General features: G+C 45.7%; 2 protein-coding genes across 3 annotated transcripts; one reads left to right on the top strand and one right to left on the bottom strand.

Moving 5' to 3' along the window:
• The first annotated feature begins 5155 nt into the window (after positions 1 to 5155).
• On the top strand, positions 5156 to 10921 carry FABP1 (fatty acid binding protein 1). Its single transcript, XM_057742639.1, has 4 exons — positions 5156 to 5306; positions 6967 to 7139; positions 8622 to 8714; positions 10806 to 10921. Exons 1-4 carry the CDS (start codon positions 5240 to 5242, stop codon positions 10854 to 10856), a joined length of 384 nt encoding a protein of 127 aa, XP_057598622.1. The 5' UTR covers positions 5156 to 5239; the 3' UTR covers positions 10857 to 10921.
• An 11170-nt stretch (positions 10922 to 22091) lies between these two features.
• Positions 22092 to 61866, bottom strand: SMYD1 (SET and MYND domain containing 1). 2 transcript variants are annotated; one of them, XM_057742001.1, is made up of 10 exons: positions 61692 to 61866; positions 47447 to 47623; positions 45919 to 46132; positions 41862 to 41992; positions 39841 to 39879; positions 36310 to 36499; positions 29202 to 29294; positions 26563 to 26726; positions 25423 to 25591; positions 22092 to 24121 (listed from the first exon to the last, which is right to left on the bottom strand). In XM_057742001.1, exons 1-10 carry the CDS (start codon positions 61826 to 61828, stop codon positions 23963 to 23965), a joined length of 1473 nt encoding a protein of 490 aa, XP_057597984.1. In that variant the 5' UTR covers positions 61829 to 61866; the 3' UTR covers positions 22092 to 23962. The 2 variants fall into 2 exon arrangements, with proteins under 2 accessions (XP_057597984.1, XP_057597985.1); XM_057742002.1 differs by lacking the exon at positions 39841 to 39879 and having other exon boundaries at positions 61692 to 61855.
• Between the last annotated feature and the right edge of the window lie 9735 nt (positions 61867 to 71601).

Raw genomic sequence — 71601 nt, 5'->3', positions numbered from 1 at the left:
GGATGCGGCTTCAAGCCCTGGGTCCGGGAAGATCCCACATGCCACAGAGCAACTAAGCCTGTGTGCCACAACTACTGAGCCTGTGCTCTAGAGCCTGAGAGCCACGACTGAGTCCACGCGCTGCAACTACTGAAGCCCACGTGCCTAGAGCCTGTGCTCTGCAACAAGAGAAGCCACCACACTGAGAAGGCCATGAACCACAACTAGAGAAAGCCCATGAGCAGCAACGAAGACCCAATGCAGCCAATAAATAAATAAATAAATAAATAAATAAATAAATAAATATTTTTTTTAAAAAGTTGGCCCTGAGATGGATATACCTCTGGACAGCTGGCAGAAGCAGATGCAAAGTGCTCTTATGCCCTCTGACTTCACATTCCTGAAGGACTTGGGTAGACATGGTGCTTTCACAAGGCAGAGAATGTCAGGACCATTTAAGAGATAAATGGAGTGGAGGCACAGTGAGTGATTTGTCCAGGGTCACGCATCTGTTAGCGAGAAGAGCTGGACCCAGACTTAAATCCTTCACCTCCTGCAACCCTGCCTCTAACGAAGTATGGCTCACAAGGCATCTCCTGAAACACCCAGGAAATGGACAGACTGGCACTGCAGACATCCTGGGATCAGATCCAAGTGCAGAGGTGCCTGGCCTCAAATGAATGGCAGTCATATCCTGGCCACCAAGAGGCTGTCACCCCTCCCATGCCTCCCCGTTTGCTCATCTGAGTAGGGAAAGTGAGGAGAGCGGATGTCTGGTGGGGCTTGGAGGGGGCTGGAGTCTCTGAGTGGACAAAAATCAGAAGCTGGGCCCAAGAAGTAGGAGTCTTTTTTTCTTGAAAGCCACCTGAACTTTGTCATTGCAATTAGGCTTATCTCTTCTTGTGTTTACTTAGCTTGTGGGCAGAAGATGTCATTACCCTTTTTTAATTTTATGGAAAAGTACCTACAAGTGTTAAATTTTGAAATGGCCACTAATCTCTGTGGCTTCAAGACCCTCGCGCTCTCTCTCTCTCTCTCCCACACACACACACACACACACACACACACACACAAAATCTAGCCAAGAGGAGGTCATTGGGGGCTGCCTAAGAATATCCATGTCTCAGATCTGGGGGAGGGAGGAAGTCCTCGCCTTGTGTATGTCAGCTGCATCCACCTGCCCCTCCACCTGCCAGGCTGTGCCTTTGCTGTGGGAGCTGTCAGGTCTCCAGCAGCTGTGCCAGCCCCTCGACCAGCTTCTGGGTTGGTCATGCTGGGTGCTGCCTAGACAGGGAGGCAGAAAGCACAGGGCAGGCAGAAGGTTCTGCAGGGAATGGGTTCACGGGTGCTGCTCTTCCTCAGACACCAGAAAAGGAACCAGGCTTCCTGAGACGCCTCTGGGATTGGTGCTGTCCCGCCTTATGGAGAAACTTTTATGATGGTCCATGACCCTCTCCACCTTAGACCCCATTGAACAGCACTGTGGGGTGTGTCATTTGACATCCATGGTCAAGGTGAGAGGGTCTGGATGTGGAAATTATTGCCAGGTATCCCTTTATCTGAGGAGGGGTGTTGGGCAGGCAGTGGCTGTATGAGAAAGCATGGTGTGTCCAGGGCACTGCCAGTAAGTCCTCCCAAATAGAGGGCTTGATGGCCAGGCGGCAGGGGGGTGTGTCTCAGGTATAACTTGAGTTTAGCCCAAGACTCAACCACCGCACAGTCATTAGACAGACACACACCAGCTACTAGCCTGTGGGTATCAGCCTACGGAACCCAGATGCCAGCAGGGATTGGATGGTACTCTGGGATTTGGACAAAATTAGCTTGAGAACTTCTCTGGTGGTACAGTCGTTAAGAATCCGCCTGCCAATGCAGGATACACGGGTTCAATCCCTGACCCGGGAAGATCCCACATGCCTTGGAGCCACTAAGCCCGTGCGCCGCAACTACTGAGCCTACACTCTAGAGTCAGCGAGCCACAGCTACTGAAGCCTGTGCACCTAGAGCCCATGCTCCGCAACAAGAGAAGCCACTGCAATGAGAAGCCTGCGCACCACAACAAAGAGTAGTCCCTGCTTGCCACAACTAGAGAAAGCCCATGTGCAGCAACGAAGACCCAACGCAGCCAAAAATAAGTAAATAAATAAATTTATTTATACAAAAAAATGGGCTTGAATTCCTCTGAAGCCCAACCTAAGATTTCCTGGGGTCCCTGGGGGAAATGTACCCCTTGGCCAATGAGCTTCCTGGTGCTGCTCTCAGGGTACTGTCTTGGCTTCATCACATCAACCCAGAAATGAAATTCAGCCCCTCATCTTCCACTTGTACATCTGCCATTCATGAATTATGCTTTACTGAAGCATGGAGGTCATCAGGGAGAGAATTAAAGAAAAATTGATGGGGATTCACTTGGCAGCAAATGAACAGCTACAAGTTCAACACCAGCCCTCTTAGCGTTCCTGCCACTGGGCGTGCCTTAGTGAGCTGTCACCCCACACCCTCGCGCTGGCCCCTCTCCTTTCTGCCTGCTGTGCTGCTCTCTCTCCTCCCCCATCATCCAGGAAGGAGAGAGAAGATGCAACCAGTCTCTCTCTCTCTCAGTCTCCTTCTCAGCGCAGCTCCGCTTCCTTATCGCCTCAGCCTTGCTGCACACAGATCCCAGGCTCTCTCACCCTCTCTCCCAAGCAGCTTATCTGGTCATTTTCTCTCTCTCTCTCTTACATACACACACACACACACATACACACACACACACACACACACACACACACGAGTTTCCTCTCTGAGAGGAATTCTGATGCCAGTTCTGAAGATAATGGATTTTTCACTACCTTACATATACAAAAATAAAAAAATCATTGTCCCCCCCAGAGGAGACCCTCAGGACACTGAGACACATTAAAAGGGACCCGATAAAGTTCAGAACAAGACAAGGAGACTGTGCCCCTCATCTCTGAGCCACTTTTCCCACTGCCGTCCAGGTGCCAGTGCATTTGTGGTGACTAAAAATGGCTATGTGTTCTCAGCACACAAGGCTGCTTCACGTTCTCCAGGGACAGTCCTGGCCTGCGGCCTGGAAAGCACTGTGTGTTCTGGGCACTGTCAGAGGGAGGTGGCACAGAGCCCGCCTCTGCACTTAGAGGGAAAGCTTTCCTGGTGTCAGGACGGGAGGTCAACCACTGCCCTCTGCTTGCTCGGAAGGTAGTGATCGGAAGCTAGTGATCTCTCCGTGGCGGGGTGTATGCGAACGGCACACATCTGTCAAGAGTGCCGGCGATGGACTCTGGCATTGAGCACATGGGCTTTTTTGCTGGAGCAATAAGTCTAAGTTCTGAAAGTTTTGGAGAGTATTGTGAGAGGAATGAAGCTAATGGAATGCACCTCTACCACGGGCTGACGCACCGTATTCGTCTCACTCTGGGGCATCAGTGTCCCCTGTCATGGGTCCTCGGCTACTCACGTGTCCCCGCCTCATGCACGATCAGAATCTGAGGGCTTCTGGGCTTCCAGAGCAGATGCCCCAGCAGCCCAGCAAGTTCCAGAGTGCAGAGCGGGGAGCTGCCAATTTGGCAGGAGAGGAAGGGAGAACCTTGGCGACTGCGCTGCAGGTAGGACCAGACAGGATACCTGTCCAGCAAACAGAGAGAACTCTGCCTGAATCTCAGACTCAGGCTGGACTGGCAGAGCAGGATTGCAGAGGAGGGAGAGAGAACGGATAGGGATGGGAAGACAGTAACTGGATCTCAGAGCTGAGGTGGACGGTGCCAGCCCCCTTCACATCCTCCTACATGGATTCTCAGCCAAGTGTACCCCTGTTAGATACACACACACACACACACACACACACACACACACACACACGCATGCGCACTAATCTCCTGGCTGCCCAGCCCCAATGATTCAGTGGTTTGAAGGAGCGTACCAATCTTACTACTCTATATCTCTCGTTTTTGTTTAACGAGAAACACTGTGGCTTCATTATCTGCTGATAGATTTTATTTGCTGACTTATCATCAACTGAGCCGTTAATTAATGACTACATGCCAGTACTGGGACTACCAAGGAAGAAGTACAATGGAAAAGAATACATAGAGAAATAACCCCAATAGGAATGAGAATATAGGTATTTGCAACGTGCTCTCTGGGCCCAGAGGATTCACAGAGGAGGTGACCAGGGGTGCGGGGTGGGGGGGGGCAAAAGAAGGGCAGAGGGAGCCCCATGAAAGCCAACACAGAGGCGTGGGCACCCCGATGGGTTCAGCTGGTCCAGCAGGTCCTGCCTTCTTCCTTCCCCTATCTTGTCTCTGCCTAATTAAATGCATCTGAATTTCTGCATACCTGGTTTAAAGCTACCTTTCACGCTTCCAAAAGGAGACTGATTTGGACTGTGGAGGAGTCTACAAGGAATTCCCAGAATACAAAGCAGCTCTAGGAACTGATGACAACTTTGTAAAAATTTAGTGTGATGGAGACTTCCCTGGTGGCGTAGTGGTTAAGAATCCACCTGCCAATGCAAGGGACGTGGGTTCTGATCCCTGGTCCGGGAAGATCCCACATGCCGTGGAGCAACTAAGCCCATGCGCCCTAACTACTGAAGCCTACACACTTAGAGCCTGTGCTCCGCAACAAGAGAAGCCACCACAACGAGAAGCCCGTGCACCGCAACAAAGAGTAGCCCCCACTTGCCACAACTAGAGAAAGCCCATGTGTGACAACAAAGACCTAATGCAGCTTAAAAATTTTTTTTAAATAAATTTTTGAAATATTTAGTGTGATGATAAAGATGGGGAGATCATAAGGTTATGTAACTAAGGTGAGGTTTTGAGACCAAAGGCACTCTTTGGTATTCTTCTGAGTGTCTAGATCTAGATCCACACATACACATCTATGCGTATATATGTATATATACATATTCACATGCACACACACGTATGTGTGTATAGGTGTGTATCCACACGCATACACACACACATTTCATGGGCGAGCAGTGCCTTAAAGGCTGCAGGGCCGCAGGGCTTTGCACCTGATTGCCACTCACCAGTGTTGCTTAATTGGAACTCACCACTGCTGTGCCCATCCTGTTTATCTTATCATTGACCATTGCTCTCAGGAGTTAATGTTTGAACTTGGCCATAAAGGAGTCGACCGCAGCTGACCTATGGCCTGCATTCGAAGAGGCAGGAGCCCCCTATAAATCAGCCCACACTGGCAGCCCTGCTAGCAGAGCTGTCGGGTCAGCTGTGAAGGAAGCTTCATCGCCATGAACTTCTCCGGCAAGTACCAAGTGCAGAGCCATGAAAACTTTGAGGCCTTCATGAAGGCAGTTGGTGAGTGCTGGGCCAAGGCTGGGGGTCGTGGCCATGAGGGGCTGGCCCTGCAGGTGGTGGCCAGTCAGGCTCTTGATGTCCGGATGGGAGGAGCGGTTCAAGCTTTACACAGACCAGGGGTCCTGTTGTGCGTGTTACTTTCCCAGCACGTGCTATTCCGCCCTGGACGAGGCTACGCCTTAGGCCAGTGGAAAGAGCACTGAACTAGGGTCTGATCTGGACTGAAGCTACCTCTGCTGGTACCTTATCGTGTGACCGTGTTCGTTCACTCATTCATTCTTCTAATGACTTTGATTCAAGGCCAACTGCAGGCTGAGCTGAGTGCTATGCCGGGCAGATACCACGGAGACAGCTAACAAAGAGTCACATTTCCTAGGGTGCAATTTTTTTAATTAACTTTTATTGAAGTATAGTTGCTTTACCAAGGTCACAATTTAGAGGGAGAAAAAGAGAAGAAATAAATGCAACTGTGTATCTCCTAACGTGTCCTGAGTGCTGACTCAGTGCCAGGCCCTGTGCTAAGCCTTAGATAGGCAACATCCCGTCGGCTCCTCACCAAAAAACTCTGAGTTGGGTACTATTATTTTCCCCATTTTACAGGTGAGGCAATTGAGGCCTTGAAAGGTCAAATATTCCCAACCGGGGTCACACAGGAAGTAATCCCAAACCGAGCTGGGATTTGGAGCCAGCACTGGTTCCCAGAGACCCCATTTTAAATCCCTTCCCGCCACCCCACCAGGTCACTTACAGGAGGATGTGGTGATCGCGGGAGGGGGTCAAGGGAAGGCTTGGTGGGAGCAAAGCCAATGCTTGGCTGAGCCTTGAAGGATGAGCAGGTGTCCCCTGGGGGCTTGGGGGAGGGGAATGTGCTCCAGGGGGAGGGAGCAAAGGGGCAGCAGGACAAGGAAGGGTGCTGAGAGGGAGAGAGTGAGGAAGACAGCAAAGGCAGAGAGAAGGGGCCCTTTGGGGCGGCAGAGAGCTGGGATCTTCACACCACCTCTCTGTGCCCTGCATCCCTCACCTGGGCAACAGGACCCTTCCCACCACTGTCAATGCACCTGATTTCCATGAACCTCAATTCGTATAACAACACAGACATGCTCTGATACTCGTAAAGCTCTGTCTCCGGGCGAGGGACTCCTGGTCCATCTTCCTCAAGAGCTTTGATGGCAGAGGTGGAGGTAGGGATGGGGGCATAGGTTTACCAGGCAGGTCCTGGTGTGTGCCTGTTGTCCTGGCATAATTGTTAAGAGCTCTCCTTTCACTCCCAGGAGGGACCTGGCTTGGGAGATGAGCTGGATGGTCACCCTGAGTGTGGAAGACAAAGTGTTTACATACAAAGAGTAAAGTCTCAGGCTTTAAAGGAGGACGAGTGAGGAGGGAGAGCGAGTAAGAACCAGGTGCTCAGCAGAGAAAGCTTCTTCGGGACAGAGGACTGTGTTTTTTAATCAACCAACAGGCAAAATAGCAGGTGCACGAGGTCAGGCCACTAACCTTCCCTTTCAGAGGTCAAAGCCACATTGCTCACAGGACTCCAGGAAGCGCCGAGGCCTCCCGGAAGACACAGCACCTCCCAACCCCCTCCACGCCACAGAGTTTCTCTTGTGACCTTGCAGCCCCCACCCCTGCCTGCCTCTAAACCTCCAACACTTTCCACCAGGTATGCCCGATGACCTCATCCAGAAGGGGAAGGACATCAAGGGAATGTCAGAAATCGTGCACAACGGGAACCACTTCAAGTTCACCATCACCGCCGGCTCCAAAGTGATCCAGAACGAGTTCACCTTGGGGGAGGAGTGTGAGATGGAGTTCATGACTGGGGAGAAGGTTAAGGTAGGAGGTGCTCTCCTTGAGCCACCCTCTGCTTCCAGAACTTTCCCTGGAGCCTGGCCCTGGTCTTCCTCCCTCAAGACTCCCACCACACAACTCCCACCGCTGATACGCTATTTCTAAACCCACTGCCTGGGGTGAGAGGCAGAGAAACAAAGAGGACTCTTCAGGAAGAAGCTCTTAGGGAAGCTCCCAGTTGCCTGGGACCATCTGGTAGAGTTCTGGCCCAAGAATCCGAGCTCTCCCATATGGAGGGCGGAGGGGGGAACCAGGCCCAGAGCCGGAGTCTAAGACTCGGATTCTCCCGGGCCCAGCAGTGGGCAAGTGGGAGTCTGCAAAATCCCTAACAGAGCCCTGAGGTCATCCTTGAGCCAAAGGAAATACCTTTGCTGAACCCAGAGCTGGCAGACATGGGAAGAGGCTTCCTGGAGGAGGTGCTGGTGACAGCAGAGAACCAAGGCCCCAGGCAGGCCTTAGACCAAGCCTTGCAGGTTGGTCAATGAGCCCCTGGCCTCTGCTACCTCATCTGTGAAATGGACACAGTCACCTTCCCAGAGCAAAGGCAGTAGGCAGGGCAGCATCCCCTCTGCTGGGCTGAGGCGAAGATGGGTGATGAGAGCAGGTGTAGGATGTGTGAGTGGTGGGAAGGCGGTGGCAGGAAGATGCAGGCAGGGGCGCGCCCCACAAAGGGCCTCCCTTCCTCCCTCTGAAGCCCCGCCCACCAAGACCAGCATCAGCAATACCACTGAGCAGCCATCTTCACTCCTCTCCCCCAACACCCCCCAACCCCAGGCAACTTCGTGCATTGGCCTCAGCTCAATTGCTGGTCTTTTTTTTTTTTTTTTTTTTCACTTCTTCTGCTGTCTCTTGATTTCTGCTTCTCCTGATATAATGTTACAGGTCAGGAAATCTATGATAAATTTTAGGAGAATTTATGATATATTCTCTTACATGCCCACTATAAGGAGCAGGCTGTCATGGGGCCTTTTCCAATTGTCCATTTTGGAGACAAATTGTAACCTTGACCAGTGTCTTCTGCTCCCTGCTGGGTTTCTGTTACCTCTTCCTGGATGCATGAAAAGGAGACCACAGAGGAAAGACGAAGGTGCTAGAAGGAATAATATAAAATAATACAAAGCAAGAATATGTGTCCTCCCAACTGGCTAGGATTTTGTGTTTTGCTATCTCCCTCCCTCCATTAGCTTGGAGAATTGCAACTTGACTCGATTTTATTTTAGTGTTTGATTTGAGACCACGTAGCGGTCCTACGCTAGTTCCTAGATCACATTCCCTAAACGAAAAGTCTGACACAGGAAGCCCTGCCATTTTCTTTCGTTCTTAAATGCACCTCACTTCTGTTCAGAGCCCGGGAATGGGGTTTGGCTGCTGTAAGCAGAGATCTATGCAGGGGAGCCAACCTCCTTGGCAAGAGCCTTCCTCCCTCCCAGACCGGTCCTCACAGGCCATTTCTTCTGTCCCCTGCAGGCCGTGGTTCAGCTGGAAGGTGAGAATAAACTGGTGACAACTCTCAAAGGCATCAAGTCTGTGACTGAATTCAACGGCGATACCGTCATCAGCGTGAGTTGGCCTCTGAGCTTTGGCTGCTTGGGGTGGGGTCGGGGGGGGGGGAGACATGAGGTGCAGTGACCACTGCCTGTGGTCAATCTCTTGGCCATTTCCTGAGCCTCCCCTGTGCCCCAGGCAGCTTCCATTCATTCTCTCGAATCTTCCCGCCAACACTGAATTTTTTAAATGGGGAAACGGAGGCAAGCAAAGAGCCAGGAAATGGCAGAGCTAGGGTTCCTCTGAGCCGGGTCTGTCTCACAGGCCTGCTGTTCACCCTAGGAGAAGCCACTCCCATTGTAGACGGGGGAGATTTGCACATTTCTTACCATCTGGCAAAGGATGCCAATAAAGCATCTTGTTCTGATAAAGCCAGTGCATTGTATCAGGGCAGTTTTCCAACAGAGAAGTACAAAGTCTTAAAGAAGGGGCACCCTTTTCTAATTCACCAAAAGCCCCCCAAGTGCTGGTGGTGGCCCCGGCTGGTGCTTCCCCATCCCTCCCAGTTCCTTCAGGCTGTCCCTCCATCACCACTTTCCTAGTCAGTGTCAACTCCTACCTCCTCCACTTCCTTCCCTCCTCATTGCCATCCCCCATCTCCTCTCCCCCTCCTTTCCCAACACCCAGATAAGGGTGGGATAAGAGAGAAGCTTGGTAGGAGACACAGCGCCGTGCAAAGCCACCAGCACAGGCCAACCTTCCTAGTCTCCACTGGGATGTAGACACAAGACTCACTCACAGGGTAGAGGATGGAAATCCATTCATTCCCTCCCGTGGTTCTCTATTCATGGAGCAACTCTTCCCATGGACGCAGCACCCACACTCAAGGAAGGCTTGGTTTGGCCAAAAAGTTGGGCTGTTTCATTGCTTTTTTTATTTTATGGTGTTGCAGTAATTATGAGCCATAAGCCTTCCATTCTGCCTCACTAACCAATGAGCACAGAGACCTCCCTCTGCCCTGCAGGCCCGGGGCACTCAGTGAATGCCTTTGCCCTTTTGGCATTAATAAGGAGAACCATATTCTTGGCAATTTCATGGCAGTTTATGAAGCTGGAATTCCAGTTGTGTGTGCTGCATTGTCCTCGGTGCCTGGCTGTTGGCCACGTCCTGTCCCCAACATGGGGGTGAACAGTACATTGTTTCTCCTGCAATTATGTCCCCCACGGCTCTTCCTTGCTCCCAGGTTGAATCTGGGGAAATCACAGAAGGCATAACACTGCTCAAGGGGTCTGTTGTCACCCTGTTCAAGAGGAGAAATCCCTCAGCTAGGGAGGGAGCGAGGGTCAACCATGAAACACGTGGTCCCCAGCACATTCACAGCAGAGGAGGGCGGCAGCTGCAGGGCAGCAGGAGATAAGCTTCCTGGACTCTGCCTGGACTCAGTCCTGGCCAGTGTCTTTGATCTGCCCATCACCTCTAATCCTCCTGTCTCCTGTGAGATGGGCAGGATGAAGTACTTAATAGACAGGTTGACCTGTCCAAGGTCATCCAGCTAATGAGCTGTAGAACCAGGGTTTGAACCTAGATCTTTCCATTCCATTCCCATGGCTGCTGAAGCTAAGGGACTCCTTTTTCACCCCGATGACATTATTCTACACCATTGCCACAGTCTTGTTCAAGAGAACCAGCAGGAGGGAGGGGATGGGGGAGAAAGGGGCAACCCTCAAAAACTCAAATACTTATGCATCCAATGAATCTAATGTTTTTATATGCTTCACAGCTTTGGGAGGGAAATTATGCACTACCTACTATGTTCCAGGCTGGGTGCCCCAGTGTCCTAGGTGCTCAACATGTCTATGGCTCATAGTAGGTGCTCAGTGAAACTTTGAGAAATTGGATCGGATGGGACTGGTTTGGATGGTCTTGCTCTAACATCCATTGAGGTAGAAAGGAATTCAGTGAAAGGCGGGATCACTCTCCACGTGAGGAAGTAAAGCAACAAAGATGTGGCATGGGATTTTAGAAAAGATTGCCAACCCTTCTTCTCGTCCTACAGAAAACAGAGGAGTCTTTGAGTTACTGCATATGTTAGCATCCTGGGGGCTTAATTATCATTTACCGTTCAACATCAGATGAATGTTTCATGATTTCTTTTCTGGCTTTCAGACCATGACACTGGGCGACATTGTCTACAAGAGAATCAGCAAGAGAGTTTAGACAAGTCTGCATTTCATGTTCTTTTACTATATACAATTAATGTAATAAAGTGAACTTTGTTTTAAAAAAAAAAAAGTGCCTTTTCCTCTTGATGGCTTTTCATTGATGGGGTTATTGGACACTGATCACCTCTCTTTTCGTAAATCTTGAGAATCTGCATGTTCCATCCTGCTGGGTCAGGTCTGATTTTCACCCTGAAAGCTGACCCCAGGCTCCCCACTCAGGTGACCCTATAAGGAACACATGATGTGGCTGGATCTGTAGCACAGCCCTGGAATGACGTGTCCTCGTCAGCCACCTGGCAGAGAGCTGAAGCAAGAGGGTGTGGGGTGTGCTGGGTTGCTTGTATGGGGACAGAGAGAGCAAGATCGCTGGGCAGGCAAGGGGGAGCTGCGCCCACTGGAGCCCCACACACCAGGGGACACGAACTTTACAGAGATCAGGCACTGACCCAACCAATGGACAATTCTCCCCCTTAGAGGAGGGTTGAGGGAGAAGCTTAGCAAAAAGTGCCAGAAGTAGACAGAGGAAGCTCAGGTAGAAATTCCCTCCATGCGGTGGGAATAGATATGAGGTAGAATATGGCAGAAGAGGGATTTCTGCAAACGGCACCTTGTACAAGGCTCTGGTAGCTGTTATGGATTGAGCTGAATATCCCCAAAACTCACATGTTGAAGCCCTAACCCTCAATACCTCCGATTATGACCTTATTCAGACATAGTCATTGCGGATGTAATTAGTTACGTTAAACTGAGGTCAGACTGGAGTAGGGTGGTCCCTAGTGCATATGGCCGGCGTCCTTATAAAAAGGAGAAATTTATGGACACAGAGACACGCACACAGGGAGCATGCCACGTGGAGATGGGAGCTATACAACCACAAGCCGAGGAACTAGCAGAAGCTAGCAGGGAGACCTGGACCAGTCCTTGCCTACCTCCTGCAGAGGGAGCATAGCCTTGTCCACCTTGATCTTAGACTTCCGGCCTCCAGAACTCTGAGCTAATACACATCTGTTGTTTGGGCTACTCAGTCTGTGGTACTAGGTTATGGTATCCTTGCAGATGAATGCAGAGCTCATTTCCCATACACAAAGAGCTGCCAAGCTCGAGCATTTCTACCTCATATCTTTCAGCTCTGAGAACATTGCCCAGACCACAGAAAGCTATCAACAAAGATGCTTTAAGGAACAAATGAATCTGTCACTTTTCCCACTTCCTCTTCCTTCTTCTGGAGTTGAAACCCCGTTACTTGTTGCTTGCATTGTTTCACAGGCCACTATGGCATCTCCCTGCCTTTCTCTCTTAACTGCAGACCTCCACCCCACAAACAATCATCTTCCCTAAAAACGGCACAGATCATCATGTGCCCTTGTTCATTGTCTTACACATAAGAGTCAAACTTCTCAACCTGTATGCAAGTTGCTAAAAGGGGGGGTCAGGAAACTTATTCTGTAAAATGCTAGAAGGTAAATGTTTTCAGTTTTATAGGCCGTCTGGTCTCTGCCACAACCCCCTAATTCTGCTGCAGTAGAGCTGAAGCAGCCACAGACAATACCCAAACAGGTGATGTGGCTGTGTTCCTGTGAAACTTTATGGACAATGAAATTTGGATTTCATATCATTTGCCTATGTCATAAATTGTTATTCTTCTCTTGATTTTTTTTCAACCATTTAAACATGGAAAACCATTCTTAGCTCACACACCATATAGAAACAGGTGGGGACTTCCTTGGAGATCCAGTGGTTAAGACTCCATGCTTTCACTGCGCGGGGTGTGGGTTCAATCCCTGGTTGGGGAGCTAAGATCCTGCATGCCGCACAGCGTGGCCAAAAAAAAAAAAAAACCACACGTGGCAGCCATGACTCATGGACCGTAGGTTACCAACCGTTGTTCTATCATGGTTTGTTCCACCTTATCCAGCTTTACACTTTTCCTATAATATACTCTCTAATCAAGCTAACAACCTCTCATTCCTCTCATAAGTTAAGTGCCACCTCCTCCAAGAAGGCTTCCCAAATTGCACAGGTGAAAGTACTCTTTCCCTCTCTCTGGCTTTTTATCTGCAGCTGTCTATCAGATGAAGTCCTTCCTTCCTTGCTCTATAGTTTTCCCCATATGTTAGCCCTCCTTCTTCCATGTGCAACAGGATCTTGGGGGAAAAATAGGAGACAATTATTTCAGGAACTTGCGCAGACTTAAGGAAAGCACCTCAGAGCTTCAGGAAGAACTCAGAGTTGGGAGATAGGGGGGAAAATACAGCCAATAGGAGACTACGATATACTAGTCAAAAAGAAATCCCAGAGGAACTGAAGAGTTAAGTGAATAAATGTGAAATGTTAGAAATAGATATGATGATAGATAAATAATTTGAGGTATAGAAGACCGTCTTAAACAAGATATAGCACCCATGAAGGGAAAAAATAATTCATTTTACCACCTTACAAATTTTAAATTTTATATGAAAAAAGACACTGTAAACACAGTTTCCCAAAAAAAGCAATAATGTAGGAGAAAATATTTGTGGCTTACATAACAGAGGCTAATAGACAGAATATAAAAACCTCCCCCAAATCAATATGAAGACTAGCAAGTCAATGGAAAAGTAGGTTGAGGACACTTACAGGGAATACACAATATGAAATATGCTTAGTCTCACTGTAATCACGGGGGAGGTGTATGAGATATCATTTTACAAATCAAACTGGTAAAATGTAAAAAGATTGACCACATCCGGTGTTTGCAAGGATGTGATGAATGTTTCTCCCATCAGTTGGTAGAGATATAAACTGGTACAGTCCATTTGGAGCACCATTTAACAGTATCCACTAATATTTTCCATGTGGATTTCCTAGCACCTAGAAATGCCAATGTTGTACATCTCCCTACAGATGTGTTTAAACACATGCACAACGAAGCATAGAAAAAATGCAACAGCCAAAAACTGGAAACAAATGCTCATTGGTTAAAAAAAAAAAAAAAGATTAGATAAATTATGTTATGGCCACACTCTGAAATAACCTATGGTAGATTAAATGGAAGAGGTAGATTCCATATGCACTGTCAACAGTACAATATCAGTCATGTAAATTTTATTAAAATGTGAAACAAATTTATCTGTTTCCATAGATATACATATATGTCTGTGGCCATGGATGGTTGGAACACCAGATAACAGCCATGACCTCTGTGGGGGGAACAGGAATTAGGTAGGAGGTCAAGAGAGCTTTTTGCATTGTTTATATTGTTTGAATCTTTTACAAGGAACTAATTTTGTGGAACTACTTTTTTTTAAAGGAGCAGTGATTTTTTTAAAAAGCAGGTGATTTCAAATAAAAATAATGGGCTTGAAGACATGGTTCTAGTTAACTAATCCATGGTTCTGGACCTCAGTTTTCTCATCTGTAAAATGGGCAATACAATACCTTCTCTCATGGCTTTTGTAAGGAGCCATGAAATGATGCCATTACTGTGCAAATAAAATATGTTATCATTGCCACTTGGATCCCTAGGGAAATGCAGTTGGGTTTGACATTTAGACCATCAGCAGAAGCTCTGTTACCACCCAGAGAAATTAACCTCTGTGAGCAGATGGAGAAGCACAGAGAGGAAACAAGATTTGCTTAGGACCACCCAGCTGATAAATGGTGGAACTGAGATACTTTGACTCTCAAGCCACAGGAGGCGGAAAATAGTAGAAACAAGGTCTTCTCCTCAGCAAAGCCTCTAAACCTGACAAAATTCCCAAAGGCTCCTCCTAATTGGGAACAGCTCTGGGTTTAGGAGGGGATTGTTTCTATGTTTTTGCCCTAAAAGGAGAATTCATTTCAGGTGCTGAATTTGGATTTTGCACAGGTGCCCAGAGAATTGTGGGCCCAAAGCCTGCTTTAAATAAATTGAATAGGGACTTCCCTGGTGGCACAGTGGTTAAGAATCTTCCTGGCAATGCAGGGAACACGGGTTTGATCCCTGGGCTGGGAAGATCCCACATGCTGCGGAGCAACTAAGCCCATGTGCCACAACTACTGAGCCCATGTTCCACAAGTACTGAGCCCATTTGTTGCAACTACTGAAGTCCGCATGCCTAGACCAGGTGCTCTACAAGAGAAGCTACCACAATGAGAAGCCCACGCACCGCAATGCAGAGTAGCCCCTGCTTGCCACAACTAGAGAAAGCCCACATGCAGCAACGAAGACGCAACACAGCCAAAAGTAAATAAATAAAATAAAATAAAAATAAATTGAATAAACAGGTGTGGATGGTATCAGCTATTTTCACCTTGACTCCGGTCTCTCCTGACCACGCCCCCCTCTCTCCGCCTGTCCTGTGGACATCCCACCAACAGAGACCACTTTTCCCTGCGACAGCCAATTGATTTGCAAAGAGCCAGTTTTGGTGTCTATATCCACACAAAAGTAGGTATTTCTTTTGTTGTTGATTTTTCAACTGATTGCCATTAAAGAAAGTGATTTTTTTGGTGGGGGCGGGTTGGAATGTAACTGCGGTCATGCTCAAATTTCAGACCACTTTTTCTATATATACTAGAGGCATCCTGACCATCCCATGATTTTCTAGTATTTCTTACCAGAAAAACACAGAGACATGGAATGACACGTATCTTCTCCACCACGTAGCCTTGTTCAGCCAGATCAGGGCTGAGCAACGCTAAGCTCTGAGGAGACAGGGATTCCTGGGAGACTAGCAGAGAGACCAACCCATAATCCCCATGGCGACAAGTATGACCCAGGCCTGATGCTGATGTACAAGCTCCAGACCCTGTCTGCCTCAAAAAACATCTCAATGATACTGACATTCCAGCCGCCTCTCAAGGCATCTGAGGATGCTTGCTTGGCAGGGAGGTGTGGTATAGATGGGGGCTTGGCAAGGGACGAGGCTGAAAAGGACGCAGGGTCTCTGCCGTGAATATTCTGGTAAGGAGTTTGGACTTGACCCTGGAGACCGTGGGGAATCACTGAAGGGTTTTCAGCTGCAAGAGTAACACGATACTAAATGCTCTGTAGGAAAATTATTCTGGCCGTGGTGTCGAGGATCAGTGAGAGGGCCAAAGCTGAATACAGAGAGACCATGAAGAGATGGGGGCGATGGTCCAGACAGGAGATGCTGGGGATCTGAACCGAGGCAGTACCTGTGAGGATGGAACTGAGTGGAAAGGTTCACAAACATTCAGGAATTAGAGTCAGTGGGCTCTAGTGACTAGGTGTGAGAAGTAAATTAGAAAGATATATGTCAGGGAAATACTATATGATATCGCTTATATGTGGAATCTACAAAATATAACAAACTAGTGAGTATAACAAAAAAGAGGCAGACTCACAGATAGAAAGAACCAACTAGTGGTTATCAGTGGAGAGAGGGATGGGAAAGGGGCACTATAGAGGTGGGGGAGTAAGAGGTACAAACTACTAGGTATAAAATAAGCTACAAGGATATATTGTACAACATGGGGAATACACCAATATTTTGCAATAATTATAAATGCAGCATAACTTTTAAAAATTGTGAATCACTATATCATACACCTGTAACATATAATATTGTACCTCCACTGTACTTCAATTTTTTTTAAAAAAAGAAAGATAAATGTCAGGTATGTATCAGCGGGAAATAAGGCTCACTCAAAAGGATTCTCTTGATGAGAATTTAATGAAAGCACCATATACAAAGATGTGGTTTGAGTAAGGGGCGCCTACAGGGTTGGTGAGGCAGGACAGAAAACCATTACCGCCCACGGGCCTGGAGGGAAGATGTGGAGGACAGCATTACTGGAGCTCAGTGAGAGCTGGGGCCCTTTGAGAACCCCCCAACTGGAGCTGAATCCAGGTTAGGCGGGGAGCGGGCCAGGAAGAAAGAGTGCAGTGGGGAATAACACCTACCCTCTCTCCTTCTGCCATCCTTCTCCTGCCTGCGCCTCCCTTTGGCTGAACAAGAAAGCAGAGGTCAGCCCTTCTGGGCACAGAGCAGGGCAGAGAAGGGCAGAGAAGGGATGTAGGGGTGGGCAGATGGAAACAAACTAGCACAGCGGGAATTCCTTTAGTTGCCAAGAAAAGAAACTCAAACTCCTTTAGGCCAAAATTAAAGGTGGGGGAGGGGTAGTTCACTGACTCCTGTAACTGACAAGCAAGCATGGATCTGAAGCCTTACAACGTCATCAGTACTTTCTCTCTTCGCCAACTCCTTTTTCTACCTCGATGCCTATGCTCTCCCAGAACTTTCCAGGCAGCAGGGAGTCTGAATACCAGCCTCTCCAGGGTCACAAACTGAGAGCTTCTATTCGCAGAGAAGAACAGGGACTCCTCCAATTCAGAAGGGCCCCAGCAAGGGTCCGATTGCCTGGCCTGGGTCGCATGGGGTAGTGTACTGGAGGCAGCTAGGACCAGCCCCTGACTCAACAATACAGCTTGACACCAGCCATGGTGAGAATATTTACACCAAGAAAATCAGCAAATGTTACCCATCAGGGTTCTTCTTATCTTCATTGCTGAGTATTTACCAGAAACACTGTTGGTCCGGAAATGCTGCACCTCCATAGATTCAAGATGGGTCCTGAGCCATCCTGTCATGAGAACCTCATGGTGTGGAAGAGTGTCTCTTCCTGGAGGAAGATTTGGTACTGTTATCAGAATTGGGGAGAGGTTGGCTAAAGACAAGCTACAGAAGCCCTTTATAGGCAAACATCTATGATAATGTCCCAGATCTTGGGGAACTAGGTGGATGGTGATCTGGAGGGAAGTGATGATTTTAAGGGTAAACAGACAGCCTGAAGTGCCTAAACCCCTACCTCCAGGAGTAAGGCAGAAATCTTCCCCTGAAGAAAAAGATACTCTAAGGAGACAGACGGCAAATAAAGTGCAAATCACCATCCTACAAGGTCAAATGCAAGTGCCACTGAAGGACACAAACCACAGAGCTAGAATTCTATCTGCTGCTTCAAACTGTAGTTCCCCGCACTGCCCCAGCTCTTTGCTTTACCCAAGAAGGTGCAGAGTCTACAAAGGGATTCCACACACACCACACCTGCAGGGCAGGGAAGCAGAAGGGAAGCAGTGAGACAGTGCTGTGATCCACTGAGAACTTACCAACCCTGTCTTGGCTTATGAGGAAGAGAAAGAAGGCAAGTTGGATGTGGCTGTCAATGTGATGGATGGGAAGGAAGGTTCATTATCCTGGAATCTGGAGGTCAGGATGCAAACTCCAAGTCATCTGCTCAGAGGTTTGCAGCTGTGCCTGCATGACTGATCTGAGGGCTCGATAACAAGACTGCCAGGTGAAGCAGAATGATGGCCTCTAAAGATGTCCACATGCTGCCCTCTAGACCGGTGACACATGGCAAAAGGGACTTTGTAGATGTGATTAAGGTGAGGACCTAGAAATGGGAAGATTATCCCAGATTATCCCAGGGGGCCCAATGGAATCACACATATTCTTGCCAGTAAATAGGAAGGCAGGAGGGTCAGAGAAGGAGTGATGTGTTGCTGACTGGGGGCGCAAACCACGGAATGTGGACATTCTAGAAGAAGGTTTTTGAATCTGGAAAAGACAAGAAACAGGTTCTTCCCCAATGGGCTCCATCCTGATTCCCTTCTTCATCCTTTAGAGAAGTAAGCCCTGAGCAATCCACCCAAGCAGTGGTTATATCTGGCCTTTAGGACACATGTCTATCAGTACCTTGGTGGGGCAGTGGACAAGTGGTTCTGTCTAAGGGGTAGTAATCAGAGGTCTTAGATTTGTTTGGTGTGGGCCTGTGGGGTGGAGGTTTTAGAACGCAGAGTTCACCCCAGTTGAAGGAGGGATTTCTTTAATGGTCTTTCTAACTCTCCATTCTGCTACATCTATGTAGCAAACCCATTTCTATAGACTGACAACACTGCAAATTAATGTGTTCTAAAGTGAAACTGATTACCAAGAAGTAACTATTCCCATCGTGGCCAGTGGCAGGCTATCATTGTGATGTTGATGGATGCAGAGGCGGGATGAGGTGTATGTGGGTGGCTGTCTCGAGCTGGTCCAGCACACCACTGCTTGTCTCTACTCTTCACCTCCACTTTATTAGTAGGAGAAGGGACACCCCAACAGAAGCATGGTTGGGATGCTCATGGACCCCTTAGGATGGGCCAGGCACTGCTCTAAGAGCCTTGCATTTAAAAAATGTAATTCGTATAGCAACACTATGTGGTGAGTAGAAATAAGGAAACTGACGCATGGATGAGATAACCAGTCCAAGGTCATCTAGCTAACATCAGGGCAGCTGAGATATGAACTTAAACAATTTGTCTCAATGTCCATAATCTTAAAAACTATACTGAAGTATTCGATAACACTGCACTAAATCCAGTAACCACTAACCATGTTGGCTATTTTAATTGAAATGGAATAATTAAAAGTCCAGTTCTTCACTCATACTAGACACATTTCAAGTTCTTGATTGTCACATTTGCTAGTGGCTAGTGCATTGGACACAGATAGAACACATTTCCACCATGACAGAATTCTATTAGTGCTGCTATAAATAGACCATCAGAAAGAAAGAAGCCACACATATTTGCTTGGAAATACAGAAAATTTAATGGCCTCTGGGGACTGCTATAACATAAAAACTCGAGACCCACAGTTTCATGTCTCTTCTGCTCCAGTCTAAGCAAATGCATTCACTCATTCCTTCATTCATTCAATACACATTAACTGAGCACCTACTATGTCCCAGGACCTGTGGTAGGTTCTGGGGATAGAAAGATGAATAAAGGGACAAAGCTCCTGCCCTCCAGAGGCTCACAATCTGATGCAGGAGGCAGGCAAGTAAAAAGGCAATTATAATGTGGTGAGGAAAGTGTTATGATGAGAGATTCAAGGGTAACATGACAGACTTAGACAGGCAGCCAGGTGAATCTAAAGCTTTCAGGGAAGGCTTCACAGAAGGGGTGATTTCTAAAGTGGGTGTTGAAAGATGAATAGGAGTTGGCAGATTTGGGGTATTTTTGACAGAGTATTCCAAAACCCAGAAAGGCACAGGAGAACATGGGTCACCCAGGGACTCGTGAGTGAGTGGATCTGACTAAAGTCTTGGATGCAGTAGATACTCAGGAAGTGACTAGGGCAGAAGTCAGATGTTCTCCTTGGGGGTGGGAGGAGGGCGGTGCTGAGGAGGAGCAAGTGTGGGGGTGGCAAGAAAGGAAAGAGAAAGCTTCCTTTTGGACACGCTGAGTTTGATGTGCCTGCAGAAACTTCAAGAAGGTATGCGGGGCTGATGCTCAAGGGATACAGATTTAAGGACATCAGCCTCAAGGCGGTGACTAAACGAAGGGCCTGGAGAAGCTCATGGCGAGGGCTGTGCAGAGGGAAATAAGGAGGAAGCAAGGGTGACCAGATGACCGAACCGGCTCCAGGAAATGCAAGCCTATCAGGGGCAGGAGAGAAATTTTGTCAGAGGATCACCACAAGGATGTGGTGCCCAGATCAAGGGCTGTGATGCCAACTGAGGCAGAGAAGCCCAATAACACGAGGGCTGAAAAGTCCCCACGTGAGTCGACCTTGGGAAGATTCAGGAAGCCAGCCTGCAGTGGGTTCAGGAAGAGCTGGAAAGTAAAGAAAGACAGATAATAACTATGGGAGACAAAGCCTTTTTAAAAAATACTCAGCCTTAAAGATTATGATCAAAGAGCCCCAGCATGTCTATTAACTGTTTTGAAGAAGCCAGTGGACAGAGAAATGGGAAGAATCCAGAGTGAGAAGGAATACACAGGAAGCGAGGCCCCGAGGACCGAGAAGGGGACGAGGGCCAAAGCGCAGGTGGAGAGTCTGGCTTCGGAGGGGGAGAGGGGCTCCCACCCCACTGGTGTGAGAAGCAGGGGCGGGAAGGACCAGCACAGACACGACGTGTGTGGACGTGGGAAGAGAAGACTGAGAAATCCCATCTCCTGGCCTCTCCGTGAACTCAGGAGATGAGGTTTCGGCTGAAAGCAGAGGACCCGAGGATAGGAGTGGAGACCTGAAATAGCCACCGGGCAAAGGGAGAGCCAACGAGGGGCACAGGGAGCACATCTGGGCTGCACCCCAAGACCAGCTGAGGTTGGAGAGGAGTCCGTGGAGGTGCATGTGCTGAGAGGTGCCGTTTTCCTGGCTGTGCTCAGCACCTCCGGGGGCAGCGGAGGGAAAACAAGACAGTTGAATTAATCCAGGCCGGGACTCTGCTGGGCAGGAAGCGGGGATGGGCAAAAAGGAAGACGGGCTGCTGCCCTGGTTACCTGGAAGGGCGTGAAGGCAGGAGGAGGGTGACGCACTGGAGAACACACGATGTCATCTAGTAATCAGGGGTGAAGAAAAGAGAGACAGGTGAACAGGTAGGAAGCAATGACCAGAGAGTTAGGCATCAAAAATGGAGAAATTGGGCCTTCCCTGGCAGTCCAGTGGTTAAGACTCCACCCTTCCACTGCGGGGGGCACAGATTCGATCCCTGGTTGGGGAACTTGGATCTCGCAGGCCTCGCAGGGCGGCCAAAAAAAAGAAAAATGGAGAAATTATGGGTCATGACAGTGTCTAGGATGTAACTAAGAGAGGGTTTTAATGGAGGAAGTGGAAAGACACCTGGAATTGACTAAAGAGTCTGTGAAGTTTGATTAATCTCTGATGCCCAGTTGCTACATGATAATACCTGTATCACATTTATAAAGTTATAAAGTTATTTTTATTTGTATTTACTTATTTTTTTATTTAACTATAGTTGATTTACAATATTGTGTTAGTTTCAGGTATACAACTTCAGCTTATTTTCCATTATAGGTTATTATAAGATATTGAATGTAGTTCCCTGTGCTGTACAGTAAATCCTTGCTGTTTATCTGTTTTATACATGGTGTGCATCAGTTAATCCCAAACTCCAAATTTCTCCCTCCTCCTCCCCTTTCCCCTTTGGTAACCATAAGCTTGTTTTCTATGTCTGTGAGTCTATTTCTGTTTTGTAAATAAGTTGATTTGTACTATTTTTTAGGTTTCACATGTAAGTGATACCACAGCATATTTAGACAAGTTTATTTTTAAAGGAACTTGCAGAGTAAGATTTGACTGTCTGGAAAATATATACAAAATACAATATCTAATTACATAATATTGCCAAATAAATGCACTACAACCTTTTTTTTAAGTCAAGCACAAATTATATTTTATTCTTTAGAGAATGTTTAATAAGAATATCTTGAAAAATTATTTTTTAAGTTTGTCTGAGTCTCTGCTCTATTAAATTGATTATGAAAAGTTAAAAAAAAAAGAATCTGTGAAGCAAGAGGTATAGATGATTCGTGAAAGTGGACTTCAAAGACACCAAATTTGAGGAAGAGGGGATGGAGGAGAGGACCATGAATGTGGGGGAATGCCCAGTAGTGTGGCAGATGACAGTGACACAGAAGGGAAGAGATTTGGGGGAAGGTTTTATATGAGGGTATAAGAGATGCCATTTGAACTGGCACAGTTGGGTCCCTGGGAGAGGGCTGGTGCCCTCCTTAGACATGTAGCACATGGGCTTGGAAGAACTGTCAGTCTCCCTGTGAAAGTTCTAGAGAAGCAGGTGTCTTCGATGAAGAGCCAAATTCCAGGTACGAGTATTCTACAAAGAAGTGGCACCTTTGCAGAGTTTTTGGATAAAGTTTACAGCACATTGGCAGAGCTGTTGGTCAGGTTATAAGGGAGGCAGTGGGTCATTCTGAGGTTGAAAGGGTGGGGATGGAGGAACTGACACTTTAGGCACAGATGACTAATACGGGGCCTGGTGGGAACACCTGACTTCAGGATGTTAGCTAGAGCTCTGGGGTCAAGGGTGGTCCCGGAGGGTATACAAGACTTGGTGACATTCTCAAACGGAGGGCTTTGGTGAGAGGTTTGGGGATCCCAGAAGATACAGTGGGACAGTTGTCCCAGGACAATGGGACAGCTAGATTGGTTGATTCCCAAGACTCTCACTCTTGGGTGGAAACCAGAGCAGGCTCCCAGGAGATGAGGGCAAGTTGGTCACACCCCCAAAGAGGTCCTAACCTAGGTGTGCAGATTCCAGATGGGACATTCCTTCTGGTAAGAAAAGCAGAGGACCCGGGGCATGGACAATGAAAGAAATTTAGCAAGGGAAGTCATAATTACTCATCATAAATCTCTAAAAATAGAGATTTACTGGGAGCCAGCAACAAATTCTAAGCTGGTAAAGGCCACCCAGGCACATGTAAACAAATCAAACACCCAAAGGCCAATTCGGCTGAACCCATGATCACCAGATATGTGGGTTTCCAAGTTTTTCCCTCAGCTTCATCCTGAAGAGACTTCTTCAATCCTAGGAGGCCAATGGCCAGAAAAATCTCAACGATTATCCAAGTAGCCCGACATCACGGGAATCACAAGGCCTGGCAGGGAGGGTGGGGAAAGGAAACACCCCCTCTTTGTGTTCTGGAAGTAGTTTCAGAATAATGCTGGGAACCCGGAAGTTAACCTGAGGCCTCCGGTGGTTTAGGCACACCCCCATCTCCCTCTGCATATGTACCCTTCTGAAGAGGGTTCAGTCACACAGCCTCTTCTTTTTCACTCCACACTCACCTAAGGACACGGGACATCACCCATCCCAGTCAGCAAATCCTGACTATTCCAGGGACACCTGCACAGATGGGTGAGCAGGTAGCTGCCACCCTCAGCTCAGATGTCATCTCCTCCGTGACACCCTCGCCAGCACACGCACACACACACACACGCCAGACACATGCCCTCCACTGCCCCCCTCCAGAGAGTTGACCATTGCATCTATGATCACACTGGGTTCTGTTTGTTTACATTTTGCCTCCGCAGCTGCATTTGGAGCTTCTTTATCCCTAGGGTCTAGCATCCAGTGAATATTTGTAGGATGAGTTGAGCTGGGCTGAGCTGGGAGAGTTAAATTGAATTGAACTGAATTGAAATGAACAAAAATGACACTGGGGAATCACAGAGCAGTACATTCCCACAGCAACAAGATTGAGCGTTACCATGACTTCCCCATCAAGGGTCTCCCCAGAAACCCACCACCCCCAGAACATCTCCCCTGTTCCCCTGGCACGGCGCCCCTCCCCCACCAGGCAGGTCCTCATTGCTTCTTATGGAACAGAGCCGGCGCTGGCTCGTTGCTGGGCTCGGCCATGACCTGCATGGGCTGGTTGCTCAGGGCGGCCTCGCGCATCTTGTGGTACATGAACTCGTTCTGGCGGAACATGCGCAGCTCCATCTCCGTCTGCATCCGCATGGCCTGTGGGACGGGGATACACCGTCAACAGTGACGACAAGCCCCCAGGACGTGGTGGTCTCTGACCTACCCTGGCCCTTTTGGAAATGACAGACATTGGGGTAAATGGGTCCCAGCCACCGAGATGTAACTGTACCCTCAGAGGACACACATATACAGATACACACACACACACACACACACACACACACACACACACACTCATCCACTGCGGGTCTAATGTCCCGGCAGTGGGCTCCGTTTGTTTGGAAGAGAGAGTTAGACCCCTGAGAGAGCAGCTTGAGGGACTGTTCCCAGCAGAGAATGTTTGCTCTCAGGAACTGCCAGGTGGGGACCTGGATTTGAACCCTGGTTCCAGCACTTAAGTCCCATCTAGCACTGTGGGACTTTAAGCAAATGACTTAATCCCTTCAGCCCTCAGCTTCCTCATACATGAAATGGATGCAATTCCCTTGTACTTTACAATGGGCTGGGAAGATTATAGCGTGTGACACATAGAAAAACCCTCATTCTCCCATATGTTAATTCAAGAAATATTTATCAAGGGGCCGGGCTTGGTGGAGCAGTTGAGGTTAGAGCAGTGAAGAAGGTGACAAAGACTCTTCTTTGACAAGCTTAATACACTGACATAAAGTTAGTCTTCTCGTACATTCTATGACACCAGAGTCTGTCTTCTTTCCCTATACTACTGCCTGAGGACAGTCCTTTGAACCCTGTCACTTTCAAGTAAATCAGCCCTCAAAGCACAAAGCAAACCAGCAGCTATGAAGAGCGTGCCCCTCGACAGACACTGTTCTAAGTGTTTTTCACGCGACTCATCGAACCCTTGTGACAAACCTAAACTTTTCTCTCCATTTTCCTGATGAGAAGACTGAGGCCCACACACTCGGTATCTGCAGCCACGTGACTGGAAAGTGGTAAAGCTGGAGTTCGATCCCAGCAGTGTGATTCCGGAGCCTGTGCTCCTCAACTATATTCCGTGTGGCACGTTTTGTAATATATGTGCTGCACACACGTGCACACCATTGTTTAGGGTTTTTTCAGTCCAGACTTGAAGCATCCGAAGCATTCCAGGGTTCAAGTCTGAGCTTTGCCATCCACTCACTTTGTGACTAAGGAGAGGTTACTCCCCTTCCCCGGGCCTCAGTTTTCTCAGGTGTAAACCAAAGGTAGTGGGCTAAGCATTTCTGAATTCTCTTCTGGTCCAGCAGGCAATCTATGGTCTTTCCAAAAGCAGAGTCTAGCACTCAGCTTTCATCTTCAGAGAGCCCAGAAGGTGAAAGAAGCCACAAGAAGCCACTTGCCTCTAAGTCCTTGGTGATGGGGTGGGAGGGTCCGTGTGTCACCAGGAGAATGGCGTAGGCTTTGCAGATCATGCCGTGCCCCACCTCGATGTTGCCAGCATGCCAGTTGGTCAGCCCTGCCCTCATGATAGCCATGCCCAGCTGGGCATTGTTGGGGTGATACAGCTTCCTGTAGGGGCAGAGCAAGTAATCATAACGTGTATTCCCCACCTGCCTTGTATCCGCCCAACATTTGACAACTTATAAAGGGATTAAGTCTATCTGCTTTCCCACCAGCACGGTGGGGCACCCACATCAAGGGTAGACTGAGGCGCACAGAGATGCAGTGAGATGCCAACACCCCACATGGTGAGGCCCTGAGAGCGGAGACTCTGAGCTGGGCCACCCAGCCAAGTCCTCATGGGGAAACGGGGTCAGGACCATGCTCTGCACTTGAGTGCAGAGAGCTGGGAGCCTTCAGGAGCTCCCCAGCCCTCTCCTTGGAAAGGTCTAGGAAGTTCAGGGGAAAAGAATAATTTGAACATCCTTCTTGAAATAGAGTTGTCTTTTCACCTCTTTGGCACCACCTAACAGGGCTTCCTTTTAGCACATTGTACAGTTTTCCCAGGTTTTGTCGACTTATTCATCTGGCCAGAAATACAAATGCACATGCCCATGTGGACACATAAGGCAAGAGAGGACATTAGCAGAGGGAAAGCAAGAGAGTTGCATTTTACAATTTACAAGCAAGGATGGCTGACATCTTTTTTTTTTTTTTTTTAATAAAATTTAAAGCTGACAAGATTGCCTCTGTTGCTCGTTAGGGGGAAAACCCTTTCTAAGCACTTAAAATCAAGCCAGATTCCGCCTTAAGGAAACCAAAAGCAGAAGATGCCACCCAAGTAATAGACACGCCGGAGGATTTGGGAAAGACCAGGGATGACAAATAGATTTCATCTCAGGTATCAGATCTGATTATTTGGACATTATTGCTCAGAACACCACAATAAAAAGGCTCAGTCATAAAGAGGACGGTGATCCGTTACTGATGCCCGCTGTGGGCGCAGGAGGGAGAGGGAGCATCTCGTGTGCCATCTCTTTGGCATCCCTGGAATAGACATGTTTCCAGGAGACGACCTGAGTCCCAAGATTGCCACCTACATATAGCCATCCACCATCCTGTTGGCATAGTGTGAGGCCTCCTCAAAGGCCTGCAGGTAGGAGAGGACCTCGGAAACGATGCTCAGCACCCGCAGCGTGTAGATGTTGGTGTCGGCAAACACTGGCTCCTGCTTCTGCAGGCACTCCCGGCATAATTTCACAACCTAGGAGACACAGGCCCTGTCCGTTATCCCTGCACCAGGGCACGTGCTTCACTCACATGTGGGCGCATCACGACGGCACTGGACACTGATTCGTTGAAGACTGAGGGGATTGCTGACAGAGATGGGAAAGCACCAGTTTGTGATCTGAAGATCCAAATGGTCCCTTTTGGCTAAGATGTGGGGATGGAAAGGGTAACCTTGGGAGACACAGCTGACATGTCAGAATGAGGCGTTAGCATAGAAGCCAGGAGGGAGTTATAAAAGCTATATGTGTACATATATATTTACTTCCTCTCACAACAACGCAGTGAGATAGGTGCTACTAATATTCCCATTTTTCCAGAGGAGGAAACTGAAGCACAGAGAGGGTACGTGCTTTGCCAAAGTTGCACAGAGAGTGAGTAATGGAGCAAGGATTCAAGCCAAGCAGTGCAGCTTTATTTGAACCATCATTCCCATGAGTCTCCACCCTGGCTGTGCCTTGGAATCATCTGGAGAGCTTTTTTAAAATCCTGATGCCTGAGTCCTGCCCCGGACCAATGGAAACTGAATATCCAGGGGAGGGACCCTGGCATCTGTCGTTCATATCTGCTCCTTGGTGGCCCTTAGGCACAGTGAGGTTGGACAGTCATGACCTGCTAGAAGTGTACAGCAAGTCCTCTACATACAAAACTTCAAGCTGCAGACTTTCAAAGATGCGAACATGCGTTCCATCAGCGTCAGGCAGGAGTGAAACTGCAGCTCGCCCTCCGTCTCCTATTGCTGAAGATCCTTCAGCTCTACCATCTCCCGCCTCCTCTCCCTCCTCCCATCAGTAACTCTTCTTGCCTGTTCACTCGATGCCAGCCCCTGGATGCCAGCTGTTGTACTGCACTACTGTACTTTTCAAGGGACTGTACTGTAAAATTGAAAATGTTTTCTTTATTTTTTGTTTGTTTTTTATGTATTATTTGTGTGAAAAGCACTATAAACCTATTATAGTACAGTACTATGTAGCCATTGTGTTAGTTGGGTACCTAGGCTAACTTTGTTGGACTTACAAACAATTGGACTTAATGAACACACTCCCGGAATGGAACTCGTTTGCATGTAGGGAGTTTACTGTACAAGATGGATTGGCAGAGAGAGAGCCCAGGAGACCCACTAGGAGGAGGCCACATTGGTCCTGGTGAGTAAAAAGATGGGCCCCATCCCAAGCGGCTTGGAGTCAGCCTTTTCTGACTGACTCACATGCAGATGTAGCTTCAGACGGTCTTTAGAATTTAGCTGTTCACAGCTGTCCTCTCCTTCCCTTGACACTCTCAGGGGAGAAATGTCACCCAATTCTTTCCATTTCAAACGAATGGAAACCCTTTTCTCTGAGACTCTCCCACAGGCCCATGGGGCATCTGGGTGGAGTTTTGACAAAGTGCGAGCTGGCAAGCAATCCTTCCTGAAGACAATGTTCTTAAGCCCGTAGGCCGTGTCTAGCCCTCCATCCAGCCCTGCCAAGCTTGAGCAGAGAAGCGGACACACAAAGAAGAAGAGAAGAGGACAGAGGAATGGAATCAGGAGCTCTAGCTCCTCCCCACGACCCGACAGGACTCCTGGGAGGCAGGGAGCATGTCTCATGTTGGTCACCCCCGTAAGGGCTCAAAAATGGGCAGTGAATGAGTGAGGAAAGGAGAATGAGGGTAAGAGAAAAGCAGGTAGAAATGAACAGAAATTAATCTCCCACATTGCCATGCCCTAGTGGCAACCAAACTCCAGTCATTTAAAGAGCTTGGGAAAAAGATACTGCTTGATGTTGCCTGTGTTCTGTTGCAGACTGGAGGAATCACATCTTAGGGGGTGAGACACCAGAATGTGTATTTCCAACAAGCTGTCTGAGTGAATTCAGTGCAAGCATGTGCTCTGTGGTGTTGGCAGTGGGTCTCAAATTTAGATGCACACTGAAATCACTTGGGAGGTTTAAAAATCTTGATGTCTGGGTCTCACTCCAAGAGATTATGGAGGAATTGACCTGAGCATCAAGACTTTTCAATGATTCCACTGTACAGCCAGTTGAGACCTCACGGTGCTTCTAAAGCCAGGGTTGAATGCCCAGTGAGTAGATCCGGAAACTGTAGCCAGGACATGCATTCAGTTACAGGAAAGCAAGCCACCTGCTGCCATTTCCATTCCTCCATCCTTGATGCCAACCTGAGATAGGACAGACACCCCACCCCTCCACCCCCAGACATTTGTCAGGCTGCCTTTGCTCTCCTCAAATACAGTTTTAGTGAGTTGAACAGTCACTGAGAACACACCCCTAAAAAGGTGCTAAATGCTTAAGGAAAAGAAAAGTCACGGTCTCAACCATGGGACATCTTCCAGAAAAGCAACCTTGCTTGGTAGCCTCCCCGTCTTCACCCACCCCCCACCATTTCCCTCCTTTACTAGAGAATCTTTCCGCCCTCCTCCCCACCCCCACGCCCTATAAAAATGAATTCTTACCTCGTGGTACAAACCCTCAGTGCGAGCCTTGTCAATTTTTTCCATCATATCCTTGGAGAACTGTATCATCTCCTTCACCACCTCCTGAGAGGGCTGGGGAAGGGAGGGACATTGAGTTGCAGACCCCTTTGTGAGGCAACTCACTGCATCTCTGAACAGCTACCATCTTTGACATTCACTGTAGTATGAGATTAATGCCTTCTTCCTTGTGAGTGTTTCATGTCTGTAAATGCCACTCGAGATCCCTACAGCTTGGGACTTCCCTGGTGGTCCAGTAGTTAAGACCCTGTGCTTCCACTGCAGGGGGCACAGGTTTGATCCCTGGTCAGGGAACGAAGGTCCTGCATAGCTTTTCCATGTCTCTCATCACGCTTCTGACTCATTGCATTTTCCATTGACCAAGCACCAGAGCCCTGCAGCTGGCCAGCTGTCCCTACCCCATGCTCATGCCTGGGCTTTTGGACCCCAGTGCAGAATCTGACATTAACCCCTGTCGTGTTTTCTCTGGCACTTTGGATTCTCATTCTCTTCTATCACCCAAAACGTGTGCCATTCTTCCTGTAGACTTCAAGTCAACCACAGATTCTACAGGTATGCCCTTGAATTTTTATCTTCACCCAAATCATTGATTTAAATACTGGCCAGCACAGGGCTGAGGACAGAGGCCAAGGGTTTGACCAGAAAATCAATACTCCAGTTGCCACTGAAGCTCATTAAAGAGGGCCCTGTGGCTGTGGGCTGACAACCCTTCCAAGTGTGTCTACATTCAGTTCATATTTCCTTGTCTTGACCAAAAAGGTATCATGAGAGAACTTGTCATCTATGAAATCTAGACCTACTAGGCTTCCCACATTTGCCTAAGCAGTCTAGTGATCTTGTTTAAAAAAAAAATGAGGTTTTGATATTTGAGGTACCGTAACTAAGAAGCCAGTTCCCACGAAGGCACAATAATTTTGAAGAAAAAGTGCCAAATTTCTCAAAGACCAAAGGAAAAGTTTGCTTGCTGTGCTTATCCATATCAGAAGCTCTTCTCTGGAAAAATTTTTTTTTTGCTTAGACAAACCTGATATAACTTTTTTCCAAAATAAAAATACCTTTATTATTTATTCTGACTATAAAATTGACATATGCAAACTGTAAAAAAAATTAAAATATATGAAAAGAGTATGGAGGAAAAGGTAGAAATCCCCAGAGCCCACCCAAAGATGGACACAGTATGTTGAGGAGTATTTTCCAATATTGAACAATTAGTATGTCTATATGACCATATCAGTGTGTACTGGCTCAACTGCAGTTCTTCTGTATGCACACACGTGCATGAGTGTGTGTACATGTCAATGACATCATTTTTTTCTAACTGGAGTAACACCATATTTCTATTGCCTGTTTTTCACTAAGTAGATTGTGGATATTTTCCCATATAAATCTAAAAATATCTATACTACCTCTTTAATGTATGAGCTAGAATAATTTAATCAGCTCTCCAGTTATCCAACTTTTTCACCATAAGGAATCATCATAAGAAACAACCGCTCTGTTTACATTTGCTGCTCACATTGTTTTGAGGGGTTACCTTCACTAAAATACCAAAGTAACTGGAGAATGGGCATCTGTTCCCTTAAAAAATACACCCCCTTTATAGATGGAGATCAGGGTCTTCCCTCAGAATCCCGGCTGCCTTGAGCCAATTCTGCTGTGTCCATCTTGCGGTAGGAGAGCCCCCAACCCAGGACAGCTTGCTTCAGGATCAGAATCACTTAAGGAAGTGGCATTATATTTATTCTTCTCCCCACCTCACCTCCTTTGGCTTCTGCAGAGTTCTTGACCATCCCTAGAACTCTGACTGCCTTCATTTTCATATTCTTCTGTCCCTGGGCCTCCTTGCAATTCTTCTGTGCTTGTTTCTGCACTTGTCTCACAGCCTGACCCCAACAATTGATACATCCATCAGTGCTCTGACTTCTGGCAGGTCTCACTCCTGACTTAACCTTCGCCTTGCCCTTTGTTTTTTTTTTTTTTTTTTAAGCTCTTTATTGGAGTATAATTGCTTTACACTCTTGTACCAGTTTTTGAGGTACACCAAAGTCAATCAGCTGCATTTATACATATATCCCCATATTCCCTCCCTCCCACGACTCCCCCCCACCCTCCCCATCCCGGCCCTCTAAGGCATCACCCATCATCGAGTTAATCTCCCTTTGTTATACAGCAACTTTCCACTGGCTATCTATTTTACAGTTGGTAGTATATATATGTCTATGCTACTCTCTCACTTTGTCCTAGCTTCCCCTTCACCCCCCGACCCCCCAACCTCATGTCCTCCATGCCTTGCCCTTTGATTTGGCTGAGATGTCTGGCTTCTGGCTGCCTTCCTGCCTGACGACCCAAATGTTGGCTTCCAGCCTGAGTGCTACTCAGCCCTCTGTTAGTTAACAGATCACGTCTTGGTCCCAGACCAGTCATTTCAGTGTGTGTCTGCTTTCCTAAGCCCATTTGAATCAAGCACATCAGTAAGAGGAGTCCACGTCTTGCCTGGTTATGCGGAGTTCTGTGACTAGTGGTCCAGAGGTGTGTCACCCATACATCAGACCTACATCTTTAGTTTCATCTATAGTTTGTTGCCCAAGTGTCGGCTCATAAATCACATCTAGGGGTTTCCCTGGTAGCACAGTGGTTAAGAATCTGCCTGCCAATGCAGGGGACACGGCTTCTATCCCTGGCACGGGAAGATCCCACATGGTGCGGAGCAACTAATCCCGTGAGCCACAACTACTGAGCCTGTGCTCTAGAGCCCTCCAGCCACAACAATTGAGCCCACGTGCCGCAACTACTGAAGCCCTTGCACCTAGAGCCCATGCTATGCAACAAGAGAAGCCACTGCAGGGGGCTTCCTAGGTGGCACAGTGGTTAAGAATCTGCCTGCTAATGCAAAGGACACGGGTTCAATCCCTGCTCCAGGAAGATCCCATATCCCACGGAGCAACTAAGCCCATGCACCAAAAAAAAAAAAAGAGAGAGAGAGAGAAGCCACTGCAATGAGAAGCCTGCGCACCACAACGAAGAGTAGCCCCCACTCACCTCAACTAGAGAAAGCCTGTGTGCAGCAGCAAAGACCCAATGCAGCCAATAAATAAATAAATTTATTTTAAAAATAAACAAATAAATTACATCTAGTTTATGACCACTAGTCTCCAATCTACTGTCAGTTCCGTTGTCTTTAAAACTCAAAATTTTTAGTGAATCTTCTGGAGTAATCAATATCTTGCAGGGTTGACTCAGGGAATACCAAGCTGTTAGGTAGTAATAAAAGCCTTGCTCAATTTGATGTTGTAAGGAAGAGTGTTACTTTAAAATCTGGAAGGGAATTAAATTTTTTCAAGGAGGCTACTGCCAAGGTTCTCAAAACAACCCCACTGAAATGTTGTTAATTGACACATGTAACATGTGATAAAGCTATTCTGAGAAGGAAAATGGGCTGCTCCACTTGGCTCCCTTTTCAGAGTAAAGGCAGGAAAACCTAATCTGCAGGTAGGACTTAAGGAACCCTGCAGAGAGAGGCTTCTCTCTCCAGGAGCACCACAATTGATAGAAAACAGAGTGGAAGAGAGAGGAGCTAGAGAAGGGGGAGGAACCAGAGGAGGAGCCAAAGACGAAGAGCCAGGGAAAGATGGGCGTTGGCTTCCCAGCCGTGAAAACTTGGAGCGTTCATATTGTGAAAACCATGGGTGAGGGGCTTCCTAGGTGGCGCAGTGGTTGAGAATCTGCCTGCCAATGCAGGGGACATGGGTTCTGTCCCTGACCCAGGAAGATCCCACATGCCGTGGAGCAACTAAGCCCATGCGCCACAACTATTGAGCCTGTGCTTTGGAGCCCGTGAGGCACAACTATTGAGCCCATGTGCTGCAAATCCTGAAGCCCATGTGCCTAGAGCCCATGCTCCACAACAAGAGAAGCCACAGCAATGAGGAGCCCACGCACCACAACAAAGAGCAGCCCCCACTTACCACAACTAAAAGAAAGCCCGCGCACAGCAAAAAAAGACCCAACACAGCCAATAAAGTAAATAAATAAATACATACAGACATACATAAAATTAAAAAAAAAAAAAAAAACCATGGGTGAAGGCTGAAGAGAGAGAGAAAGAGAAAACAAGACAAACACAAAAAACACCAAGCAACCTAAACAAGGAGGGTCCAAAGCTACAACTGAGGGAAATTGGTGTTATTTTCTCATTTTTAAAAATCTGGTTTTTATTTTTATCCAGGTCTATATGGGTATGTTTTATATTATATTATATTATATTATATTATATTTATTATATATATATGTATATAGGAGTCAGAAACAATTTTGATGCCAATTGAAGGTTTGAAGGTGAGTCACAAAGGCTGGTATATAGAAAGGAGTTTATCAGGCTGAGATAAAGCATCATCTAAAAAAGGAAAGAAAACAACTGTGATGACATCATAGATAGAAAAGCTTGAAGGAACTCTTAATAAGTTAGTCCAACACTCCACTTTACAGATGAGGAAACTGAGACCCACAAGGCAGAGATCTGCCCAAGCCTAGACATGCAGCGTCACAGCCAGAACTAGAACACAGGCCTCCTAATTCTCCAGTATTCTTTCCACTACATTATAATGCCCTTTTATTATGTCTTCAGATGCACTTGCTTTGAAAAAGTTATATTCAAATCTTTTTTCCTGCTCACTTGTTTTGGTTGAGTTATTTTTATTTTAAGTTATTTCTTTACTGTAATAGAGATATCCAATTTGATATAAAAATAATAGCTTTTGTTTGATTTCAGGTCAGTTTAAGAAGAAATCATCAATGTTTTATATCAAGAGAGATGCCAGCTCTGCAATTCAGATTGAAAAACTGAGCATATGGTCACCAGCTGGTATCAGCATATCTAAAGTTCACTTTAGACATGAACTAAAGGCCACACATCACCTACATAACTATTGGAATTGCCAGGTAAATATTGAAAGCTCTAGAGAAGTGACTACGCAGTTGTTTCATTTAATTTCGGAAGGGAGAAAAGAGGGTCTGGCCTCTCTAAAAATTAGGTAGTGTTAGAGGCAAGTTATGAAAAACATACTCAGGGCCAGGCACCAGGAGGGAAGGCTGGCTGCCTTGCAGATAAGACACACATTATCCCAAAGGTTCTGGAGGGTCAGGATGAGGGTGGACATAGTAGCTCATTCTTTTCTGTAGTTCAGTGCCCCATGCATACGTGTCAATACACATTTCCTGGAATACAGAAACTTTGATCCTGTAAAAATGGGGCTTTTCCTATAAGAACACATTCTTGACAGTTTTGTATCCTGCCCGGGAGGGATGACTCTCACTTCCTCCACACCAGGCGTTGTTGATCCATTGGTTACAGATCCCTCCCCCTACTTCTGTCTGTTTTGAGACTGACTCAGCTTACACACGCACGTAGGTGTGTGAATCTATGTAAGTGCATGTGTCCCTTCTAATTTTAAAAATTAAATAAATTTAACTTTAATTTTCATAAACAGGGGACTTCCCTGGTGGCGCAGTGGTTAAGAATTCACCTGCCAACGCAGGGGACACGGGTTCAAGTCCTGGGCAAGGAAGATCCCACATGCTGTGGAGCAACTGAGCCCATGAGCCACAACTACTGAGTCTGTGCTCTAAAGCCCGCAAGCCACAACTATTGAGTCCATGTGCCACAACTACTGAAGCCCATGTGCCTAGAGCCCATGCTCCACAACAAGAGAAGCCACTGCAATGAGAAGCCTGTGCACCGCAACGAAGAGTAGCCCCTACTCGCCACAACTAGAGAAAGCCTGCACACAGCAACGAAGACCCAACACAGCCAATAAAAATGTTAAAAACAAAACAAAACAAAACAAAACAAAACCTATGTGTGATTTTTCAGACTTGACCAGAGGCAATTACAAAGGCTCTACCTGGCTGGCCTCACCCGTGGGGGGAAAGCTGCCCTTCGCACAAGGGACTTGGAGCAGGGCCAGTGTGTGGCAGTCTGTGAAGGTGCAGCCAAGGACTCCCCTGCCCCTCCCGCCCCGGCCCCCAGCAGGTCACCCTCTTCGCATATTTGCATTCCTGGCCCAGGTGCCTTCATTCCTAAGTCTCTTGTTTTTAACTGAAATATAGTTGATTATCTGAGGTCTTGAGGTCTTCTTCAAGGAGCCTCTACCAAAGACTCCTTATTGGGAAGAGGGGGTTGGGGGAGATTTGAAGACACTTTTCCCCACTCTGACTCTGAACCCAGTACTTTTCCACTCCCAGCCCCTCCCCCACCCCCCACCCCCAACACACACACCTCAGGGTCCATAAAACTGCTTGGAGCCTTTTGTTCTGGGTCCCTGGGCAGTGAGTTGAGCCCTATGCTGATTCATCTGACCCTCCACCTCTGTGCCGTCCCATGGAGGGGAAATGGACCAGGGAGAGACCGCACCCGCTCCAGTCTCAGCCTCGTGCTTTACCATCATAGGAAGTGATTAAAGCCTTGCTGCTTTAATTGGCTGCTCGGACACCTGGCAACCTAGCTCTCTCCCAACTCAGCAGAGCACCTGACAACCCCCTTGGTAAGCCTTCCGATGCTCAGTGGTCTCACCATCCGTTAGACAACAGTTACTCAAGAGTTAAGCATGTTAACCCACCTAAACATTGCCCGATCTCCACATTGCCCATTTCCTGGGACTAGGAATATCTTTGTGATAACACGACAACTCGCATAGGGAGACCAGCCCGTCTGGTCTCTCTATGGGAAATTCTCAGCATCACTTAACCGGCAAAGAGGCAAGAAGAGGAACTTACATTTACTGAGTGTCTACTCTCTGTGCCACTCCCTTTACCTATGTCATCTTGTTTAATCCTCATAACAACCCCTTGCGGTGGGTGCCATCATTCTTATTTTACAGATAAGAAAACTGAGGAACTTCCCCAAACTCAAACACCTGGCCAGCGGCAGCACCAGGACACTAGCTGGGATCCATCAGCAATGCTCTGTCCACCATCCACAAGGGCAGGGGTGTCTTGGTTAGCTGTGGAATCCACCCTCGCCCGGCTCTTGGGAAAGTGCCCAGAAGCATCCCAGTATCGGGGCTGCACATACCTTCGGGTTGTCTTTCACCCCCAGGAAGAGGTCATCCTTCAGCCCTTTCTGGCAGTGCTCACACGTGCAGTCAAAGTAGTACTGCTTCTTCAGCTGCTTCTTGCGTTCTTCGCTGACATTAAGGAAGTCGATATAGGACACCGTCAGCTCCTCTCCCTCTGAGATCTTGCCCAGGGCCCGGAGCTCGATTCTGGAGCAGGGTAAAGGAGAAGAGTCCATCAGAGCCGGGGTGGGAGGTATGCTCTTCGAGGTTTCAAGGAGCTGAGTCCCAAAGACAACGACCTCCACTAACACTGAGAACACTCCATTTCCCTCTAAAGGTGGAGATATGAGGTAAAGGACAGTTGTCTGAATAGTCCTACTCTACTCATTGTAACAATCAAATCTCCTCCATTCAGTTCATTGCCCTGGAATCAGCTCAGACAGACTCCTAGTAGAGGTCTGGGCCCAGTCACAGAAGCATACAACACTTCCCCGCCTGCAATGCTCCCTGTGCATTTAGCTACTGATTGTCTGTAACAAAGGAAGGGAGAAATAATAAGGCAAAAACTCCAAATGAGAGCAGACTTAGTAGTCCTTTCTGTTTGGTTCGAGGACTGCTGCTCTCAGAAACACACATATTCAGTTACCCACCATCTCAGTCCATTCTGTGTCTAATTATAAGCCGCCTCTTACCTTAACCTTTGGTCTGATGGTTCAGACCTACATTATATGAGGAGACTTATGCCTGCAGATCTCTGAAGGCAAATAAAGGCTCTTTATCAGCCCACTGCATTGTTCGCTTTTGTATTTATTGTGGGACATGGATTTGGAGTTGAAGGTGGTTAGCGAGAGCAGACGACATGTCAACACCATTCCAGCCTAGACCTGACCCTCCAGTTACCTACAGCACTACATACCTCACCGTGTAATAGATACAGAATGTGCTGAAGACAAAAGCCCACTGTGCAACTGACGCCCAGCTAGGCCAAACCAGCAGAGACCAGCCCGTGGGCCTCTCGGCCATGCATCTTCCACCCATTAGGTCAGAAGCTATAGAAGAAGTGGTGAGCCCAGCAGCCTGGATCCTAAGCTGTGCCCCTGTATCTCCCCAAGATCCAGGGGCCTCCCTGTCCAGAGGGAACCTGTCGCCCAGAGAGTGAGGGCCAGGATGCCGAGGGCTGGGAAGACATCTACAGAGAGGTCCACAGTCATTTCCTTTACCTCCCAGAAAGGCTGAGTCAGATGTGCTGTGAAAGGTAGGAGAAGATTCCAGCACCACAGAAGGGTCCCAGTCAGAGGCAGCCCCTTCCACGTGCTCTGAAGTCACAGCCAAGCGAGGAATAGCTGAACGGCAGTGATGTGTGAGCCCAGGCATCTGAGGTGACCCCTGAAGGTTAAGAACCTTCTCTCAAAGTGGGCTACACTACTGTCCCCAATACATGTGATCATAGATTTAAAAGCAACTCTATGGGGCCTGGAAAATCTGAGTGCTTGCTCATCTTTTGTTCCTTCTTTCCTGTCTTCTCCACCCTAATTTTGGCTGTTACTGAAGCAACAAAAGGCAAGGAGAGAAGGGCAAGAAGATCCTACTCACAGCTCGGCTTAGAATCCTAATACGTCCCAGCTACAGGGGATTGACCTCCTCATTTCACAAACAAGGATGCTGATGCCCAGAGAGGTAAAGTAACTTCCCCCAAGGTCCCACAGCACTTTGGCGACAGGGTCCAGATTACGACTCAAGAGTTTTACCACATCATGCTGGCCTCGCCTAATTGTCTTCAGTCTGCCTCCCGGGTCTGCAATGCACAGGAAATGGGATGCGCCAATGCCCTTGAGTTTAGGACTCTAGAATGCCCTAAATAGTTGCACAGGAGCGACTCCTGGGCCACTGTTGAACGTGATCTCTGGTATTGCTCCTGGTGGGATAAGTAAGCGGTTCTGCCCGCACCAGCCCTTTCACAGAGGCAGCTCACTGCAGCAACCTGTCCTCATTCAATAGCGAATCAGTGGCCCATTGAGTTGACCAGTGGCTTTGCTTCACACCAAAGTTAATCCAGTTCTTACAAGGTCTCAGAGTGTCTCAATTATTTCAATGATATTAGAACGTTTTCAAAACCAAATTAATTGAATGTCACTTAGGTGTAAGAAATACACATATATATGCCCCATTTTATCTAACTTGGAACTGGAGATCAGGGGAAGAATAGCGATCACCACTCCATTCTGGATCCCAGACCTCTTCCATCTCTAATGTTCTGCAGTTCTATAGCTTGGCCAGTTGAGCCACAAGTAGGCAACTTATTTAAGTACAATATTTCTTGTAGAAGTCAGGAGCAATCCAGAGCCACAGAGACTTAGAATTAGGAAGGTTCTTAGAGATGCTCTCATCTTGACCTTTGGTCTGCAAATGTGGAACCAAACACCCAGGAGATCATGTGAATCATCCAAAGCCCCTTGCAATGCACATCACCACAGACTCGGGGGCTTCCCTCGCGGCACAGCAGCTAAGAATCCGCCTGTCAAGGCAGGGGACACGGGTTCGATCCCTGATCCGGGAAGATCCCACATGCCGCAGAGCAACTAAGCCTGTGCGCCACAACTACTGAGCCTGATCTCTAGAGCCCACAAGCCACAATGATTGAGCCCATGTGCCCCAACTACTGAAGCCCGCTCTCCTAGGAGCCCGTGCTCCGAAACAAGAGAAGCCACAGCAATGAGAAGCCTGCGCACCACAACGAAGAGTAGCCCCCACTCTACAGAAAGCCCGCGCACAGCAAAGACCCAATGCAGCCAATAAATAAATAAATAAATAAATACAAAAGAACTTGCAAAAAACAAAAAAACAAAACACAGACTCAGATGCACCGACCACTCCTACCCCTGCCTTCCCAAAGCCCAAGCTCCCACGCAGCATTTTGTTGTTAATCCAAAGAGCATCTCAGGTACTTTCAAGCCTGCCCTGAGAAAAAGGCCCATCTGGGGCCATGGAGTTGTCATTAAGAAAAGTCCAAAGTAAATTAACCTAAACCACTAATTCCTAGTTGGCCAGAAGCAATAAAGCGAATACTATGGATGAATATTTACCAAAACCATCACAGTTATGGGTACCGTTTTCAGAACCAGTCCGAGTGAGAAGCTGGAGGTTATAAGCAAACACAAAGTCCTTTAGCAGGTCAGTAATATCAACAATCCTCATTTCATGAGAAGCAGGGTTTAGAGGGACAGTGTGGGGTTTTGCTAAGATGATGTAGACTGCAAAGGACCTTCATGCTTTGGGGTTGGAGGAGAGAGAGAAACAAGGAATAAAAGAGAGCGGAGAAAGGAAGAAAATAAAGCATGAGCACAGCAGGGAGTGGGTGGGTGAGGAACGAAATGATTCCTGTAAATGCATTAAACATGCAGCATTCGGCAAAGACAAGATTCTGGGAAACAGAAGGACATGACGGACAGACAGCAGCCAAGGAGTCTTGGGAAGGGGCAGCCCCAGCAAACCAGGCAAGTGAGGGAGATGGGTCAGAGGAGCAGGGATGTTTCCAAAGACTGACCCACCTCATCTGGGTGTGAAACATGGATTTCACTGCCTCATGACTGAAAAACAAAACAGACACCCGAATGGAAATCATTACCATTGGCTCATCCTGTACGGCTAGCAAGGGTGCACAGCATTCCAGGTTATGCCATCAAAGCTCTGGCCATCACAACCACCTCTACCCCAGCCCCTCCTAGCTGGGCTCCCTGGACAAGATGCAGCCTGGTATAGCAGACAGTGCTCTGGATTTAGAATGAGAAGTTCTGGGTTCAAAGGGACTCAGCTCTGGACAAGTTACTTCCCTTGCCTGGGCCTCAGTATTCTTATCTGTAACCTGGTAATGAGACCGTCATGAGGCAATGCATTCAAAAGTAGAGTGCTACAGTATTTTTCAATGGCAGCACAAAAAAAAGTATGTGAACCTTTCATGAAAGATGCTCCAGGTGGCCCAGTCCTGTTTGAGCGCCAAATCACGGGCAAATTGGACTTGGAGTACCCCTTCAGAGCCTTGGGGTTTTCTGAGTGGTACACCAATAAGGGCTTCAACATAAGTCCCCATCTGGGTTGCCACCAAGAACCAGCATCAAGCGATCTTTGCCTGATTTAAACCCTGGCTCAGTTTCTCTTTTACTGAAATAAACGTTCCTTTAGGCATTCTTTTCCAAAAAAAAAAATAAAAAATAAAAAAAAAAAATAAAAGTAGAGAGCTAAAAAAAAAAACATATGGGAGGCTATTATTATCCCACTAACAAGCATCTTGGACAAATAAGGGTGGCTTCTTTGGATGTCTGTCTTGGGAAGAGTTTGAACTGTGTCTGGAGACCCATCACACAGGTAGCGTGTAGAAATTACTGGGGTTAGAATTCGGCTCCAAACACCACGTCCAGTGTTCTTTCCGCTATGGCAGGCAGCTAGACAGTGACTGCAGTCACCTCTTGCATGACAGCCAAGAAGCTCGGGTACAACATAACTGCTTGAAATTAGTAGATGCACTGAAGCCAGAGCGGGCCCTGGTGATGATCTCAGGAAAAGGCTCCCAGGTTCCTGCGGCTGTTACGTGTAGTGACCAGAAGGGCTCTGGGTCATCACCACTTAGGGGAGTGGTATCCAGAAAGACCAGCCCCATAAGTGAATTTGATCCACTCTGCCAACCAGGGTAACTCTAGACACCACCCCTCCTTGGGAAGATTCCATGAGGTCCAGGCCAGGGACCCCAAGAGGCTTATGAAGGGACACACAAATGCTGGGAAAAGGTAATCATCTGAGTCCAAAATAAACTTTGCTGTCTTGAGTGACTTTCTCAAGTGCTTAAAAGCCTAGTGTCATGCACGCCCTTGATTCCAGAAATAGGAAGGAAAAGGGAAATCAGAGGGGTGTTTAGTCTCTGGGCTTTCTCTCTCCGCCTCGCCACGGTTCCAGCAATGGCTGGTTTCACTACAGGCACAGCCAAGCTGTTGGGTCGGGGGGAGAATGGACCCCCTCCCATGGCTACAGCTCTTCCTCCATTGCCCCTCCAGGTCTAGAGGTGGTAATGGTTTCATGCTGTTGCTAGACCCTGAACACCTCACCATGCTTCGCCAGTTTCTTCGACTCTACCCACACTTCTGTCAATTGTCTTTTTATTAAATTCTCTCAGGGTAACCCCTGAGTGTGCCTTCTGATTTCTTCTGGAAGCTTCACTAATACACACCCCTGCCAAGCGCCTTATGGGTTGATGATGCTCTACAATGACTTCTAGATAGAAAATCTCAGGCTTCAAGTTCTAAATTACATAGCAGATAGAGGTTTATCGAACATATCTAGACAACCTCAAGAAACATATGAAGACTCAGAAATTACTCACATGGAATTCTCTGCTATCTTCCTCATTACGTTTCTCCTATTCACAATTATCCTAGAATAAAATCTCTATTTCCTGTCCATTTGAAATCCATGCTCGATCAGGTTCAACAGGCTACTTTTGGTTTAAGTCAAGTGTAGAGACAATACTATAAGGTCTCCCCATCCCTATCACACCCACCCAAGGTAAAGACATACTCACTTGCCGTTGTTAAATATGACTGTGCAGTTGGGCCAACAGTTGTGGTTCACCAGGCCCAGGTTGGGAAAGATGCCCACGCCCACTGCCTGCAGGCCTCTCTGGTCACTGAGCGTGAAACCATTGCAGTTAATCTGCCCAGAGGAAAAGATGAGAGTCAGTGAACATAGACTTGGCGCAGAATACCATCCAGCTGTTGAAAGCTTTTTAAAAATAGAAAACCCAGTCCATCCTGGAAATGCTTAGAGAGTCTGGAAACAAAACAGTCAGTCTCCGGTTCTCTGTGTGACTCCTAGTACCACGGGAGACTCTTATGTTTGCTAAAGTGCACCACCACCTTGAAAGTTTGGGGTAGCTGTATTCTAAAAAGGCCCCAGATGGGAATTCCCTGGTGGTCCAGTGGTTAGGACCTGGCGCTCTCACTGCCAGGGCCCTGGGTTTGATCCCTGGTCGGGGAATTTATATTCCACAAGGCACACGGCATTACCAAAAACTAAAATTAAAGTAAAAGAAAAATTAAAAATAAAAAAATAAAAATAAAAAGGCCTAAGATGGAACTGTCGGTTCTGAGAAGTTTCTCCTTTTTCCTGTATCTGGGTCTTACATGTGTTCATCTTGGTTTCTATCTCCATGGCCTTCTCTGCTCTGTGTGTGTGTGTGTGTGTGTGTGTCTGTGTGTGTTTGTGTGTGTGTCCCATGGCCTTCTCTGCTCTGTGTGTGTGTGTGTGTGTCTGTGTGTGTGTGTGTGTCCCATGGCCTTCTCTGCTCTGTGTGTGTGTGTCTGTGTGTCTGTGTGTGTGTGTGTGTGTGTATCCCATGGCCTTCTCTGCTCTGTGTGTGTGTGTCTGTGTGTGTGCGTGTGTGTGTGTGTCTGTGTGTGTTTGTGTGTGTTTGTGTGTGTGTCCCATGGCGTTCTCTGCTCTGTGTGTGTGTGTGTGTGTGTGTGTCCCATGGCCTTCTCTGCTCTCTGTGTGTGTGTCTGTGTGTGTGTCTGTGTGTCTGTGTGTGTGTGTGTGTGTGTGTCCCATGGCCTTCTCTGCTCTGTGTGTGTGTGTCTCTGTGTGTGTGTGTGTGTGTGTGTCCCATGGCCTTCTCTGCTCTGTGTGTGTGTGTGTCTCTGTGTGTGTGTGTGTGTCCCATGGCCTTCTCTGCTCTGTGTCTGTGTGTGTCTGTGTGTGTGTGTGTCTGTGTGTGTTTGTGTGTGTGTCCCATGGCTGTCTCTGCTCTGTGTGTGTGTGTGTCTGTGTGTCTGTGTGTCTGTGTGACTGTGTGTGTCTGTGTGTGTTTGTGTGTGTGTCCCATGGCCTTCTCTGCTCTCTGTGTGTGTGTCTGTGTGTGTGTGTGTGTGTCTGTGTGTCTGTGTGTGTCTGTGTGTGTGTGTGTGTGTCCCATGGCCTTCTCTGCTCTGTGTGTGTGTGTCTGTGTGTGTGTGTGTGTGTGTGTGTGTGTGTCCCATGGCCTTCTCTGCTCTGTGTGTATGTGTGTCTCTGTGTGTGTGTGTGTGTCCCATGGCCTTCTCTGCTCTGTGTCTGTGTGTGTCTCTGTGTGTGTGTGTGTCTGTGTGTGTTTGTGTGTGTGTCCCATGGCTGTCTCTGCTCTGTGTGTGTGTGTGTCTGTGTGTCTGTGTGTCTGTGTGACTGTGTGTGTCTGTGTGTGTTTGTGTGTGTGTCCCATGGCCTTCTCTGCTCTGTGTGTGTGTGTGTGTGTGTGTGTGTCCCATGGCCTTCTCTGCTCTGTGTGTGTCTGTGTGTGTTTGTGTGTGTGTCCCATGGCCTTCTCTGCTCTGTGTGTGTGTCTGTGTGTGTGTGTGTGTGTGTCCCATGGCCTTCTCTGCTCTGTGAGTATGTGTGTCTGTGTGTGTGTGTGTGTGTGTGTGTGTCCCATGGCCTTCTCTGCTCTGTGTGTGTCTGTGTGTGTTTGTGTGTGTGTCCCATGGCCTTCTCTACTCTGTGTGTGTGTGTTTGTGTGTGTGTCCCATGGCCTTCTCTGCTCTGTGTGTGTGTGTGTGTGTGTCTCTGTGTGTGTCTGTGTGTGTGTGTCTGTGTGTGTCTGTGTGTGTGTGTGTGTGTCTCCCCTGCTTCCTTTGACTACTGTCAACTCCTACAACTATAATTTTTATTTTCTAACATTTTATGGAATAAAATAAAATTAGCATCTGTGTTTGATTATTTTGTTTCTGGTGGATACCTTGTAATTCCTGTTCACAATTTTTAAGTCTGATGAGTGCAACACTTAGTTCTGAATGCCAGGCAAATCACATTGGTTACTGTTTATATGGCACTCGATTTCTGTCCTTTTCATTAAAAAAAGTTATTTTTTATAGAAATAGATTCCAAATATCTGCTCTTAGGTTATCAAAAATGTATAAGAATAAATATAACCTAGGATACATTCATATCTGCACCCAAATTTCTGCTATATGCAAAATCATATATATATAAATATACGCTATCCATAATATTTATAATACAATATATAGTTATAGATATATACTGATCTGCATAGCACATGGCTATTTGTCATTGATATTGGAAGAAAGTCACTTTCTCCATCAATGTCACGGGTCATTCAGTAAGAACATGAAGTTAAGCCTGTCGGTACCACTAATAAGCTGCATTACCTTGGCAAATTTCTTTCTGCTCTGAGTTCTTGTTTTCCCATCTGTAGGTTGAATAAGGTACACTAGATGATCTCTATGGGTCCTTTCAGCTCTACACCTTGGTGATCACGCCATCCTCAGGGGTATAGCCCGGATAACCTATGACACCCATTCACCCCGAGGCTATGGAGCATAACTGCTGGCAGTAGAAATTCTGGCATCAGACAGATTGCTTCTAGTCCTTCCTTGGACACCAGCTCACTGTGTGACCTTGGCAGTCATATAACTTGTCTGGGCCTAGGCTTTCTGTTTTATAAAATAGGAATGTTAAAACCACAGACTTGGGAATTCCCTAGCAGTCCAGTGGTTAAGAGTCGGTGCTTTCACTGCCTCCACAATGTGACACAGCCTAAAACAAACAAACAAACAAATGATGGACTTCCTCTTGTGTTGTAAAGATAGCATAAAATAATATCTGGGAGATTGTGATGGTTAATTTTGTGTCAACTTGGATGGGCTGTGATGACCAGATATTTAGTCAAACATTAATCTGTATGTTTCTGTGAAGGTGTTTTTAGGATGAGATGAACGTTTAAATTGGTAGACTTTGAGTAAAGCAGATTAGCCTACACAATGTAGGTGGGCCTCATACAATCAGTTGAAGGCCTTCATAGAACAGAGACTGATTCCCCTGAACAAGGAAGAATTCTGCTGGTGGACTGCCTTTGAACTTGAACTACAATTCTTCTTTGGGTCTTCAGCCTGCTGGCCTACCAGCAACCCCTACAATCACAAAAGCCAGTTCATTAAAATCTCTCTCTCTCTACACACACACACACACACACACACACACACACACACACACATACACGCACATACACACACATATAAGGGGCCAGGCCTGCCAGATGGGAGACACACCCCATAGCCCAGGGCCTGAGCCTACTGGTCCACTGGGCTCCCTTCCCCACCTCCTGGCTGCAGGAGGCTTGGATTTGTTGCTCAAGGCAGCGCCCTCCAGAACGCCCCTACTCTCCTCTCCCTGGTTCCCCATGCTCGGCTCATCAGACCTGGGAAAAGGGAGAGCCTTATTTCCAAAGTGACTGGTGGGCAAGAAGGGATAGTGATTGGGTCTTCATTCTCAATGTGGAAAAGAGAAAATACGGGAAGTGTAGGAAGTGCAGATGAACAAGATGGTCAATCACCATCCACATCTACTGCCCAGAGACTATGAGTCGTTTATGTGTGGGCTGCTGACTTCAGACACGACAGGAATGACCTCACAGCAAAGCAAGACCAGAAAGAGAACTGGGTGAGAGCTCATCATCTGAGGCCTCTGTCCCGCTCCAGCACTTCTCTTGGCCTCCCCTTCCATGCTCACCCGGCAGCATCTGGAAACGCCTTGGTCGGACAATCCCAGGCGCCACCGCACCCCCACCCCTACTTTGGGAGAAATCATACCAAGCCGAAGATGTGCGAGATGTACTGCATGCTGAACTGCTGGCTCTGGGGCGGCCAGTACTGCAGGAACGTGTCCACATCCACCCGCAGCTCCTTCTGCTCCTCCTCCCCGAAGTGCTCCACGTGGTTCTGCAGGTCGTCCACGGAGACCAGGCAGCCCTCGGTGAGCCCGCTGCCCTCTCTCTCCACCCGCCACATGATGCGGGCCGCCAGCCTGTGCAGAGGCAAGTAAAGTGGGGATAACGTGTCTCCCCTAACCTCCGGAGGGTTGGTTCACACACTGGCCCCTGTGCCCAGAGGGCAGGAAGAGACCAAAGAAAGAGGCAGACCACTCCAGGTTGGTGAGTGGCAGTTTGAATCAGCAGAGGACTTACTTAGGAAGCTTGTCTTGGGCGACCACAGATAAACAGATCTTGGCCTCTGTCAGCCAAATCTTAGTGTTTATAAAGAAGCCTTTCTGGGTTCAGTCACATATACCTTCCAGATGATTTCAACACCACGTTACTATCCCAAGGCCATGTCCCTGGGCAGCTTCTGGGAGGTGGGGAAGGCTAGCGAGCGTACATTCTAAGGATGGGGAGGGGATGAGGAGCCTCTGATTGCCTGGGTCCAGCTCGAGGGTCAACCAGAGGTCCTGTCCTCTCACTGACCTCCTCCCACACGGAGGTATTGAGGAGACAAAGCGAGGTAGTGTATGTCCGCATCACGTGTGAACTTATTCACATTCTTAATGGTTAGATAGAGAGAAAGCAGAGAAGACAATCTAGGGGGGGAACAGAATAAGCAAAGGCCCTGAAGCAGCCCCAGACGTGCACATTCAGGGAGCAGGGAAGGCCTGGTCTGGAAAGAGTGGAGGGCTCTAGAGGAGAAAGGGGGGAGGGGTAAGGTGGGACAAGAGGAGGGCCCCAGAAAGCACAGAACTTTGTTTTATTTTTGTTTTTACATCTTTATTAGATTATAATCGCTTTACCATGTTGTGTTAGTTTCTGCTGTACAACAAAGTGAATCAGCTATATGTGTACCTATATTCTCTCCCCCTTGGGCCTCCCTGCCACCCTCTAGGTCGTCAAAAAGCACTGAGCTGATTTCCCTGTGCTAGACAGCATGGAAAGCACAGGACTTTGAGTGTGAGACAGAAGGCCTCACTTCACCCTGAGGGCAGAGAAGGCCCCCTTATTAACTGTCAGGCAAGCCGTGCCCACAAGATAAAGCCTGTGACCAAGGGACGACCTGGTGACTCTCTGCCACTCATTAATTTTTTGACACGGGCAGATCAATTTTTAAAAATTAAACATTAGGGAGCTATGCGGAAGACGTCTGCAGCCAGCTCCAGCCAGTGGAGAGCCCCTCATAGATGGGCTTCCCAGACCAAGGGAGGGCATGGAAGAAGGGACCGTATCCTGTCCATTTGGGGCTCTTTCCTGATTTGCACTCAGCCCAGCTTGCTTGGACCTGGGCATGCTGTCCTGCCACCATCCCCCACCTGACATTCGGAAATCCCAGGCCCCACCCTGGGCCCAGCTCTGACCTGATGTTCTCATTGGGCACCTTCCCGTATCTCTTGATGGCCGAACACTCGTTCTTGTGGTTCAGCCAAGCATCCTTCTGGCAGGTGCGGTCACAGTAATGGGCAAACTTGCACTGCCCACAGCGATGGAGCTTCTCCTGCCTCTTGAAGCAGGTGTGACACACGACGTTCACGAGGCTGGAAGTGGAGGGAGAACACCTGTGATTGAGGGACACCGCACTGGCCTTTGCAAGCCTGGGGTTCAGGTACTGGCTGTCCTTGTCTTTCTAAGCTTCAGATTCTCATTTTGCAAAATGAGGGGTTTGGGTTCCCAAAGATCCCTTCTAGCTGCAACTATTCTTTTGGCAGATATTTTTCAGTGAAACCAATGTAGGGAACACTGTTGTCCTCTGCAGATAGCCCTTCAACTTAATTCAGCAAGTGTAGATTTACGACCTCAGTGCATTAGGCACTGGGAATACCACAAGTTGCTGGACCAACACTTGAACTTGGGATCACCATGCAACATGAGCACCACTATACTAGGGGAGGCAAAGGGTATTCCTGGATCTCAATGGAGGAGACCCTTGAGGAACCAGGGAAGTTTCCTAAGCCAAGGGAGTGGGTGGAAATTCCTCATAGTCCTTTGGCCAAAAGTCTCACAGGTCACTGGCAGTGAGGCCTGGGAGACGGCATTCAGTGTGACATGCTCTTCTCATTGTTGAAATGGAATGTTCCTTTCCCCAAAGAATAAAAAAATTGTAACTATTTACAGTATAATGGGACATGAAACATGACATATTTTATACAATATGACATATACACATTATGATATATGTTATAGTACCGTGTGTTTTGGGGAGTAAGAATGACAAGGTTACTGATGTCACTGATATTACCTGATGTATTCTCCTGGCTCAGAGAGAGAGTGGAAGGGATGGGCGGCCAGCTCCACAAACTGCTGTGTCTCCATCTGCTGTGAGGCGCGATGCTAGTAATTTGTTATTAATCATAAAGTATTCAAGGGCATGAAAGTTTAGTGCTTCGTTATAGGTTAGGTTGTTCCCATAATAATGTCTTCCTCACTCCCTTGTGTTCCCTTAAGCTTCCTCAATTAGAGAAGAAGAGTAGGATTACGCCGGCATACTTACAATTGCACAGAATCCACAGCCCGTCATAATTATGCCGCTACTACTACTTTGACCAGGAGAAGTCGGGGAACAGAGCCCCAGGATGCTGCGGTACAGACTCCACCCCAGACTGGGTGATGGAGAGACCTTTACAATCATGCATGTAACCTCTTTATAGGCCTTGACTCAATTCAACTATCAGTTCAATAATATCTTGCCTTCATATTGTCTCATGAGAGTCTTTACAATCACTTTGCTATAATAAACACTTAATTACCTTTCATGAAAAGAAAATGTGATCAATCTGAAATGATTTTTCTGCTAGTGAATGCATAGTGGGTCCCAAATGTTAACCACCAAATTATTTTATACAGGCTCACACACCTGTTTTAGAGTTCATTCTACAATTTTTCTAGGACATAGAGCCAAGTTTTAAAAGCTGGTGAAATCCAGGAACTACTGTGAGCTATCTCCTAATCTAGATCTCCTTGAGATGAGGTTGACCTTTCTCTCCATCAATCCACCTGCCATAAAGGCTTAGCCACAAGGCTGGAACTGGGAAAAAGGAAGAGTGTAGGTTTGACGCAGAGAAGGGCTCCTCAAATTTTCATGCACGTGCATGTCGTCAGAGATCACGATAAAATTCAGATTCTAATTCAGGAGGTCTGGGGTGGGGTCTGAGAGTCTGAATTTCTAACAAGCTCCCAGGTGATAGTGATGCTGCAACTTTAACTAGCATGAAGGTAGAGATGAAAGAAAACCTAAATTCTGCCCTTTCTTGCAGGGTGGGGGCGTTGGGGGGGGGGTGTCAGTATGTACGGAAGTGTCAGGTAGGCAGGAAAGGGAAGTTTTTAAAAAAGCTCGTCCTTCTGGTCTCCATCTCCTTTTGCTGGTGGTGGGCTGGGTATTATAGAAAGTCAGACCTGGAGTAGGTCAGAGTTGGGTTCAACACCCGATTCCAGTATCTACTGGCTGTGTGACCTCAAGCAAGTACCCTAACCTCTTTGAGCCTTCATGTCCTTATGTGCAAATGAGAATAGCAACATTTAAATCTTGATATCTTTTAGACAAATGACCACTACTTTTTAATGAAAAATACTTGCTATTTTTAAAAATTTAAGCAAGAAGAAAGTTACAAAGAAGTTCCAAAATTACATCACTCTCAGAGTGATTCCAGGGTTAAATGAAACAATGTGTAAAGTAGCAGCTCAGAGCGTGGCACAGAATGAGTCCTCAGGAGGTGTCAGAGGTTGGGCCAGGTGATCTCTGAACACCTGCTCTCCCCCAGTGCCCACTAATTCCCAGGCAGCCCCAAAGAGGAAGACCTCCCAATTGGAAGAGAACCCATAGGTAGGGGGCCAAGGGTACTTCCTTGATAGAAATACCTCCCCTTCTTTACTTCCCCCAGTGAGAGTATCTAAAAGACCTGAGGTCTTGGAGGGCATTATGCTAAATGAAATGTCAGACAGAGAAAGACAAATCCTGTATGATACCACTTATGTGTGGAATCTAAGAAAAACACAACCAACTAGTGAATGTAACAAAAAGAAGTAGATTCACAGATACAGAGGACAAACAAGTGGTTACCAGTGGGGAGAAGGAGTCAGGGAGAGGCAAACTTAGGTATAAAATAAGCTGTAAGGATATATTGTATAACATGGGGGATATAGCCAACATTTTATCATAACTATAAATGGAGTACAACCTTTAAAAATTGTGACTCACTACATAGTACACCTGTAGCTTGCATAATATCAAATAGCAATGCTCTTTTGCTAACCCTTCACAACAACCCTTCAGAGTGCAGGTCCTCACCATCCCCCCAGGGGTATTATTCCCATAGCGGTCCCTGTTGCCTGACGCTGCTCCCAGCACAGAAGGCAGAGGACACCACCAAGCCTACCTGCTTTCCCTGCAGCCTTGGGCGTGCCCTGCCCTGGCCAGTAGGTCCCCTCTCACCCTTTGCTCTGCAGCCCTGGGTTATGTCATCTGTCAGAGTCAAGAGGGTTGGAAAGGCAGCTGCTGCTCAGCTCCATGTATGGAAATAACCAGTTACTGGACAGATAAATGCAAATAGAAGGCGCCTGCAACGGGGATAAGTCTTCCAAAAACACAGGCGGCGGAGGGGACTGGACCAGCAGTTCTGGCTTCCTGGGCTGCTTAAAAACTCTCATCCTGCAAGGTGCTCTCCCCTCAAAAATCGAGGGGGAAGGACTTTCCTGGTGGCACAGTGGTTGAGACTCTATGTTCCCAGTGCAAGGGGCCGGGTTTGATCCCTGGTCAGGGAACTAGAGCCCACATGCATGCCACATCTAAGGGTTCACACTCCTCAGCTAAGGAGCCCTCGAGCCTCAACTAAGACTCGGTACAACCAAACAAACAAAAAAATAAATACTTAAAAAAAATCAAGGGGGAGGGTGCCTGTTTTAAAAAACATTGCATCTCTCAAGTACCCAGAGAATTTTACAATATTTTAAATTCCTTCTTCCTTCCTTGTTCCTTCCCCTCTTTCTTCTTTCACAAGTATGTACTGGGCATCATTTGCAACAGTGTGGATGGACCTGGAGGGTATTATGCTAGTGAAATAAGTCAGAAAGAGAAAGACAAATACTGTTTGTTATCATTTATATGTGGAATCTAAAAAATAAAACAAATGGATGAGTATAACAAAACAGAAACAAATTCACAGATATAGAGAACAAGCTATAGAGGTCACCATGGGAGAGGGAAAGTGGGAGGGGCATGATAGGGGTATGAGATTAAGAGATGCAAACTACTATGTATAAAATAAATAAGCTATAAGGAAATAAACCATAAGGATACAACACAGGGAAATATAGCGACTATTTTGCAGTAACTTTATTTTTTTTCCCCTCAGATCTTTATTGGAGTATAATTGTTTCACAATTATGTGCAGTTTCCACTGTACAACAAAGTGACTCAGCTGTATTTACACATATATCCTCATATGGTAATAATTTTAAATGGAGTATAATCTATAAAAATATTGCACCAATATGTTGTACACCTGAAACTAATATAATATTGTAAAACAACTATACTTTAATTTTTAAAAGTTTTTGTTTTTATTCATATTCTTTTTTAACTACACTTCAATTTTAAAAAGTAAATAAAAACTTTTTAAGTTTATTAAAAAGTATTTATTGAGCATCTCCTGTGTGCTATGCATTGAGCTAGGTGATAGAGGGCCTTAAAGATAAAGGAGATACAAACTTTGCCTTCAAGCAGTCTCCCGGCTGGGCTGGGGCATAAACACGTGTAAGGTAGGTGAGGCAAGCCATCCAGGAGTGCTGGGAACCTACTGCAGGGTTCAAGGTTGGGGAGGGAGGAAGCTGGGCAGGCGATCACCAAGGAGGCGAGGACGCATTGTTCTGACCCTCTAAAGATGAGCTGAGTTATACTCAGAAGGTCAAGTTCTTCCACCACGGAGAGGCACTGGCATAATTCAAAGTCTTCCATGGGGGGAGGAGTCAGGGCAGGCATGTATAGGAGGAGCTGTTTGACGAGATCATAGGATGCACAGTATAGGTAAATAATGTTGGAAAGATGACCGGACTGTGGGGGACCTGGTATGCAACTCTCAATAGTAAGTCCTTATTTTGCAAGCAAAGGGGAGCCACTGAAGTCATCTGCAGAGAGGAGAAACACAGCCAGAGTTGGTACACTCACTTTCTTTTCTCCCTGGCATCTACCAAATATCCTTTTTAAATGGCCCACGTCAACCCTTAAGGGGCATCACTGGGTTCATGTTTGCATGATTATTTACCTTAGCGGAAGAAGTTAGGCTGTACTGCATCCCTAGCTCAGACTAGGGATTACCTATTTAACACTTTTTCATTAAAAGAGCAATTCTCCAGATTTTCTCTGCCACAACTCCCAGGACAAGGCTGACACACCCCACTCAGACCTGGATGTACCACTCACACTCTACCTGTGACCAAACCCCTCTTCCCAGCCTCAGAACACATCTTTAGATGCAAATGAGTAAAGGTGACTTTGTTATGGGGACAACCTGGCATTTGACCTAATCTATGTTTAAAAGGTTATCATCATCAAACTTCGGCATTTAAGGATTAGTTAACAAAATTTAGCAATACACCTCACAACGGGTTATGTGACACATCAGCACGTCTGACCTTTGCAGCTAAATTAAAGTGCCAAATTAAAGGCATATTTCTAAATCTACCGTGGTTAGCCTTAACATCAAGTGCAAATGTTTAAGGCTGTAACCCAAATACTTCCACAGTTACTCACTCATTTTTTGAACTATCTGTTCAGGAATTTCTCTAATCCCTTTATTAAATTATTTCCATTTATAGCATCACTTATCCCCTACCACCTACCCACCAGCTGCTGCCAGGTTAAAGTCCACACGTATGTTTGTGCATATGCCATGGTTAATTCTGGCGTTCCCACGGGCCCACATAGAATTACATGGGCTGAAAGCCCAGCTATCTCCACTGGACCTGAAGAGGCTCATAGTTCGTTTGATTTTCAAAAAAGCCCAGCTGACAGTAATTTCTTTTAAAACAGCCTTCTTTTTCTCATGTTCTCATCTTTGTTTTTCCCTACTCACATAGATGATAGATAGATGATGATAGATAGATAGATAGATAGATAGATAGATAGATAGATAGATAGATAGATATTCTCTTGGACACTCTCAACTCTAACAGAATCAGTTAGGAGCTGGTCAAAAACTTAAAAAAAAAGTCCACTATCCTTGCCACTTCTTAATATCTTTCATGATAAATTGGATTAATAGGAAATTCATATTATTGGTTGTGGTAGGCTGAAAAATAGCCCCCCCAAAATGTCAATGTCCTAATCCTGGAAACTGCGAATTACCTTACATGGCAAGAGGGACTTTGCAGATGTAATTAAGATTAAGGACCTTGAGGCTTCCTAGATGGCGCAGTGGTTAAGAATCCGCCTGCCAATGAAGGGGACAAGGGTTCAAGCCCTGCTCCAGGAAGATCCTACATGCTGCAGAGCAACTAAGCCTGAGCGCCACAACTATTGAGCCTGCACTTTAAGCCCGTGAGCCACAACTATTGAGCCCAAGTGCTGCAACTACTGAAGCCCACATGCCTAGAGCCCGTGCTCCACAACAAGAGAAGCCACGGCAATGAGGAGCCCGCACACCACAAGGAAGAGTAGCGCCCACTCACCACAACTAAAAAAATATATATATATGCAGCAGAAGCACAAGACATGCCCCAATACAATAAAAAAAAAAAAAAAAAAGATTAAGGACCTTGAGATGGGGAGAGAACCCCGAATCCTCAGGGTGGCCTAACGTAATCACCAGGGTCCTAATAAGGAGGCAGAGGTCAGAGGGGGAGAAAATGCTATGTAACTGCTTTGAAGATAAAACCCAAGGATGCAGGCATTCTGTAGAAGCTAGAAAAGCCTAGGAAACGAAGTCCTGTGAACCCATTTCAGATCTCTGACCTCCAGAATTGTACAATAACAAACTTGTGTTGTTTAAGCCACTAAATTTGTAGTAATTTTTACACCAACAGTAGGAAACTAATACATTGGTTTGTTACTATAAGCACATTTTCCCCCTGTATAACCACATGTATATTTCTGTTTCTTACCTATCAGTTTTTGAATATAACTGTTTTCAGGCCCCAGAACCAGATTTTTATCCTTCTGAAATTGATAAGTGTGTACTCTTTCTTTTATTACAGTTAAATAATATTAATTGGACTGACAAGAACAAAAGAAAATTAAGTAGGCCATGCTGGGCCCACGTGTGTCAGAGGATGGGGGACAGTGAGAAATGATGATGGGTAAGATCCTGGGAGGCTCATACCTGCCCTGTGACTCACCCTGTGATCTGGGGAAAGCCTCACGAAGCCTCTGTTTCCCCATCTGTAAGAGAGGACTGCATGAATTCAATGGGTCTCGACCTTCTTCTGGGCTGAGGATCATTTTGAAAGTGATAGCTTTCTCCCCAGTAATAAAAAGCATGCATGCACATCCACATAAACTTTGATCTTCCAATTATAGGTGTTTCCTTAGCCAAGGATCCTTGGATTCAGGTTGGGAACCAGTAGGCTAGACATACTCTAAATTCAAGACATCTGGGACTGTTTAAAAAAAGAATAATCAAACAGTATTTTTGGCTTCTAGTGCTGCCCACAAGCACCTTTCCTGTGCCATAACTTGTATTTGATGCTAAAAGAAAATAATAATCAGAACAAGCTTTATTCCTATAGTAGTTTAGCACCCCTCTCTTCCTGTACTGGAGTCCTCTGTGTGTACTGAAGAACTGATGCAATCCAGAAAACGTCAGGCTGGAAGAGATCCTCAGATACCCAATTCCCCTCCCCTCTGTGGCCTCACTCTTCACGTACATCATCTCTGCCCGGTTGTCACCAGGAAATGCACAACCCTTTCCATCTCCAGACAGTGCCAACAGCCCTGTTCTACCTATCAGGCAATAGGAGCTCAGTGTCAAAGGCCTAAAAGCTTACAGGTGCCCCAGGGAAAGGATCGGAACTGATAACACCTTTTAATAGTTCCAAATTTTTTTAAAACAAAAATAAAAATGCAAACTGGAATTTACTGACAATTTCAAAAGCAACGTTACAAAAGTCCGTTCAGAAGTGGTAAGCAAAAACAACACTTTGGCATATTATGGGTTGGTGTCTCCAAAGGTAAGGATATCTAAGACTTTCTTAAATGGCTTAAGCTCTGGCTAAAACTTTTTATCTCTCCCATTTTGACCTGAAATATGACTCTATAACTTCTGCTTAAGGTGCCCAGTTCTTACTCTTCTGTCAATTAAAAAAGTTCAGAACAGTCTTTCTTGCAAATGACAGTTTGTTATTGACAGATGGCTATTAGCAGAAGCTTTTCCATGTTACTGTAAAACATGCTTCGAATTCATGTCCTTGGTCAATTCTTCAGAATGTATTCCAGGTTGACCTTGCATCTTTTGGATGTGGGTATTATTAGAAGGTGACAGTAATAACGCTGTAATAAATGTAATGATACTGTAATAAATGTAATGATACTGTAATAAATTGTGCCCTGTGCACCTTAGTCTGTGGGTCAACTGGGTTAACCAACTGATTGACTTTACAGTTTGGAAAAGATGGAGGTTGTACTTCAGAGGGCTGGTAGAGTCCTTCCAAGACCAAGCAGAGAAAAAGTAAGGATCTAATCTCCTTGCTGAAGGCCTGAGTCACACTTAAGACTAAAACGGTTTATCTTCTCATTCCATTTGGTATAAAATGAACTAAATAAGCTAAAAATGGAAAATGAAAGATGCAATGACAATAAGTAACTGGAATAAAAGTAAACTGAAAGGAAAAGAGAAGAAACTTAAAGCTTAGACATCATTTTAAAAGATACATGTAAGATACATGTAAAATGAGAAAAATGGATAGTTTTAAAAATAAAAGACATGAAAAATTAAAGAAACACAAAACTAATTGAGGAGTATAAAACAATTGAAATCCAGTGAGCTAAGAAACCAAAATAATACAAAAGAATTCAGACAATTTACAAGTCCTGACCTTTAAGGAGTAACAAACAAGTGAGCTACACATACAATTTTTAAATGAGGGCATCAATAGAGAAGAGGCAAATCACAAAAGAAGAAATGTAATAACTTTTTTTTTTTTTTTTTTTGCCGTGCCGCACAGCTTTCGGGATCCTAGTTCCCCAACCAGGGATTGAACCTGGGCCCCCAGCAATGGAAGTGCAGAGTCCTAACGACTAGACCTCCAGGGAATTCCCAAATAAACATATTTTTAAGGACATTTCATCTCCCTAATAATAATAAAAATTTTGAAAACAAAATAATGCTAAAACAAGTTTTAAAGGTTAAGCTGGAAAACACAAAAGTAAAAGATAGCTTTCTGTGTTGGCCAGGGTTGGGATGAGGAGGCAAATGCTCTACTGCTCATGGAGGAAACTGGTTTGATCCCCTTTGGTGGGGTGACTTGGAAATCTGTATTAAGAGCCTTAAAAATGTCTTTTGAGTCCAAACTGTATATTGCTAGGAGTTCATCTTTAATAATCAGAGACATAGGAAAGATCTAGAAGAAGTAGGAAACAACCTTGATATTCAAAATATAATACTTGTTAAATTGATGGAAAACAGTCAACAAAAGGCATATTATACAGTCACTTTGGAATGCTTTGGAAGGATATTCATGGTTTGGAAAGTTGCTCACAATATATTGTGAAATAAAGAAGACAGGCTGTATAATAATTCCACTTTCTGTAAAGAAAAAATTATGCATTAATTACATTGAATATCACATCATCAGTTATTAAATGCACCTTTTTTTTTTTACCATTAAGAAACAACAACATCAAAATGCTCCCAATTAAATCATAATGAGCCATAGACTGTAGGATACATCATGATTTCAGAGATGTCAAAATGAAATATGTATTCTAGAATTGATAAAATACTGTATGGTGTCACATTCCTTTCATTGTAAAATAACCTCTCCCAAATATTTGAATATCTCGAATTTAGGGAAGCATTTTATGATCAAGGTATATATTTAATACAGTGTTTCTCCCACCACCCCCTACAAATCATTGGGATCAAGAAAATATTTTATATGCATCATATCTGCATACAAGAATTGTAGGAAGCCAATTATACCTCAATTTTTTTTTAAAGAAAAAAGATTGTAATGATATATGCCAGAAGGTTAACAGTAGTTTCCCCTAAATGCTACGGTTACAGATAATTTTTATTTTCTTGCTTTGGTTTTCCTACATTTTCTAAAATATGGTTTTTAAAAAATCTGAACACGGCAGCATCATGAGCGTGCAGACTAGCCCCGCCGCATGCAGAAACAAGCAGGATCACACAGGCTGAGGAATCATGGAGCTCCTAGTTTCTGTCCTCCCTGGAACTGGGAACCCTCACAGTACAGAGCAAGAAAGGTAGAGAGAAACCTTGAACAGCTCATCCTGCTTTAAAAGACCAAATCCAAGAAAGACAACTCCTTGGTAAATTGACCTTACCCACCTATTTCACCTTCTTCCCTCTCCAGCACCCAACCCAAAATACCTAAAGGACATGTCAAATAGACTTCCTTCTAAATGACAGTTTGGGTTGACCAGCAGTGGCTGCCTGGAGTACCCTGCTAGAAAGAACTCTGAGGCCGAGTTGCAGTTCAGGAGGAAGGAACTGTCTGATTGGTTAGTCATGTCTGCCAGGAGTCATAGTAGCCCAAGTACTACATATTTGTCAGGTCTGAAAGGATTATCTCTGCTTTATTCTTCATCCTTTATGTTTAAGTAGATCACCTGTTTTTCCAACCAGCAAAATTAAAGAGATCCTAACCAGATGAAGGACTATATTATAAGAGCCTGGACTGTTGCTCTTAATGCTAAGCCCAGTCTATTCTAGCAAAGACACAATCCAACTTGCAAGTCAACATGACACTGTGCAGCATTATATTTTAAAGCTGAATATCCCATATATTATGAACCAGTAATTCCACTCCTAGGATACCCATGTCTTGTATCTGTTCACCAAGAGATACAAATAACAATGTCCATAGCAACCACTCCCAGGAGAATGGAAAAATAAATTGCGGTACATACACACACAGAGCTTATTCATTTTATTAGTTACACAAAACCATATGGATGAATAATTGAACTGCATTTGAGTGAAAGAAGCCAGAGGCATAAAACCATATATAACATCATACCTTGGTTTAAAAGATGAAAAACAAACTATAAAAACTAAATTACATATTGTTTAGGAATATGTACATATGTGATAAACCCATCATTAAAAAGGCAGGGGAAGGGAGGGAATACGGGATATGTGTATAAAAACAGATGATTGAACCTGGTGTACCCCCCCCAAAAATAAATAAATAAAAAATAAAAAAAAATTAAAAATTTAAAATTTAAAAACAAAAAAAAAGGCAGGGGAATAAATAACACAAAATTCAGGATACTGCTGTAGTTACCTTTGGGACAAGTACAGGACAGGGTAGGGAAAGATAGGAAGGATGCATGTATTAGAATGTTCTTGTTAAGTAGGATGGTGGTTTCACAGGGATTCATTTATTGCAATGCTTCGTAACATACACATATACATACGTATACATATTGTGTATTGTTTGCAAGAAGAGATTTTCATTTAATGCAGTACTCAACTAAAGAGAAAATCTTTCTTCATGTTTGTGTTTGGAGGGTAAGGCAGAAGCCTGGCTTGCAATAACACGGATTAGAAGGTGCCTCTTTTATAGAGTGACTTTTGTGGGTCATCTGGTCCTACCTCTCCAGTCAGGTTTCTCCTCTACAGTGGCTGAGTCTCAACAGGACTGAAAACTGGAGTGAGGACATGATGCGTAAAGTTTTCCTCTGATACCTCTCCCTGCTGTCTCATGTACACCTGAGCAACTCTCCCATCTTTGCAGTGACAAGTTTGGGTATATCGCTTTTTTAAAAATTGTGAAACAGCAATTTGAATTTCTATATTTCTTTCTTTTTTATTGAAGTACAGTTGATTTACAATGTTGCGTTAGCTTCAGGTGTACTGGGTAAATAGCTTTTAAAAATAACCTTTTAGATTTTATTAAATCATTCTAAAGATCATTTACTCCAATCATCCTAATTTTTATTACTATTATAACCATAATATAAGATTTTACTAGCATATTATTTGCAACATACACTAAAGTTGTTTTTACAGTTATTACTTCAAATGAATGATGAATTCTTTATAATAAGAAAAACACATGCGCACCACAATGAAGAGTAGCCCCCACTCACCGCAAATTGAGAAAGCCTGTGTGCAGCAATGAAAACCCGACACAGCCAATAAATAAATACATAAATTAAAAAAAAGAAAAAAGAAAAACATGTAAACAACCTAAATGTCCAGTTGTAAAGGAGTGGTCAGAAAGCAGGCAGCCTTTAAATACTAAGTTTATGAAGAGAATATAGTAACACAGAAGATACCTAAATCATTAAATGAAAAACCTTGATAGTTTCTATAGTAAGATCCTGGCTAATAGCACAAATGAAACCTATGTTTTAAAATAAGCTGGAAGGAAATCAGGACTTCCCTGGTGGCGCAGTGGTTAAGAATCCACCTGCCAATGCAGGGGACATGGGTTCGATCCCTGGTCTGGGAAGATCCCTCATGCCTCATCCCTCATCCCTCATGAGCCACAACTACTGAGCCCACATGCTGCAACTACTGAAGCCCGTGTGCCTAGAGCCCATGCTCTGCAACAAGAGAAGCCCCTGCAATGAGAAGCCCATGTACCACAATGAAGAGTAGCCCCACTTGCCTCAACTAGAGAAAGCCCATGTGCAGCAACGAAGACCCAAAGCATTTTTGAATGAGAAACCCTAAGTTTTACTCTTGTAATGGAAGGAAAACCCACCGAACTCCAAACACTCTTAAAAGAGAAACTGACTGGCTATTTCGGTTTTCAGGGAACTGGAGACACCCATGGAGGTGCTGCATAAAAGGCCAGGTGGCAACTCAGTAGTAGTAACAAGATCATTGTTCAGAGTTCCTGTTTCCAGCTTTTTATATCTGAATTCTGAATCCAAATGACTCCTCAACTGCTCTCAACACACACATACACAAGTAAATAAAGTAAGGCATGTTAGCCCTGAAGAGGTATGACAGTCATCTCAGCCCCCTTAAATTCCTCAGTGTAGTTAGCTAGATACTCCATTCCCTGCCCTTCCCCTGAAGGTCTTGGTAGGCAGGAAGAAATGAGAATTGGAACGCTATTCACATTGTCTCTGAAAAGCTGTGCCTGTTCTCGGGATGGTCATACAGTGAGCCAACCACAAAGCCTAGATTATCAGAGGCCATCTTAATTTAGACCACATCAATGTCAGGCAGGTCACCCCACCGTTTGGGCTCAGAGAATACTGCCATAATTTTTATCACAGTGTGGGTTTGTTTTTTTTTTAAGAAGATTTAGTACTAATTTAAAAGTTTCATGGTCAAGTATGGACAGGACTGTGGGGAAATGGGAAAGTAAATTTAATAGAGCCACTTTGGAGAGCCTTTTAAAATGGAAAACAGCACACCCTGTGGCACAGCAATTCCTCTTCTAGACAGTTAGCCTCGAGAATAATCACACATGCATATAAGTGAACGTGGTCAAGGATTTCAATAGCAGAAATGTTTGTTTTTATGAAAAATTGGAAACCACCAAATGTCTCTCAATGGGGGAACAGATCTTCAAAATTCATATATTCATAGGGTAGAATATCCACAGCAGTTAAAATTTGTGATCCAACATGGATAGATCTACATGTAGAGAAAAAAAAACCAGATCTTTGAGGATTTAAAATGTCTCTCCAGACATAGTTTCCATAAGGATAAATATCAAAGCGTGTTGTTTAGTGAAAAGAGCAAATTCCAGAATGACATCTAAAGTATGAGATGATTTCTATAAAAAAAAGAGGGGGGGGGAGACAAACTACAGCTATACATTTTGATAAGTACAGATATAGATAGATAGATGGATAGACACAGATATAGGTATATATAATAGTACAAGAATATTCTAGAAGGAAACACATTAAAATCATAGCAAAGATTACCTCTGAGGAAAGACAGATGGGACTGGGATGTGGAGTGGAAAGGTGAAAGGAGATTCCAGTTCATTGGTGATATTTTAATTTTTAAAGGTAAGTGGATTCCACTGTTACTTGTCTATTCACAATTACTTTCTCAAAGTCTCAGCAATTACTTAATCCTCTAATACATGTATTACACCTCAGAAGCTGAAAACATGGAGCCTTCCGTATGAGAATGTTTCCCAGGGCACCACACCCACCTCTCCACTCCCTGTCCCTCCACTCTCTCCACACACAGCACTCCCACTCAGCCAAGTTCACTGGTGCCCCAAAGCCTCTGCTCACCTTTGCAACCCTCCTGGGCACCAGAGCCAATCCTGTTGGCCATGACTCTTTGCAGAAAAAGTCATGCCAGCAAACAGTTAGCTGTCCTAATGCCCTGTGTTATCAATGGTCACATAGACTGTATCCCATTCCCTGATGGTTTTGAGAGCAAAGTATTCGAGAGTGTGGCTCCTGCCAAACCAACAGGAGAAAAGAAGGCAACCTATGTTCCATACCTGTCAAAAACCACTGCGGAATAAGCCCGCTCGGCAAAGATGATGTCAGCAGCCCAGAACTCCTTAGTGGCCTTCAGACCCCTGCCTTTGCCCTCAGAAGTGAAGACCTCCACGTTCTCCATGCCCCCTATGGTCATCTCAGAGTCTTCGGGCAGCTCAGCAGATATTTAACACTGAGCCAAGCCCCTTGTCCTCGCTGCTATTTCAGCACCTTCAGCATCCCAAAGAGCAAGCCTATAAATGGACAAGCACCTCCCCTTCCCTACCCCCTCTCAGCCACTGGGCCCTCACTCCCCCTCTACCTCTTTTCCTGGAGCTGGGGATGGGGCAGGCCAGAGGACAGTGACCTGGGAAGGGTCCCATTCACCACCCAGCAAAGCTGACAAAGTAGAAAATGACCTTGGGCTGGTGTGCTTCTCAAATTGGGTCTGAAAACTTTTGAAAAGTTCCTTTGCAAGGAGTAGTGAAGTCCTGGATTGCAGTCGTGCTCAGCTTCAGTTGGAAGAGGAAGCACTTGGTCAGTAGGGTATTTTTAGCAGCCAGATGCCTCTGTCAATCCCAAGCAGACAGCTGAAATGGTCCAAGAGAAGAGGCGACGTGATGCTTGCTGCTCTGGGACCCTTCAGCTGTCAGGCTTGGACTTTCTCAAGTGAGATGGGCCCTTTGTTTCCCTCTTCCTCCCCCATGAGTAGACCGTTGGTAGAGAGCAGCAGATGCTAAACTGACCCTTTGCCATATATATAACAGTGCTCTTTAGGCTCCAAAGTACATCCCTCTTCTCCAATATTACCTGGGGCTCCCACAGCACCCCCACCCAGGGCATGGAGGTCTGAGTATTCCCTGATGATGTAGGTGTGCTGGACACAGGCTGTATTATGAGAGGGGAAATGAAAATGAAAACCCACATGTCTGTCTTTCTATCAAATCTGCCAGGAAAATACCAATACTTAGATTATTCTAAAATCTCTACTGAACTAAATGTCACTCGTCTTGATCTCCAGGCAGCTCTCACTGAGGTTGTAAAGAAAGACACTTGCAGATCTGGAGCTGTGCCTTATCTTTCAGGTAATATTTTTAGTTTCAGGGATGCATCTATTTACAGATTTCTGTGCTCTAGGTTTCTGTGAATGTAGTAGTTTACAAGCCACTGGCTTCTGAGTCAGATAGATCTCCATTTGAATTTTGAGCCTACTAGGACAATTTTGAGATAGTACCTGCAAAACAAGGGTGATCATTTCTATCTCACTGCTAAATGAGATAATATGTACAAAGGACATAGCCCAGCACTTGGCACTTTGTACAGAACTTATTAAATGATAGCAAGTTTATTTTATTTATTCTGTGATGTTATCTTCCCCAAACCATCAAGATATGCTAGAAATTCTAATGTGTCTTTAACCAAACTGCATCCCCTGAAACTTTTTTGACTCTTGGAAGCAGTTAGAGAAGCCTCTGTCAGACCATGTATCCTGATTTTTAGGTCATAACACACAGCCCCTGGAGCTAGAGAATAACTCAGTGACTTCTGATGTATCCGAGAGAGCAAAACATGTTAAGACCTTTAAAATTGGGTGCCCCACAAAGTAAACATCACATGCTTGCAGGGAAAAAAGTGATTAAAAAGGAGTTCTTCAGGTTAGTTTCAAATGAATGTCTGCACCTACATTGCCTGGCAATAGCCAGAATCCAACCTTGGGAGCCAGCGGCCCAGCCTGGTAGGGATGACTTTGTTCTTCTCTAGACACCGTACCCTTGGAACAGGTTCAGCCCAAGCCAAGGTCAAGGAAGAAATCTACCTGCCTCAAGTAAGAAAGAGAGAGGGCGCATCAAACCCAGTGCTTTAGTTTCAGCTGTGTCTCAACATTATCAGAACAACAAGAATTATATTGTTAAAATGTGGTAGACAGAATAACAGTTCCCCAAAAGTATCCAGGTCCTACTCCACAGATCTGTGAATAAGTTACTTTACATGGCAAAAGGGACTTTGCAAATGCGATTAAATTGAGCATCTTGGGAGAGGGAGATTATCCCTGGATTGTCCAAGAGGGCCCAGTGGAATCACAGGAATCCTTATAAGAGGAGGTTGGGGGGGTCACAGTCAGGTGGAGACATGACAATGGCAGCAAGAAGGTCAGAGCCAGAGAGACATTTGAAAGTGCGATATTGTTGGCTTTAAAATTGGAGGAAGGGGCTATAAGCAAAGAAATGCAGGCACCCTCTGGAAACTGGAAAAGGCAGAGGTACAGCTGCTCCCCCAAGAGCCACAGAGGGAACACGGCCCTGACAGCACCTTGATTTAAGCCCGGTGAACCCCATTTCCGGCTTCTGACTAGCAAACTTTTTTTAAAAACTATTTATTGAGGCTGCACTGGGTCTTAGTTGCAATACACAGGATCCTTGTTGCGTCATGCGGGATCTTCTAGTTGCGGCACACAGACTTCTTAGTTGTAGCATGTGAACTCTTAGTTGCAGCATCCATGTGGGATCTAGTTCCCTGACCAAGGATTGAACCCAGGCCCCCTGCGTTGGGAGTAGGGAGCCCTATCCACTGGGCCACCAGGGAAGTCCCCTGACCAGCAAACTTTAAGATAATAGATTTGTTATTTTAAGCCACTAAGTAATGTATTACAGCAGCAATAGGAAACTAACACATAAAGTATTATATTTAGTTTCTCATTATAGTAAATATTATATAAAATCCCTTTTGCTGCTCTGAAATGAAATTCATAGAGTATAATTTGTTAGTTCTTAGACCTAAAAATCATGTTTCTAACTCTTATAGTCTGAACTTTTGTGTCCTCCACTTCAAGTTCATATGTAGAAATCCTCACCCCCAAAGGTGATGGTATTAATAGGTGGGACCTTTGGGAGGTACTTAAATCATGAAGGTAAAACCCTGATGAATGAGATTAGTGCCTCATAAAAGAGGCTCCGGAGAGATTCCCTAGGCCCTTCTCTTCTGCCATGTGAGGATGCAAGGAAAATCTTGTGACCTGGAAAGGAGCCTTTATCCAAACATGCTGGCACCCTAATCTAGGACTTAAAGCTTCCAAAACTGTGAGAAATAAATTTCTGTTGTTTATGAACTACCGAGTCTTTGGTATTTTGTTATTGCTGCTCAAACGCGCTAAGACACTGATCTACCCTAATAAGGGAGAAATAAAAATAAAAGTTAAATTATAATAAAATAACATATATTCATTGTAAATTAAATATGTCAGTGGGCTCACAGGGCACATGCTTGAGTACAACTATGCTACAAAACATGATAAAGTGGTCAGATATTTGCATCTCTAAGTAGAATCACCATGATAGTGAGAGCTAAAAACGTAGATTGATTTTGGGAACACACATACCATACAAAGCATTGTTGTCTCTGACATGATTTTCTGAAATGGTGAATGACTCTTAGTCAAGTTCTGAACGAAAGAATGATCTTTCTTCAGTTAATAAGAAGCTGCATTCCTGAAAGATTTAGTTTATATTAAAACTTTACAAAAACCGCTTTATGATTGCATAAAACAGAGTTCTAGATTCAGATAATTATAAATGAGATTTTGAAAGCAGCTTTTTCGCCTTTTTCCTGTTTGCTCATTTCTGTTGCCCTCTAACCTTAAAAGAACCTGATATAGGAACGCGATCACTAGGCTTAGTCTAACTCCTGACTTTCGCTCTCTGAACGCACACCATGCCTTTTCTAACCTGTTGATTCTTTTCCTAGATGAAAAGATACGGGAGTGAAGAATCAAACAGTTAAAAAATGACTAGCTTTGTACACCCAGTCGCCCCCTTAGCAATCCCGCAGGCAGATCACGCAAGCAAGATAACATCTGAAGAAAGAGTCAGCCAGGCTGCACTCAGTGGAGAAGGATGCAGAACCCAACCTCCTGCCTCGATGATTCACTGAGATTCTTCCTCTTTATCCCCTTTAAAAACTGTCATGGCTGAGCAGAATCTTGGGAACTGGTGTCTGGGCACGAGTCCACCATCTCCCCAGATTGCTGGCTTTTCTGATTAAAGCATCTTTTCTTTCTACTAACACTTGCTCCTCAAATTATTGGCTTTTGAGCAGCAAGCAGATGAACCTGAGTTAGGTAACAAGTTTACATAATGAAATACACATCTGGACATTAGAACTTGTGTAGCACGGGCAGAGAATCTTTAATGTACAGGGCTGTCCTTTGCTTCCCAGGACATCTAGCATCTCTGGCCGGGACCAGTGAGACAGGGGATGTCAGTTCTAGTCATCAGGCTGTGATGGGGGAAGGGAGCACAGGGCCCTGCTGTATTACATATGAACATAAAACCTATGTAAAGGTTTTTTTGCCCATCCGCCCCCCTCCAGTTCTTTTTTTTCTCCACTGGGATCCAAACTTTTCTTGCTGGCCCTGGCCCTGCCCACAATACGCCAGTAGCACCCTCCATCATTATGAGAACCAAAAGTCCCCACCCCACACACATTTCTAAGATGCCCCCTAACTAGTGGAGCGGCCTCCATTGAGAACTGCTGGTCTTTGTCATCAGGAAACGCACATCTAGAGTTTTGAAAGGATTCCTTATTGCTCTACTGGAGGTGTTTAGCCAGAGAAGGAAAGGTTCAGGAAGGACATGAGCGCGTTCTTCAGTGTTATTCATCAAAGTATGGAAGCAGCATTAGATTCATTGTGTTTCCTGAGAGAGCAAGCTAGGGGGCCAGAGTAGATATAACCATATGGCAATGTGGTTTAGTGGTTAAGGTTGTAAACTTGAGCTTCATAGACCCTCACAATCATGTTTCTGTTGAGCCCTTTTCTGTTCCAAGAACATGGAAGCTTTTTCTGTTGTTAATGATTTTAATAGCCATCTAGTCTCTTCCTTTGGTGTATCTGGATAAAGAAGGGTGGTAAGAAAGGTAGAAAAGTGAGACCATTCAAGTCAAAGGATCCCTGGTCCAGGAGAGAGAGTGGTGTGAGCTGGGAGATTCCAGACAAGGGAATGACGAGAATGACCACGATGGTTCCATTTTCCTCTATTTTAGCTGAACTTCCCTCCCAACTCAGGCCACACACACATGCCAAGGACGTTACTGTGGCTACTGAGTAATCCTACCCCCTAAAGAAGGTGTGGGGCACCTGTTGCAGCATGTGCTAAGCAAGAGTAATGCTGGGTCCCCAGCAGTGCTCCTTCAGGGTAGAAGAAGGTCGGACTTCCCTGGCAGCCCGGTGGTTCAGAATCCACACGTCCACTGCAGAGGCACGGGTTCAGTCCCTGGTGGGGGAGCTGAGATCCCACATGCCACACTACGCAGCCAAAATAACGGGAAGGGGGGGAGGGTAGAAGAAGGTGACATGCAGAGGCCAGAACTGGAGGCTGTTTTGGAGAGAGTTACTAGCATAACATCACAAGACGAGACACGGGCTACAAGTAGCCCTTACCATAAGCTCCACTAGTTAATTTTCATCGCGGGTGGCATCTGTTCCCAGATTCCACATTGCCGCCACAAAATCTTTAGCCGTATTCTGTATTCGTATTATTGTCCCAGATCTTCGAGCAAACAACCTCAGAGGCCTTAAGAGAGTGATTGTGTTCCCTTCGGTTGGATACGCTGCACTTCAGGGAATATGTACAAATAACCGTGAGGGTGGGGAAATGAAACCCAGAGTTAACAGTTTTGAATCATTGAGATAGTTTGTGTGCCTGTGTCTATACCGCGCTCGCTGATCTGCCACACCCCCAAAAACTCCAATCATCCCTTCTGTTGAAAGACGCACACTGTCTGCCACACACCTGCAGGGACCACCATCTAGTGGCAAATCAAGGGAGCTGCAAGATTTTAAATCTTTTTCTAAGGCATTTTCAGTAAAACAACAGCCCTTTATCATTGGATTCGACCTTCCTTTGTACCCAGAGCTAAAGTTAATTTAGGCCAGGGGTCAACAAGTTTCCTTTGGGCCTATGAACTAAGAACGGCTGTACCTTCTTTAATGGTTGGGGAGAAACGTCAAAAGGAATATTTTGTGACACATGAAAATTATACGAAATTCATATTTCAGTGACGAGAAATTAAATTGTGTAAGAAAACAGCCATACTCACTTGTTTACATATTTTCTATGGCTGCTTTCACACTACAAGAGCAGAGTTGAGTATTTGCAACAAAGACCATATGGCCCACAAAGTCAAAAATATTTACTGTCTGACCTTTTACAGAAAATGTTTGCCAATCCTGCTTTAGACTAATAATAGCTAACGCCTAGCAGTGTTAAATAAACCAGGAGTTGCTCACTGCTTTTAAGTGCATTCACTAGCTGATCCAGTCATTCATTTCATAATCACAGGATCAAAGAAATTCTTGGGCACACCTAGCACTCACATTCCAGAATAACAGCAGCAGGTTCCCTCCTGAATAGTTCATTATATCCTGTATAATTACATCGTTGATGAAACTTCACACTCTCTCTGGTCCCTGCATTCTTAAACAAGTAGCATGCATGCTTCCATCTTTCTTCCTTTGGCTCTTAGAAATCCTTAACTGCAAACTGCTTTCCTCCCAAGAATTCCTAAATTCACTCATTCCACATGCATGTACCAGGCATTATACTCAGTGCCCCGATACAAAGATGATTAACATGTAGGCCCTGTATCTAAGACATTGACCATTTAGAGAGGCTTATGGAAAAGCAAATAAAGATGGTGAGAGAGATGTAGGAGGCAAAGGGGAAAGGATATTCAAGGCAGCCTGAGGAATCAGGGAGGACTTCAGAGAAGTAGCAGACAAAGATAAATGGGGAGGGTGAGAACCAGAACTGGAGCAGACCATTTCAAGCCCAAGGACACAGCCGCATGAGCAGACATATGGAGGTAAAGAAACAGCATGACAGGGGCAGACAATTACAATCTGCTGGGTATTCTGGGAGCTACAGAAGCACGTGTGTTATACTTCTCTTTATCATTCTGGCACCAGACTATCACCCTTTATGTCCCAGTGTTTCCTATACATTTGAGAGATATTCTAACAGCAAGAATTAATGTTTGAATGCTTGAAATTGTGCTTTATTTGCACTACCTCATAGGTTTTCACAACACCCTTTGAGGTGGATTATTATTGAGCCCTCCTAGTTAAAAAAAAACAGCAGCATTGGCACCCTGACGGAGAGCGGGCATTGGGACCCAGGACCCCACGACGCCCCTGTCCAGCAGGAAGAAGCTAAGAGCGGTCATCGCCCCCTTCCCCAATGACCTGGGTCCCTATGGCCCGAGACAGGGATAGGCAGATAGTTAGTCATGAACAGGGTGTAAAGGAGCCAAAGATTTGGCCCATAAATAAAAAGAGGGGGGAATGTGGAGCCCTATACCAAAGTCACAAGACAAGATTCCAGAGTTAACCCAACCCTCATAGCAACCAAATTCCAGAGTTATCTCAACCCCCATAGCAATCTTTTTTTTTTTTGGCACACGGGCTTAGTTGCTCTGTGGCATGTGGGATCTTCCTAGAGTAGGCATCGAACCCATGTCCTCTGAATTGGCAGGCGGATTTTTAACCACTGCGCCACCTAGGAAGCCCCCCCATAGTAATCTTTGACTCATGACTTGGGCTAGCTGAAAACCGGACCCCATAGTAGGGAAGGTATTCACCATATAGGACCCTAGCCTATCACCTAACAATACCTGTCGCCTTTGGCGCACTGACCAATCCATTAGTGTCATCTTCTTAGAAGGAATGTTCCTTGTTTGGGGGTTATAAAAGTTGGCTGCGAGCTCACCAGAGTGTCGGCTCTCCCTGATCTGCCAGGAAGTCATCCCGCTGTCTTTACAGCGTTCCTTCTCTCTAACAAACTCTATCTTCCACACACACACACACACACACACACACACACACACACACAAAACAGCAGCATTGGGACTTCCTTGGTGGCACAGTGGTTGAGAATCCACCTGCCAACACAGGGGACACGGGTTTCAGCCCTGGTCTGGGTAGATCCCACATGCCATGGAGCAATAAGCCCATGAGCCACAACTACTAAGCCCATGTGCCACAACTACTAAGCCCATGTGCCACAACTACTGAGGCCCGAGTGCCTACAGCCTGTGCACCACAACAAGAGAAGCCACAGCAATGAGAAGCCCATGCACTGCAATGAAGAATAGCCCCCACTCGCCTCAACTAGAGAAAGCCCACACGCAGCAACAAAGACCCAATGCAGCAAATAAATAAATAAATAAATAAATAAATAAATAAATAAATATAAATCTATTTTAAAAAAAACCCCAGCAGTATCTCCTAGGTATAAACCCCAGAGAAACTCTCACACGTGTGCACAAGGAGACTGCATAAGAAGGCTAAAGCAGCACTATCTGTAAAAGCAAAAATGGGAAATAAGTCAAAGTCTAATGATAGAAGAATGGACAGCTCATGTGCATTCATGCAATGGATGTTACAGAGATGTGAAAGGGAATGAATTAGAACCTCACCTCTCAGCAGAGGTTAATATTAAAAAAATAATGGTGAATGAAAAAAGCAAACTGCATGGGAATAAACAGTAGGCATAATAACGTTTACATAAAGCTTTAAATCATGCAAAGCAATACTTCATGTTACTTAGGGATACATACATATGTAGTAAGTATATATATTATATATATATAAAGAAAGGCATGAGAACGAGACATACTGAATTCAGAATAGTATTTACTTCTAAGGGGAGGAAGAGTTCACTAGAAAGTAGGCAGAGGGCATTTCAGGAAGAAGTAGCAGACACAATAAACTAAGTTATGCAATAGCTTGGTATTTACAGGAATCAGTAAAGGTTTAACGTTGCTGAATCATAAAGTGAATGCAGGGTGGGGAGGTGAGAACAGCAGGAAGATAATGATGCCAGGGAGGTGCACAGAAGCCCAGGAGTAGCAGTCATGTTTGACTTTCTCCAACAGAACACTGGGAGCCAGTAATGACTTCCAGATAGCACCCTTTGGCAGTATGGAGAGTAGACTGGAGGGGTGAAATCAGAGGAAGGATAAGTTGGGCAGCTATTGCCATGGCTCTAACAAAAGATGATGAGAACCTGAAATTGGTCAACAAGTAGTGTGACAGGAAAGGAGAACATACCCAAAAAAAACTTTTGCACAGTGCACCATGGGACATGCCCATCAACAGAAAATGGGTGGAGGGACTTCCCTGGTGGCCCGGTGGTTAAGAATCCGCCTGCCAATGTAGTGGACGTGGGTTTTACCCCTGGTCCAGGAAGATCCCACGTGCCCCGGAGCAACTAAGCCCGTGTGCCACAACTACTGAGCCTGCGTTCTAGAGCCTACAAGCCACAACTACTGAGGCCCGCACCTACAGCCTGTGCTCCACAACAAGAGAAGCCACCACAAGAAGCCCACACACGGCAAGGAAGAGTAGACCCAGCTCCCGCAACTAGAGAAAGTCCATGTGCAGTAACGAAGACCCAATGCAGCTAATAAATAAATGCACAAGTAAATTAAAAAAATAAAAGTTACAGCCCTACCTCAAGTGAAAGTAAATTCCAGATAGATTAATGATTAAAAAAATGGGTGGAATATTGTACAGCGGTGAAACGAATAAATAACAACTATAGGCAACAGCTTGGATGAACCTCGAAATGTCAAGTGAAACAAGTCCCAGAATACCGCTAGAGAAAGCCATAAATCTTAGGAAATTCAAAAACAATCTAAACTTTTTCCCCTGCCACACAGATATGTGATAAATATATAAACACATAAAAGGAAATAATGGCTACAAACCAGGGTAGTGATTTCTTTCGGAGACAGAGAATGAGAGGATGAGATGAACGTGTGTATATACACGCAAACACTGAGGGAGCCAGAAGGAGCGAGGAAAAGGTCATTTATGGAGCAATGATGACAACATATCATGATCAAGGATTTTGCTTAATCTACTCTGCCTAAGGG

The sequence above is a fragment of the Hippopotamus amphibius genome, chromosome 7, assembly GCF_030028045.1.
Source record: "Hippopotamus amphibius kiboko isolate mHipAmp2 chromosome 7, mHipAmp2.hap2, whole genome shotgun sequence".
Classification (NCBI taxonomy): domain Eukaryota; kingdom Metazoa; phylum Chordata; class Mammalia; order Artiodactyla; family Hippopotamidae; genus Hippopotamus; species Hippopotamus amphibius.
This window is presented reverse-complemented; position numbering and strand designations above follow the sequence as displayed.

Coding starts and splice junctions, on each gene's coding strand:
- FABP1 (XM_057742639.1), top strand. CDS start 5,240: ATGAACTTCTCCGGCAAGTACCAAGTGCAGAGCCATGAAAACTTTGAG. Junction 7,140..8,621: donor TGACTGGGGAGAAGGTTAAG/GTAGGAGGTGCT, acceptor TGTCCCCTGCAG/GCCGTGGTTCAGCTGGAAGG. Junction 8,715..10,805: donor ACGGCGATACCGTCATCAGC/GTGAGTTGGCCT, acceptor TCTGGCTTTCAG/ACCATGACACTGGGCGACAT.
- SMYD1 (XM_057742001.1), bottom strand. CDS start 61,828: ATGACCATAGGGGGCATGGAGAACGTGGAGGTCTTCACTTCTGAGGGC. Junction 39,880..41,861: donor GTCATATTTAACAACGGCAA/GTGAGTATGTCT, acceptor TTTGTTTTTCAG/TCATGAGGCAGTGAAATCCA. Junction 29,295..36,309: donor GGGTGAAAGACAACCCGAAG/GTATGTGCAGCC, acceptor TCCCTTCCCCAG/CCCTCTCAGGAGGTGGTGAA.